At 36.4% G+C, this 72,089-nt stretch overlaps 1 protein-coding gene across 21 annotated transcripts; it reads right to left on the bottom strand.

Moving 5' to 3' along the window:
* Nucleotides 1-2,044: 2,044 nt before the first annotated feature.
* On the bottom strand, nt 2,045-29,473 carry LOC123548951 (putative per-hexamer repeat protein 5). 21 transcript variants are annotated; one of them, XM_053545851.1, is made up of 23 exons: nt 29,318-29,473; nt 20,791-20,902; nt 19,610-19,803; nt 17,420-17,545; nt 17,077-17,226; nt 16,055-16,171; nt 14,939-15,109; nt 14,516-14,629; nt 14,131-14,224; nt 14,000-14,025; nt 12,937-13,050; nt 12,439-12,648; nt 10,793-10,864; nt 10,474-10,587; nt 8,983-9,078; nt 7,769-7,900; nt 6,885-6,968; nt 6,318-6,437; nt 5,938-6,084; nt 5,184-5,294; nt 4,714-4,837; nt 4,200-4,311; nt 2,045-2,225 (listed from the first exon to the last, which is right to left on the bottom strand). In XM_053545851.1, exons 1-22 carry the CDS (start codon nt 29,400-29,402, stop codon nt 4,275-4,277), a joined length of 2,550 nt encoding a protein of 849 aa, XP_053401826.1. In that variant the 5' UTR covers nt 29,403-29,473; the 3' UTR covers nt 2,045-2,225; nt 4,200-4,274. The 21 variants fall into 21 exon arrangements, with proteins under 21 accessions (XP_053401826.1, XP_053401823.1, XP_053401824.1 ...); XM_053545848.1 differs by having other exon boundaries at nt 5,938-6,008; nt 6,039-6,084; nt 14,000-14,224; XM_053545849.1 differs by having other exon boundaries at nt 5,938-5,953; nt 5,996-6,084; nt 14,000-14,224.
* Nucleotides 29,474-72,089: the final 42,616 nt, after the last annotated feature.

The following is a 72,089-nucleotide window of genomic DNA, read 5'->3' on the forward strand; positions in this document are numbered from 1 at the left end:
AGTTTACCAACAATACATCTGCGGAAATTAGCTATGTTGAAGCACACATATGTAATCCTTGACCCAAGATTAAGTTTTGTTTTTGGCAAGTCAGATCTTAATATTTTGAAACAATATCATGTTTACTAGGTTGCCACAGTTTTGTTTTATTCCCAGGATCTGCTATTTTTACTGCTTCTCTCCATAAATCCTTTAAATGTTTTTGTTTTTTAAATGAATTCCTTCATAACCCTTACATAGTGGTACACAACAATACTGAACCATAATCAAATTCTTATTAGTTTCATCTATGAACTACACTCAAAAATCCTTTAAATAAATGTATTTAAGTATTTATTTGACTATTTTCTAAGATTTTATTTTGTTCTGGGTCTAATACCTAGGAAAATGCAAGTAAATTAGTGTTTAGGGTCAAATACATAGGAAATTACAAATTAATTAGTGTTTATTATGCAGAATCTCTACTACATTCTATAGTAAATCTAAGGTCAGGCGAGATAATGTTTACCCTTTATTTCACCAGCGCCCTCTGTGGAGATAACCAGAGGTACCTCTGTTCTTATTATCCCCATTCCTTCCGAGTTGGAGACTTCGAATGTTGGGGTATAATTCAATTCATTTGGTTTTCTAAATCTTATCATTTCTAAAAATAGCTCACAAAATGGGTAATGACGCAAAATAGAAAGCATTGATAGAATGATGGGCATTATTCTTTCATCCAACATGGCTGATTGAATAAACGAAACGTTTGAAAAAGAAGAGAAGTATTTTCTTTGAACATTATCTCAGTTTTATTCTCGTCTTTTGACCTTAAATCTCGACCCTTAAGTCCAGATTGTTAATTTGAGAAGTTGTTAGGCTTCCTCAAATCAAGTTTCTACTGAAATGTGATGGACTTTGTAAAATGCCAAAAGCGACTTCGGTCGGACGAGAGCGGATTGAAAGGGTAATTTCAGACAGGATAAACCCTTTAGAAGTCCTATCTAGGTCTGAAGTTAAGGAGAGCTACAGGTTGCAACCGGAATTTTTTTTCCTGCTATGTATTATACATTGTATATAGTGCGTTGGAGAGTCTTAACTTTACACTTCAGTATCATGCCGGAGCCAATTATATAGACATTGGAGACATGGATTTTCTAAGTCGTCCTCTCGGAAAAATAGCTACGAGGTAACGTATACATACAAAATAATGATACATCAATGTGTTTATTTTTATCATATAATAAGTATTAAAAGTAGTCAAAACTACAAAAACTTTTTAAAAACAAGTCACTTTATTTTTAACCAACGTTTCGGCTACATCAGCCTTCTTCAGGGTTCAAAATAAACATAACAAAGGAAGTGACGTCAACGTCAAACGACGTCGATGACGACAACGTCAAAATTGTTATTATATTATTATATTATTTTTATCAGGAAGGTCTAATACGAATTAGTCGTTCCAGTTTTTATTAAGCGTGCAGTCGCGTCCCACATCAACCAAGATTTTTATTTAAATATTATTTTATAAAATTTATCATAGAAATAGTGAATGCATGCACTGACATTGTTACTGCAGCGTAAAGTCTGATAATTATGTCCTGCATGTATCCAATTTCTCCTGTTTTTCATCATCATTGCACGGGAACGAAAACGGGACTGTTTTGCAGGATATACGAGTATAAGACGGTCTTTCAAAAGCCCGTTCGGTTAAATAACAAAAATTGAGGAAATGACTTTAGATAAAAAAGAGGTCTGAAAGGAAATTCATGTTAAATCAATTATCCAAAAACACGTATGGCAAATGTGGGACTCAAACTCATACTTCTGTGACATCATTTTCACTAAGTTACAGAGTTTTAACTTTATAGAAACGTATGTACTAATACTGAATCCCCAACGTCATTATCTCAGTTGTGGAGGTGTTTGATGTGACGGACAGAGGTCAAGAGAAACTGGTTTACATTTCCCAAGTGTGCCATAACCAGCGCAAGTAGGTTTTTTGTTCTTTCTGGGCGTATTATTTTTTTTTACCGACTCTGGATAGAAAGTCATAAAAACGTGAAACAATTTCTAATTTTATTGAAATATATTTAGTCACAAGGAATAACATGCTATTCTATTGTTCAGTATAGCCCTGTGGATACTGAATGTTGAAGCCTGCTGGACAAGATGGAGTCTGACAGCATTTTCCTGGGGCTGGTGGGCTCATGTGACACTGAGAAGGTAGCTGCCACTGTACACACCTGTAATTGGAAATAATAAAAGTTTTGTTCTTGGTGGAATTTAACACGATTTAACACGATTTAAATGCCGTATAAAATAGCATAGTCTGGTATTTTTAATATCACTAGACACACTTGAATGGCAGTGAATATGATATAATTTTTCATTTTTATTTATTGATTCATAGACTGTCGCAAATTGTATTAAATGAAACGCTGTGAACACTGGTAATTTCTTTATGAATGCATTGGTTTATAATTACGACTTTTAATATTTTCTTTGTTAATGCAATGCCTACGACTGTACTTGGTTATCCTTAAGCCTGCTGGCGGCAAGTGATTTTGCCTTTGCGACCAGTGCAGACCAAGATCAGCCTGCAAGTCATGGTCTGCACTGTTCGCTATTCAGTCAGTAAATTTTCAGTGAACACCCTTTTGAATAATAAGTGGTAGTTCCCAAATTGAATAATAGACCGGTCGGTTTTAGAAATTTGGCAGGGTAAAGGTTAATTAAGACAAATTAATGCATTGACCTAAAGCTAGGAGTCTTGAGCACAGGAACATTCCAGGAAAGGGATCAGTAGAACGTTCCTTGTAAATATAATGACTTAAAATTTCACACATGAACTTTCCTTGAAACGCAAAAAAAAAAGGGAACATTAAAACGTTCCTTGTGAATATACATGTAATGACCAATAACTTGACCACATGAACAATCCCTGGAACGCAAGAATTAAAACGTTCCTTGTGAATAGAATGGCTTACAACTTGGGCCACATTAACTTTCCTTCAAACGCAAAACCTTACAACCTTGAGCATTGGAACATTCCTTCAAAATACATTGACTTACAACTAAGACGACAGAAACATCTTTGATAGACAGAAACATCCTTGGTAAACGCAAAACCTTACTGCTGGGAACATTGGAACATTCCTTCAAAATACATTGACTTACAACTAAGACGACAGAAACATCCTTGGTAAATGCAAAACAGTACAGCTGGGAGCATTCCTTCAAAATACATTGACTTACAACTAGGACGACAGGAACATCTTTTGCAAATGCAAAAACCTTAAAGCTGGGATCATATATGAACTTCCAGTCTACATATTACGTCTTAAAACTGGGAGCACAGGAAATTGCTTTGCAAACGCAAAACTTTATAATACAAAACGTAACAGATTTAATAGCAAAGTTATTTTTTTTTTTTTAAAAAACCCCTTACTGTTAAAAGCACGGGAACTTTCGTTGGAAATACAAAATCTTACAGCTGGAATCATGGGAGTTTTCTTTATATCTTTGTAACTGCAAAAAGCTTTTAACTCACAGCCTTTGTATTATTTTACTGAATGCCAACACATCAACCTCGTTTTCTAGCATTTTCTTTGTAAATGTTATTCGACCTACAGCTTCGAGCACAAAAATTCTTTACATAACTCTGGAAGCACAGGCATTTTTCACTCAAAGGTGTTTTGACTGACACCTTCAGGAGCACAAAAAGTTCTTAGTAACTGTTATTTGACTAACAGCTGGGAGAATGAGAATTTGCTTTCTAATGTTTAACTGATAGTTGGGAGCACACGGGTTTTCTTTCTAACTGTTTGTTGACTTACAATTTGGAGCACAAGAATATTCCTTCTAAATGATGTTTCTTTCTAAATAATATCTGATTTAATCTGGGAGGACAGGAATTTTCTTTTTAAATGCCATTTGCCCCACATCTTTCTAAAAGCTATTTGACTTACAGATGGGAACACAGGAAGTTTCTTTGTAAATATTATTTTACGTACAGCTGGGAGCACTGGAATTGTTACTTTAAAATCTGTTTAACGTACATCTTGGATCACACGTCTTTTCTTTTTAAATGTTATTTGACTTACAGCTGGGATCTGTAAATGTTATTCGACTTACAGATTATATTAGAGCATGAAAAATTCATTTGACTTACAGGTGGGAATTAAGGAAATTTAACATCTAAAGTTTAATCGACTTACAACTGGGAACACTGGTATTTTCCTGTAGATCCATCGACACATTGACAGTTGAATTTACAACCGTCCTTCCACGATTCACCTTGTTGATACAAATGCGAGTTGTAGACACACCCTAAATTAGGCAGACAAATCAGTTATTGTTTGTTCCGTTCTTATTATGATGAGAAGTACAAGTATTTTTAAATGTTCACTTATTCGTACTATAATGCACATTATTTATTAAAATGTGGACCTACACCACCAAACAGGAAGTGACTACTCCGTGTTACATGTGAAGAAGTCCAAAATGTAGTTCCATCTTGTTGATGAAGTATGGTATAATGAGACATATTAGGATGCAGTAGTTATATATCTTTAGCTTGGATTTATTCCTTATTGTACTGAGAACAGATCTAGACCACTTTCATTGTGAATTTCCAGGTTTTAGCTTTTAGTATTGAAAATGAGGTCTCACTCAATTTTTAATTGTGTATATGAAATAAAGCAGGAAGTGAATTTATATAATATAACCTACCAGACGAAGAACCTGTCATAGCCTGTCATAGCTCCGCCATTTCCGGTTCCGGTTCCGGTCATAACGCCACCAGTTCCGGTAACGATACCGCCGGTCATAGTACCTCCTCCGCTCATGCTGCTCGCTGTAAAACATATGAAAAGTTCCATGATTATCTAAAATGTTCACTTAAATGGGTGTGTGATATCTAAGTAGTACCGCAGTGTTTGGTAAATTGTGTTCTTCCTACTACGTATTGAAACCACGTGTAAGGTCTGCAGAACCGCAGTTCCAACTGATTAACTTTTATTTTACTATTTATGAGAATAGGAAATTTTTATCAGTACATGTATCGCAGAGGTTTTAAATCTCGGCTCGTTTGGTAAGTTATTTGTGTATGATATAAAAACGAGCTTTTCCGACTATTAAGGAAATTAAAACGTAATGCTATCGATTATATTGACGCTTGACACTTGAAATATAATTCGTACAGCACAAATGACATGTTGCGGCACAATTCTGTGAAGCCCACTGTTTATAGTCAGCGCTTGTACAGACGGACGGATCGTAAGTGTTACAATTTGCAATGACGTCACTGCATGCTGAAATAAAAATAAAATGACATATAAATAGTGTAAGAAATGGGACAAATGCATACGGTAAACCATTTTTTACAGATTATTCAATGATATACTACACACATGAATTTATAAAAGTACAGAAAACGAATAAAAATGCTCGACGAATTTTTTGTTTGTTTCCTCTCTTGAATAGGATTACAAAATGAATGCCCCAACAAACTTACTTTGGGAGCCGTCATTTTTGTACGCATTATGCAAATTAATGCATAATTACTACTATCAACTAGTCCGATGATTTAAGACGTATACTAATCCCTGGCCTCTGAGGCTTGGCTACTTGATTATTCCGAATTTGCATTTGCATGTCTTATGCAGTTACTGAATACAAATGTAAACCATATTTGTAGAGAAAACATGTTGTTGTTCTACAATACCAGGTTTCACTGTATTTTGAATGACTGAATTCAAACGTGTGTTCTTTGAAACTGAATTTCCACAGTTACGAGAACTGAAATCAATGGAAATATTTTTAATGCTCATAAAATTAAGGAAAATAGATCGACACGCATTATCGAGTAGTTGTACATTAGATTTGAAAACATGTTTAGATATTATCATTTACGTCACGTGATATATCAGCATAAGGTTAAATTGATCTACTCACATCCGCTTCCTGTCATGGTTCCTGTTCCAGTTCCTGTCATGGTTCCCGTCCCAGTTCCAGTTCCTGTCATGGTTCCCGTCCCAATTCCAGTTCCTGTCATAGTTCCCGTTCCGGTTCCTGTCATGGTTCCCGTTCCACCGGTCATTGCTGAAAGAGCATTTCAGTTAGATATCATAATTAATTTATTTTTTTAAGTTTTCCGAATGAAAAGTCTTTATTGATTTTAAAATCAGTAAACATTATAAACTATACCGTATAGAAATGGATTATAGCCACGACAACAAATCTTGAAGAACAGACACATTCATTTTTATCAGTAGGCCTACCTGTCTGAAGGTCACATTTTACATGCCTGCGATGTATCTAAACTTCATACTTACATCCACAAAGGCCACATGTTCTTGCACAGTTCTGTTTGGCGTACACTTGAGCACCAGCATCTGAACAGATGTGAGATGCCTGATTCAACATGGCACAGTTTTGTACAGCGTCGGCGCAGGCTGTAATTCAGGATAAGAAAGATATATATATATTGTTATGACGATACCTTGTGACAAAAGGTTTGAACTGTTGCATGCGGGAATATCAATGTAAAAGAGAAATCTGCGTACAACATATGACTGGCTTCATTTCACATAATAAGTATGACCCATTCAGACATTTAAACAACATTTTCAGTAATTTTCAGTTACAAATACTTTTGATGTCCCTCTCGATATGATTTTACACGAAAATATATGGTATTGGGACTTAGTTGATACAATGCGGGGACAGTTATACAGTTCAGCAGCATGAATATAAATCTATTTAAACAGGACATTTAAGGTTTATTCCCCATCCCCCCCGAACAATATCACTAAAACAACAATATCTAGAAGAAAATCAGCAGTTAAGAACTGTTTGAACTTGTTCATTTATACAGCCTGTAACCTTAGCAGAAGCCTTACTTCCGGTCATTGTACCGCTTCCGGTTCCGCCTGTCATCGTACCAGTTCCGGTTCCGCCTGTCATAGTACCAGTTCCGGTTCCGCCTATTATGTAACAGAAGATACAAAATCAGTGAAGATAGGAGTAACTCACAAACAGAAACATTTGTATAAAGGATAAACATGATATATGGACGAGAACAAAAACACTCAAATATTATTCACCAACATACTGGTACGATACTGGATATGCAGATTTGTATGCATGCCTTCTGCGACGAATTTGGTAACATTTTTGATAATATAATAAGATAAAGTATGGAGAGTTGAGACTTGCTTCAAGTGATCTCAAAGAATCTGATCGGATGAAATAATATATAATAACTAATCTTACAACGGATAGAGAGGAGTAACTCGCAGGATTTCTGACTGTTTAAATTGAATGCGTATTAATAACACTACTACTACTACTACTACGGCTACTACTACTACTTATTATTATCATTATTATTATTATTATTATAATTATTATTATGATAATAATGACTATTTTTAAGCAGCGAGAGGCCCTCAGTCGCAAATAGAACATTTAAAGTGATCTCGCATTAGAGTAATATGTGTTGATGTGCTTGAAGATTGCCTTATTTCAAAAATAATATCCTGATTTAGATGATACATATGCATTTTTACCAACAGAGCATTTCCTGAAAAATAAAACAAAATTCACTGCCGCGTCATCAAGAGAAAAAGTACCCATTGGCAAGATGATTGTGAATAGGTATATTTCTTGCTGCTTTTTTGGCAGGTTTAGTTTTTTCATCCTGGGTAGGTACATCCAATGATTTATTGTTAGCAAAAACCCACAATTCAAAATCATTACAGTAGATTTCACGCAAAAAACCTACCTCCGCACATGTTACAAGTCTTTGCGCAATTTTCTTTTGCCCATGCGTGATATTTCGAGTCTGTGCACATAGTGGGGTCATAAGTTTTGCAGTCGTTCTTCTTGTCCATACAAAATGTGGCAGAGGCGCCACCTGTCGGGGATTTTAAGCATCACTACCCAGCAAACATAATGTTCTCTTCATTCTGAGAGTTATTTTGCTCGATTCTGCTTTTAGACCTGGTTCGGTTTCCATTCCCCCACACACCCCATCTCCACCCCACCCCCTTGATAATGTGATTCGAAATTTTGAAAAGCTGACTGCATGTCGTTTGAATACCGTTAAATTCTGTCAGATCAATTCATCAAAATTATATACGCCAAATAAGAGACGTTTTCTTCGTTTATCAATGATAAAGGTATATTAAACGCCGAAGTTATGTCTGAAGGAGAGGTATTTGTAATAAGATATGAGCCGTGCCATGGGAAAACCAACATAGTGGGTGTGCGACCAGCATGGATCCAGACCAGCCTGCGCATCCGCGCAGTCTGGTCAGGCTCCATGCTGTTCGCTTTTAAAGCCTATTGGAATTGGAGAAACTAGTAGCGAACAGCATGGATCCTGACCAGACTGCGCGGATGCGCAGGCTGGTCTGGATCCATGCTGGTCGCACACCCACTATGTTGGTTTTCCCATGGCACGGCTCAATTATTAAGTTTTGCTGAGTAGTATACATGTATAACGAAGCTTAAGCAGGCAAAGCGCAACTTTGTAGAAATCCTGTAAAGCAAATTGATATACACAAATAACAGATAATAGTCACTTTTACTAAGCGTCTGCTCCAAAAGATTTGATTTTAAAAGCAGTGCTGGTGCCGTCTTCGACTTGGTTTTGTGATGACGTAGATGTTGCATTATAAACTTTCAGAAGCAATGGAATGTCGAAATGACCCTTTAGTATATTCCAGCCACACGACAGTGAAATATACTAATACAGTGGAGGGTTTTAAGCTAAGCTAAAAAGCACAAACAGGCTTTGAAATACAGCCGAAAGCTGATGCACAGAACTGTGCTATTCCTTTTTTTCAAGCCGATGTTTCGTTATCATTTCAATTCTGCAATGATAATCTGGTTCGACAAATTTTCTCAATTTTCTACATGCGAATGCCAAGCAATATTTATAGCAAATAAAACAAATGCATAGGTTTGTTATCGAAAGAATAAAGTCTCATTTACTCGTTCCACCAGTCATTGTTCCCGTACCTGTTCCGGTCATTGTTCCCGTACCTGTTCCGGTCATTGTTCCCGTGCCTGTGCCAGTCATTGTGCCACCTGTGTTTTCAATAAAAAATCACATTGTACAAGGGGTATAAAATCCTGGTAGATGCGAAAATAATAATTGGCGAAGTTACGTAATTTCCGTATGCTATTGCAGCCTTAAATTCTTCAGTTTTTGCAGACATCCATGTCCATATTGAGCTATATTTACGACCGAGGAACGTCGAATTGGTTCACGTGAACATGTAATAGCACGGAAAATTTTGGACTACTTCACATGTAAAGCTGGGTAGTCAATTCCTGTTTGGGGTAATCAGTCCGGGAAACTTTCTATACTCTAAAAGTGGTATTTTCACTTAAATTGTACCAGTAACCTAAACGCATAAAAAATTACCAGTTTCAGTTTGATAAAATCAATTTTTAAGGTTTTACGGCTTTTCAGTGACGTATGCCAGCGAGCCAAATTTTCTTTAAAAAAGCCGTCGCGACATAATTTATGACGACTTTTTCTTGCTGAGGCTTATATTTGCCATATTATATATTTTTTTACCATAAACCGCACTCAAATCACATCTGACTTTAATTCATTTTCTTAGGTTTTAAGTAACACTGCCTCTGGACGGAATTCTACATCACAAGTTAGTCCCAAAGTCAATGGAAATTTATCATTTGCTTACGGAGGCCCGTAATATTCAATGCATATGTAGAATTTAAGTTTGTTACATATGAACATTTCTAAAATACTTATTAATTCAGCTTCAGAGTCTTGGCAATAAGCTAGTTCAAGTATTGAACGATCTAAATAACGTTGATGTCCGTTAATGTTAGATACATACAGTTCTAGAAAAAACTGTAAGTACTTTCTAAGTTTTTGTTAATCATATCTTCAATGATTTCACTAGAACAATATGAAAAAGTCCTGGTTTCCAAGGCTAAAAAATAGATTTTGACAGCAGTCTCAGAATGAAGCATTGTCATTGGTCAATTGTAAAACTGTTACCAGAAACAACCAATCACATTTTGGAGATTTGACGGAAAGCTTTTTAAGTTCGGGCGCTGGTAAAAGAACAACTGATCTGCAACAACAAAGGCTGTATAGCAATACATCTCTATTCACAATTCTAATACTTTTAAGATTTTCTTTTATATAAACAAAAAAGGATTTTACCGTGTATTGTCTTGTCGATTAGAACACGTTTCGCAAAATTCCGGTTTACCACCTCGTATTTAAACCAGATTAGTATCCCTTCCTGGTGTAATTCGAACGTGTTAGAATGGAAATAGATTTTAGTTTTGCGTTGTTTGTTGGCAAATCAAACACGGTTTTGAGTTCAGATGCGCGGTAATCTAACTTTTAACAAAGCACGCAAATCTAAAATCTATTTCCAAAATAGATACTTGAAACCTAAAAAAAAAAAAAAAAAAAAAAAAAAAAAGATTTTTTCTTACCACATTTATTACAATAGTGTGCACAGTTGTTCAAAACCCACGTGGCGTAGTCTGGATTTGTACACGTGGCCTGTGTGTAATCAGCACAGTTTGGAAGCTTATCAGCGCAATTTCCTAAATAAAAAGCCTTAAGAGTTGAATATTTATGACAAACATTTTAACAATACGTTTTTCGTTTACAGTCGAAGGGTATTACTTTCTACAAATTATTATTATTATTCATGTCTGATATATTATTAGGACAATTTTATTATTTTCTTATTTTTTTATTATTTATTTTTCAATATTTTAATTCAACCTGTATGGTTCTGACTCATACCTCCGGTTCCGCCAGTCATAGTTCCACCAGGCATTGTTCCGGTTCCAGTTCCACCTGTCATAGTTCCAGTTCCTGATATTAAGATGTTTTCAAAATCACGTTTCGGCATAAGTTAAAGCAGAAAAATTACAAGCTGATCCAGGAGAGTTGATTATAATGTGTAACAAAACTTTTTTTTTTTGGACAGAGAGTATCCGATTAGAATAAAAGTTTTAAGCGAAAACAAAACTTTTCCGTATGTGTAACAGTTTTACTGACCTAAATATAGCATTAAACTAGTTAAACTAGGTGAATGGTTTCATGATGTATTACTCTAGATCGATAATAAATACAAAACCAAAACAACAACAACAAAAAAACAACAACAACAACACACACACAACCGCACGACCCCAACCCATTTAATCTTGACAAGTGAGAATAGAGAAGACCATGACCCAGTGAAAGCCCTGTAAGATTCTACTAATTATCATTCAGGAGTATGAAATTTGACTCATATCTAACCAATAATACAAGATGAAATCTAAACATGTTTTCTTTTGACATTTAAAGAGCTATAACTCCACAATTAGTACTCCGAGCGAAACAAGCTAAAGACGGGCGATCAGGCGGACAGACACACAGCGAAGGTAAAAAACAAGATGTCTCCCATGATACTATTACTTTTATTGATGTTATAAGGTAGAATGATTGTGATTCAATGTATGAGTGCCTTTCTTGTAAGAAGTTTTCTGGTAACAGGTAAAATTGTAATGGTCATCAAATTACATTATCATCAAAACTATTGTCTCAAAATCTTACTGCTCGTTGTTTTCATTCTTTCACAGTTTCATGTAGAAGAGTTTTGATGATATTTGATATATATGCAATTAGCAATAACAAGCAAGTCAGTGTTTGAGTCCCAGTATATCTCATACAAAAATATTAATATTTTCACGAGCTGTTTTAATATCCTGTGTTTGTAAACAAAAGTCTGATGGTTTGTAAAATAAAGTCTATCTATAATTACATTCTTTGTTAATTTAATACAACCATATACAGTAAAACAGGGGTACAAAAAATAGGCTCCCTCGTCCGATCAAGCTGAAATCAAAGAGAAAGCATTACTTTTGTAAGCATTTGATTAAGCCACCTCGAGTAACTTCACAGTGCAAAACGTGAAAAAGCTCTAAATAGAAACATCGCAAAAGCTCCGTTTTCATCAAATTTCTTTGTTTTCTGTAAGCTGAAGGCTGATGAAATATGTCGTTTTGCATATACATGTATGCACAACGATTCATAAAATCAAATACATTCAAACATAACATTACAACATATACAAATGGGTTAGACCGTATAGGCTGTAACAAAATACGTGACGGCCCTCACAGAACAAGCTAAAGCGCAACACAGGAAGACATGTACGTGTCTCCCAAAAGCTGAAATATTCGAAGAAAGTCAGCATCGGCGAAAGCTTTATTTGTCGGTATATATAGCTAATGGCTGCGGTTGCGAGAAGCGTTGGTGAAAGCTTAATGCCTACACAAGCTGGTATTGAAGTTGCAAGCTGTAGTGTCGATGCAAGCTGTTTTCAGGTCATTTATAGCTTCCATGTATATAGGGCTTTCCGCTCTGCCAGGATATGCCTGTTTGGACGGAGTTTATACCTGTTCCAGTTCCGCCTAGAACTACGCCAGTTCCGGTACCACCTGTACCAGGAACAATGGTGGTTGTAGATCCTGTACCACCAGTTCCGATACCACCTGTTCCGGTACCACCTGTACCAGGAACAATGTAGGTTCCAGATCCTGTACCACCAGTTCCGGTACCACCTGTTCCGGTACCACCTGTTCCAGGAACAATGTAGGTTCCAGATCCTGTTAGGGATGATGATTCGAAAAATTACAAACGTATGTTGTTGTCTGTTGACAAATGAGACTTTAGACGGTGAGTGTGTTAATATGCTCGTATAAGTATATATACCAAACGGTGATTTTGACCAAAATTTATTATAGACATACAATAACTAAAACAGGAAGACCAACAAAAGTATGAGAATGAGGCTTAGATTCGATAAAATAATGAGCCGTTGTTTTCAGATGAACTGAATTGTAAACATAGTAAAGAAATAGAAAAAAAGATAACAGAAATAGCATAAGTGCTACCTCCACATTTTCCACACCATTTTCTACAGTTTTGATTGACCCAATCATGGTAGTGAGCATCAGTACAAATGGTACGATCGTAAGTGTTACAGTTCGACTGTGTGTCAGCACAAACTATATTTAAAAAAAGTTTACATGTTCAACAGAGGTAAAATACGCATGTATCCGAATTTATGACACTTATTTGGTGATCGTTATGTTTGTTAAAGTTTCTATGTACTTATACTGAGAGACTCAGTACGGTTTTACTGATCACAAAATTGTTTTTTCACGAGCTGTTTTAATATCCTGTGTTTGTAAAAAAAAGTCTGATGGTTTGTAAAATAAAGTCTATCTATAATTACATTCTTTGTTAATTTAATACAACCATATACAGTAAAACAGGGATACAAAAAATAGGCTCCCTCGTCCGATAAAGCTGAAATCAAAGAGAAAGCATTACTTTGGCAAGCACTTGATTAAGCCACCTGGAGTAACTTCACAGTGCAAAACGTGAAAAAGCTCTAAATAGAAACATCGCAAAAGCTCCATTTTCATCAAATTTCTTTGTTTTCTGTAAGCTGAAGGCTGATGAAATATGTCGTTTTGCATATCGAGGGTTCAACGCAATAAGGGCGTATCTACATATAGTTATTATATGTAGATACGTCCTTATTGCGTTGAACCCTCGATATACATGTATGCACAACGATTCATAAAATCAAATACATTCAAACATAACATTACAACATATACAAATGGGTTAGACCGTATAGGCTGTAACAGAATACGTGACGGCCCTCACAGAAAAAACTAAAGCGCAACACAGGAAGACATGTACGTGTCCCCCAAAAGCTGAAATATTCGAAGAAAGTCAGCATCGGCGAAAGCTTTATTTGTCGGTATATATAGCTAATGGCTGCGGTTGCGAGAAGCGTTGGTGAAAGCTTAATGCCTACACAAGCTGGTATTGAAGTGTGCAAGCTGTAGTGTCGATGCAAGCTGTTTTCAGGTCATTTATAGCATCCATGTATATAGGGCTTTCCGCTCTGCCGGGATATGCCTGTTTGGACGGAGTTTATACCTGTTCCAGTTCCGCCTGGAACTACGCCAGTTCCGGTACCACCTGTTCCAGGAACAATGTAGGTTCCAGATCCTGTACCACCAGTTCCGGGACCAACTGTTCCGGGACCACCTGTTCCGGTATCAACTGTACCAGGAACAATGTAGGTTCCAGATCCTGTACCACCAGTTCCGGTACCACCTGTTCCGGTACCATCTGTTCCAGGAACAATGTAGGTTCCAGATCCTGTTAGGGATGATGATTCGAAAAATTACAAACGTATGTTGTTGTCTGTTGACAAATGAGACTTTAGACGGTGAGTGTGTTAATATGCTCGTATAAGTATATATACCAAACGGTGATTTTGACCAAAATTTATTATAGACATACAATAACTAAAACAGGAAGACCAACAAAAGTATGAAAATGAGGCTTAGATTCGATAAAATAATGAGCCGTTGTTTTCAGATGAACTGAATTGTAAACATAGTAAAGAAATAGAAAAAAAAAATATAACAGAAATAGCATAAGTGCTACCTCCACATTTTCCACACCATTTTCTACAGTTTTGATTAACCCAATCATGGTAGTGAGCATCAGTACAAATGGTACGATCGTAAGTGTTACAGTTCGACTGTGTGTCAGCACAAACTATATTTAAAAAAAAGTTTACGTGTTCAACAGAGGTAAAATACGCATGTATCCGAATTTATGACACTTATTTGGTGATCGTTATGTTAGTTAAAGTTTCTACGTACTTATACTGAGAGACTCAGTACGGTTTTACTGATCACAAAATTGTTTTAATTTATTGTTTGGTATCTAAGACGCCTTCGAAATCGATATCAGTCTCTGACTCACTGCGGTCATAGAAATAAGAATGTTTTTGACAAAGATTCAGTTTAAAGACACTTGAAACTCCATAAAAATCTTATGATATTGCGCTATTAGGCCTACAACCTCCTCCTGTCATAGTTCCTCCAGTTCCGGTCAAAGTTCCTCCACTTCCGGGGACAACTCCTGTTCCACCTGTGCCAGTCACGATTCCTCCACTTCCGGGGACTACTCCTGTTCCCCCTGTACCAGTCACTACTCCTGTTCCCCCTGTATCAGTCACTGTGCCAGTGCCACCTGGATATAATCCCGTTATTCGGTACCGGTAGTTCCGGTACACGTTGCAAAATTCATATGAAATGAGCAGGATTATAGACAAACAGCAGACAAACATATGTAAACATTTGCTCATTCTCATCCATGAGGATACTGCTACGGTTCCACCTCCTTTCTTTGTCTTTGAACATAGATACATTTTAAAAAACAACAAATGTATAATTTTCATATTTGAACTCTTAGTGAATATCGTGCTGAAAAATGAGGTATGCAGTATTCCACATATATTATTAGGAAACTTTAATAAAATGTTAGGTTATTTATCAAAAGCCATTAAAGTTTGTAAATATTACAATCTATGTACTTAAAAATAAATTTCAGAATGACACCTTAATAATCAGCAGCAGCACTACATATATCAAGAGCTGTCGGAGGACTATAAAATCCTTATCACTAAATTTAATGAATGAACACGAAACGTCAAAAGGATGCATAACTTAGTAAAAGACAACATAACTTTTGTGTCAGATCATCACAGTGAACAAGTGTGTGGAGATCCGACACACTCCCACAGGTGACTTCTGAGATACCAGCTTACATACGAAACCGTAACTAAATCAGGACGTGGACGCAAACGCCCATGAACACATTAGTGAAAAAAGCTCTCTCTGCTTGTCGTATACCTGAGCTTAAGTGAAATCGGTATTGAATTTTGAAACAAATAACAAAGTTTTACAGAGTTCTTTTTAGAGCTAACAGATTATATGAATTAACTGAGCGGATATATGATCCAGTGGTTAAAAGTCAGTCTTCTCCGGCTAAGAGATCTTTCTGAGACTTTATATCAAGAGCCCATGTCGGCGCTTTACATCAGACCTGATAGGAACTAAGAGACGCTTTTAGACTTGGGTATCCTTTACAACTTGATGTCCGTCCTTAAATAACATGGGTACATTTTTGTTTTACCTGAACCACATCTATTGCAGAATCTTGGACAGTTTTTAGTGACCCAGCTGGTGTATGAGGAATCGGTACATACGGCCGCTGTGTAGTCCTTACAGTTCGGGATGGCGTCTTGGCATGCTGCATCACAAAAATATAGACTAATTTTGAGCCGCCATGTTAGAAGGCGCCATCTTGTTAATGTTCTCAAACTTTTTATACATACTTTCTATTATATAATATCTTCTGTACCAGAAGTAGTTCCTTTTATATTGTTTTAGTGGATTATCTGTAGCCAAGACGAAAGTAAACGGTTGGGAATAAAGACAAAACTAACATCGGGAAACCGATATCTGTTATTATTACATACTCGTTTCTATTCCCCGTTAAGTTACACTGGTACCGGAAACGTCAACATTTTTCCATACACTGACGCCTGAATTTCATATCGGGTGCGTGACTAATTCAGTGTGTGTTTGTTGCACTACTTTTTCTCTATTTAGTTCAGTATTGTCAATCCTATTCAGGCTATTGAACATATTTATGATATTTACATAATATTTACACGTGTAGATGCGTATACATGTAATAAAAATGTTATTATCTTTGCATCGGGAAATATTAACTCGTTCTTCAGCGAAAGAATATATTGCGCTCCTACCGCTGAAGAACTCGTGCATATTTCCCGATACAAAGCTAGTAACCTAAAAATATTGGTCCAACATTACGCCAATACCAAACATCACTAGCTAACCGGCATATCGGAATTACATCAGCCTGGCATCGGACCAATATTGAAAACCATATTTGTCCGATATTGTCCATATTTAGGCCTAATGTTTGCTAGTTGAAGTTTATCGCAGCAGAAAATGAGGCTAGAGAAGTCACGTGACGGTCACTCTAGTTATGAACCAATAGCATCGTGCATTAGGTTATCAGAAGACATTAAGGAGACAAAGACTATTTCTAGATATGAACACGCACTGTTTAAACTTCAAATTTAACGAGAATGAACGATGTACGTGAATATTTAAAACTAAACATACATCCTGTCATTGTTCCACCTGTCATGGTACCGCCTCCGGTCATAGTACCTCCTCCGGTCACTGTACCGCCACCGGTCATAGTGCCGCCACCGGTCATTGTGCCTCCGGTCATTGTGCCTCCAGTCATCACACCACCAGTTCCGCCATTACCTAAATACGCGATAACAAATTATGATTTATTTTATAAATTTTTATGTGGCCTAAATGTGTAACTGAAAGTGCATGTTTACTTAGACATTCGCCTTACCCGTGTCAAAATGTGAAAATATTGAAATTATAACCTATCATATCTTATCTATCCTTTGGAAGCACAGAAATTGTTGAAAATAAGTAAATAACTTACAGAAAGCGCAGCAGTTGTCCTGTACCCATTGAGCGTAGTCATGATTAGAGCATACAGCCTTAGTGTATGACTGACAGTTGGTCAGCTTGTCAACACAAACACCACTCGTTCCGCCGGTCATTGTACCTGTAAAATACACATGTAATTCTGCCTTATGCTTGTGCTTTACGGTGAGCTTGTCAACAAATACACAATAAGGGTCCTACGTTATAAAACTTGGTCTGGAGACCAGTCAAAGAACGAAGCCTTGTCATGGGTCAGTTTCAAATTTGTGATTTGGAACAACCAATCATGCGCTGGTGTTTAGAGACTGGCCTTCAGTTTTTTTTTATCCAGTCATTATATACCTGAAAACTGGTTGGCATTTATTCTCAAACTGGTGTAAGAGGAAAAGTTATTCGAAGTATACACGCTTATTGCATCCATGGGACAAAATTAAAGAATAATATCATATCATATCATATTATATTATATCATATTATATTATATAACATATTATTTTATATATCATATTATATTATATTCATATATAAACATGTTGCACAATCACAGACACAATAGACTGAAACACACGGAAAGCTATTATTACATTAAAAATTTGAACAGAAAAATGAAAACAGAATACATTCTAATGGATTGATATGATTATAAAATTCAGGTATTTTTTCACAAATTTAAAGGTTGCCATAATATATCAGTCTTGCGTCATCAAGTAACTCTTAGCTCGTCACGTTTCTTATCCGTATCTAATAGATCTATGCATAGCAGTCTTGGATTCATAATTATGTACATTCTGCCAGCTCAAATCGAGAAATTTAAAATACAAACCAAAACTTAACCAAACTGGTATAAGTAAATTGATAATTATTATTGAAACATGTAATTAAAAAAAAAGATCTATAAAATGATGATATCATATGTTAAACTTACAATAAACACGGTATACTAATTACTTTCTGGATAGCTCTTATCAACTCCTACTAAGTATTTGTTTTTGCACAGCAACAGTGAAAAAATGTCAAACTTTCTTTTTTCTTTTCATTTTTTTTTCTGACTTTTGTCGTTTTTTTTTCAACTAAATGCAAATCGCAGTGGCAATATACGTGATTAAGGCTTAACATTAAACACACCGCCACCAACAATAAACATACAGAGTTATTGAACGTTTCACCGCAAATGCTCAGAAAACTCGTGCACAATGTAAGATTTGAAATTTACGGTCTATAGTAATCGAAGAAAGTTTGCTGTTATCAAAATTGTGAACAATCACGGATCTACTTGTCAATTTGAAATTGGTGAAAGTTTCATTAGAATGGCTTTTACGTCTAGCCATATATCTTTTGGAGCTTATTGAGGTGATCTTTAATTTAAGCCGAGTTAACCTTTGAAAATAAACATGGTCACACAGAGCAACAGAAATCAAATAACCGAAGGTAGCAGGATAGACACATATCACTCGAGATAAGACTTATACATATTCATGTCATTAAATTCGGTAAAATGAATATTCATTACACTAGCAACTTATATTAGTCCAAAATTATCACAGTAAATTTATGAGGAGCTACTATGTATATTTATTTTATTAAATACATGTAAAGCAAGGAAATAAATTCATCACATTACATTGACTTAATTCATATTAATCACATTATATTGAAAAAAGAAACATGAATATTCATTGCATTATATTGAAACAATGCATAATTATCGCAACTGAACAATGCAGATTCAGCATATGACAGTGAAACAATACATATTCATAATATGAATACATTAACAAATATATATTCACATTATTCTGAAGCAATGCATATTCATCACATAAGAATTAAAACGAGACTCAAAACACATTACATGCTGAAAGAAACAGAAGTGCAGTTACACACATAAAGCTGTATCAAAAAGTTCAACAATGAATAAAAAGTGCATACCAAGGCTTTAAGTAAACGCAACGACGAAGCGCCGGGTATTTTGAAACCACCACTTAAGTTTTCTGTCATGCCGTTATATAAACAGTGATTTGCGGGATGTAGCTGAAAAACAGGCAAAGCCAATGGAACCTCAAAAGTTATCTCGCAGGTATATTTCTCTTTCCTCCATAATGCTCTGGAAAATTGCGTTGGACGTGCGCCGTGGACATCAAAGGATAAAAGCAGAACGTAAGGTTCGGATGTCTAAGATTTATACCTGATCCTGTCATTGTTCCGGTTGCCGTACCGGTACCTGTACCTGTCATTGTACCACTTCCGGTCATCGTTCCACCGGAGCCGGAAGATGTGCCACCACCACTGCTTTGGAAGTTACACTGGGGTTCAGAACAACACTGACCTGGTTGCTTCACCAGTGCACACACTGGTGGAAGAGTTCCATACGATGGACAACTAGACAATGATAAATGTCACATGAATTTCCGGCGAGTCTTTCAAAACGCTTTTTACATTCAATGTCCTTGCATTTTAACACCAGCATGCTCATCATTTGAGTAGGACCTGACCGATCAATACATTTTTTTCCCGTATTACCTATTACACAGCATTTTATTTTTCACCGCGACAAAAATCAGTAAGGGTACAACAGCTTGGTGTTTTATTTTCCCGGCTAGTTATTTCATCGACATGTACAGTGTATGTGATTTCATGACAATGTAAAATGTCAATAAACGTGTTTTCACAATAGCCCGGTTATAGATCTACAACCTGTCATACGACATTAATCGAAAATACTACCATTCCTAGGCCATTATGAGCATTATAGTACCAAACTGGAAAACAGTGTTGCGTGTTCGACACGACCACATACTGATGCAGTACCTGTTGCAAGTATTTCGATTGCGATATAAATTTGAAAGAAAAGCCACAGCATAATTATGACAATGGACTTGATATAAAATTCACTGGTTCGCATTTACTTAATTTTGATCTTCATATAGGGTGTTTCATAATAGTGTTACCCTTACAAATCAATTCCAATCTTAAAATAAATCTAAAAATGCAACATAATATTCGTCATGATAGCTACATTCTGTAAAAAGACGACATTTAGATAGCTTTCTTAAATTCCCCCTCCCCCAATATGGCGCTCACAAATGAGCAATGTAAAGATACATGAAACTTAACATGTTTAATAAGTATAACTGCTAAATGGTTTTATCATGTTGATATTTGTACAGCAGTAATCCTTTGTAGGCACCGTCAGAAGAACTTCATACAATACATCAACTGTGAAATCGATTAAAAAAAAATCTGTCATTAAGCGATTTTATAATATCAACATGTCTTGTTTATATTACTCTCTGTTTTCTATGTCACTAATCAAACCATTTTTTAAAGGGAAGTGGTTACCGATATTATGAAACACCCTGTACTTACCGATCAGTGCACTTATACTTTCCGGCAGCACCGTTTTCACAGATACAGTTATACAAGCACCCGTCTTGCCACGCCTCTCCTTGCTGATATGTGTGACCTTTGTAGGTACAACCTAAAAATCCGACGAAAAATGAACTACTATCTTGACGTTTGTTATATCAATTTAATAACCTTTGTTAATGATGGTTGCGAAGAGAATACATTCTTCTGCAAAGACAGACATGTTATTTTCCATTTGATTACATTTTTCGTTGGCTAACGTGACCAGAGCAGCAACCTCTCTACAACGAGCACATTTTTATCTGTCCAGCAGCGTTCGCTTTAGACAGGTTGCACTGTAGCTCGGTGAATATCCGTAAAGGATACCTCATTGTGCATTTTACCGTGCCTAGTACCGCGGAGCGCTGGGCACAGAAGCTTCGCAGCTCAAAATAAACGTTATAATGGATGTCACTCGAAATATTTCAATAAACAAGGGTTAAAGGTTTACCACCTTTCATTCGCTATGAAAGGTCACTATTTTCACTTTGTATACTTTTATAATTTTGACTCGAAAAGTGATAAGTTGTAATAGATGCTCGCTCCTGGAGCAGTACTGGTTTTGATAGTAAAAATAATAAATTGATAAATATATCTAGTTAAGCTATTTGGATGTTTTCATGTTTTATTACTCTAATTATATGAATACAAAACAAAAAAAAAAACCCCACACGTTTAATCCTGACAAGAATAGAGAAGACTATGACCCAGTGAAAAATCATTCAACCATAACCCTGTAAGATTCTACTTCTTATCATTGAGGAGTATGAAATTTGACTCATATCTAACCAACAGTATATTCTTTTGACATTTAAAGGGCTATAACTCCATAATAAATGCGTTCACAAGACAGAGAAATATATCTTAAAATCCTCTAGATTTTCTAATTCGCAAAATCTTTGCTTCAGTAACAGTTTTCAACCACGGCTGCATAAACAACCGGAAAGTAAAACTGGAAATACAGATAGTTCACAACACGAGTATAGCCCTAGTGCTGAGAGAAGAAAACTCGGGAATTAATGCAATTTCAAGAATACAAGTCATAACTACGCTTACAGGACTCCGATGCAATAGTTTTAAAGGACCCCGGATCCATTGACATTTCATTTGAATTCGATCTACGTGTTGCTGTAACTGTTCAAATGACAGCACGTGTAATAAATATTACCACTTAAGTTTTTGTTTTGTTTTTGTTGGGGTTATCGTCGCACCCACACATTATAAATCATATGGCGACTTTCCAGCTTGGATGGTGGAGGAAGACCCCAGGTGCCTCTCCGTGCATTATTTCATCACGGGAAGGGCGATTCGAAGCCAGCGACCTTAACCACTCGTCCACGGAGACCCCACTTACATGTTAAGTATATATAAATGTACAAGAAAGACGATGTTGGCATCTATATCCTTGATGAAAATATAACTCATTGATCTCTTCATTTCATAGAATTTTTACTCATTAAAGTTTCATTTTAGGGAATGTATTCATAATAAATATATACAGCAAATTCCGTGAAGCAACAATCCCGCGTATTTACTGTCAAACAACAGCAATGTTTCTGTTTCATGAGAACTCACTTATTTTAGTTGCGAGACTCCAGTTTCTACGCGCCGAGGTACTAGGCACGGTAAATTGCGCCACGAGGTATCCTTAATGGATTGACAACGTGTGAACGGTTATCTAAAAAAAAAAACGTATTTCATCACGCAAAATATTACGGCTAAAGGTAAAGTTTGACATATATAACTTTACCACATGGAACACATTGTGTATTTTTTTCGGGGCCAAAGTTATCCGCATCTGTCCGATTTTAGTGATATTGACCACCATCGTCTTTGAATAATCTATTCACAGCAAAAGCAAAAAAGCAGTTATATCCGTCGGCGGTATTTTCGAATTCTTCCAGTCCATCCGACGTCATTGTGGTCTGACAGCAGTAAGGCACTGGAGACTTATTCGTCTTTTACCGAATCCTCAGCATTTTCTGTAATTTGTGGTTATGGCTGTCTGGAAAGTTATCTGTTTACAGCAAAAGCAGAAAAGCGAATATATAACTCATACTGTTAACTAGCTGTATGGCATGCATGTTGGACTTTCGATTTCTGTGTACTAACTTCCGTCACGCTTTGTGGCTCAGACCACGAACACTTAAAATACTTAAAAACGATAGATCTAATTTTGTTGTAATTACAAATTGTATAAAGTACCATAGACTATTCCTGTAACAGGAAAGCAAGACAAACAACAAAACCAAAAGCAGCAAAAAATGGGAAAACAGCTACATCAATAATAAGGCCAAACTGTGCAACAGCGACAACAACAAAAACAAGACAACAAAATAAGTTAACATTTATATATACATAACAACACAAAAAAAAACACCACCAGATTATATTATTGTCATTGGTTTCACACGCACAAAATATAACCACAACAACCAACGTACATAGTGTGGACATTTTTAGCTGTAGAACAAAAATGACGCCATTTTCTGTAACACCACGAGGCAAACTGTGAGTAAAATATTTCTTTTGATTTTGACTAAATTATTACAACAACCAGTAAAACTCGGATATAACGAAACCTAATGAAAATACACACTACTTGTCTTAAATGGACTATTTTTTTTAAATACCAAATGTGTTTTATATAGAAGTAAAGGCAAAATGTTGCCCAGAACACTTTCTACTCGTAATCATTGCCTTCGTTATATCCGAATTTTTCGGTAAAATGTTAGTTAGTAGTGTACCTCCAGATCCCCCTCCGGTATTTCCAAATGTCAGTGTGAACGGTTCATCCCCTGTTAAATTAGACAAGCGGCATGAAGCAGCAATAAGCAACAGAATTCAGCAAAAGCGGTAAACAATATTTATCAAAAGCAAAAGTTCTTGCGCAAACATAAAATGTGTGCACAGCATACACACAACGCCAAAATTAGCAAAACAATATGCAACAAAATTGCATTAAAGCGCAGTCAACGGCAAAAGCTTTCCGCTATAATTGAAGAACGTGCGTATACAGCACATATGCAATAGCTAAAATGCATCAAAGCGCAATCAATGGCAAAACCTTTTTGGCAATAATAATAGAACGTGCGCATGCCGAAATTAGCACAACAGAATGCAACATAACTGCATCAAAACGCGGCAAACGACCAAGTTTGTTCGGCACCATAAAATATGCACATACAGCATACACACAATGGTAAAACTGGCAAAATAGGATGAAAAATAAAATTAAAGCGTGGTCAACAAATTTATGTCTCCGGTAAAGTTCTCGTCTTTTTATACTGAAAAGGTACTTAAAACAAATTCTTACCTTTAATGAGAGCTATATTAAGGAGCAAAACTCAGCTAAGCCAATAAACATTTAGAAAAAGCTAAAAAATATACAAAGTTGGATACGAATATAGATATTTATTTACATTTCATCAATTATTAATTATAGATTGGTAAACTTGATATTATCATATGCTTATGTAAAATCTTCAGGAGAATTTAATAGTTCATTCTTTGTTCAATTTTCACTTAACATTTTGGTTTTTGAGTCTTTATCTTAATACAGCACGTGAAAAGTGTTTTATCAGCTCTCTGTAACGTAATCTTAACATTATTATTGTGACATAAACGTTAGACAAAATAAAGAAAAAAAAACATCGATAAATTAAACGGCATTATACATTACATGGTATATGAGCCGTGCCATGAGAAAATCAACATAGTGGGTTTGCGACCAGCATGGATCCAGACCAGCCTGCGCATCCGCGCAGTCTGGTCAGGATCCATGCTGTTCGCTAACGGTTTCTCTAATTGCAGTAGGTTTTAAAAGCGAACAGTATGGATCCTGACCAGACTGCGCGGATGCGCAGGCTGGTCTGGATCCATGCTGGTCGCAAACCCACTATGTTGATTTTCTCATGGCACGGCTCATATATAGTTGGGGTGGATATTACAACAATAAATACTTGTAGAGCACGAATTTTATACGTATTTGCCTTGAAATCATTTTTTATTTTAGAATATATTGCAAAATTTTTGCCACTCTGACCGAATGATTGTAATAACCGTAACTGATCGTTATATTATTAATTACCTTCATATATCACCTTCCAAAGTTGTTTTACACAGGTTTGAAATGAATTGTACATGTCTGCCGTCAACTATAGCAGAATGACAGATCCTTTGCAATATTGGCATATCAGTTCATCAAGTATTGGGTATGCGAATCAAACATGCTTTGAGACATTCCGTATCATCAAAAGCTAATGAGACGTTTTTCTTTTGAAAATTGCTGGTATTTTCATATGGCTTCAGCCTTAAACAAACATTTACGTGGGGGGTTATCATATGTTATATCCATTACATGGATAATGAAATCACTAAACATGGCTATGTTGTTTTAACTTAATTCGACTTAGATGGCTTATAAATTAAAACGCAACAAGGCATTTATTTGGAAAATAATGTGACTTCTTCGAAACAATTTTGAAACAAATACGTAAATTTTGTAAATGAAGAAGAGGGGTCTGTCTATTGATTGCTTAGTTTATATATCAGTATTGTCAAAACATTCTTTTACATTTGAGCCATGCCAAGGGAAAACCAACATAGTGGCTTTGCGACCAGCATGAATCCAGACCGGCCTGCGCATCCGCGCAGTCTGGTCAGGCTCCATGCTGTTCGCTTTCAAAGCCTATTGGAATTAGAGAAACTGTAAGCGAACAACATGGATCCTGACCAGACTGCGCGGATGCGCAGGCTGGTCTGGATCCATGCTGGTCGCAAAGCCACTATGTTTGTTTTCCCATGGCGCGGCTCATTTCTTGTAATGCTTTTGATGTACCTAAGGTTGTTCTGTGGAAATTTTCATGCACCAGTTTAAGGTTCGCAGAGTTTAAGGAATTGATACCCATCGTTTTCTTTAAGATTCCATAAAAATGCCAATTTTGTAAAGCTACTTGACTGCTTCAACTATGGCATAGATCACTACACAAGATTGTATATTTGACTCGAAACAGTCTAAGTGACGACAGACGTCACATCATAATTACGGAATACTAAATTATCGAATAAAAAGCCCAGTCACTGATTTACGAAAAAAAAAACAACAACAACAACTGGAAATATATGGAAAGACATTTTTATACTTCCTAGCGAAAAATTCAGAAAGATAAGAAAACAAGAGGGCCATCATGGCCCTATATCGCTCACATAAGTTTAGTTGCTTTCTTGAACAAATTCCTTTGACAAACAAAAATACTAGAAGAGTAGGTCACGGTAAAGAATATTCAAGATAAAAACTACTAAAATATGTTAAAAAATATACAGGTGGTCCAAATCTCTTTGCTGGACGTCAGTAGGTTTGGGTTAAGAATATTAAAGATGAGTATTGAAATCTGTATCAAAAGTCATACATGTGGTCCAAATTTCTATGCTGTACATTCAAAAACAAGAAAGTAGGTTAGTAGGTCAGGATTAAGACTACACATGTATTGAAATCTATATCAAACATTATACAGGTGGTCAGGGTTAAGAATACTTAAAGATGAGTATTGAAATCTGTATCAGATGTTATACATGTAGTCCAAATTTCTATGCTGTAACTTCAAAAACAAGAAAGTAGGTCAATAGGTCATGGTTAAGACTATTCAAGATAAGCACTGAAATCTGCATCAAATATTATACACGTAGTCCAAATTTCTAAGCTGTAACTTCAATGCCATATACCAAATATATACGCTAAGGGCTTTATGGTTTCCGAAAATGATCTTTTAAAGGTTTTCCCTGTATAAGCCAATGTAAAAGCTGTTGACCCTGGGGCGCAGTCAATTTTGACCTCCGGGGCATGATTTGAACAAATTTGATAGTTGATCAATAGACAATACTAAATACCAAATATATAAGGTCTTGGTCTTATGGTTCTGGACAAGTATATTTTAAAAAGATTTTTCCTTAATAAGTCAATGTAAAACAAGGAACCTCCTGGGTGTGGCATATATTGAGCCCAGGGTCATGATTTGAGCAATCTTGGTAGAGAACCACTTGAGCATGCCGCATCTTAAATATCTAAGCTCTGGGCCTTATGGTTTATAAAATATTTTTTTAACAAGTGTTTCCCCTATATAGGTCTATTTAAACCATATGCCCCCATGACAGGGCCAGTTTTAACCCCAGGGGATAATTTGAACAATCTTGGTATAGGACTACTACACGATGCTACATACCACATATCAAAAAAGCCCTGAAGAAGATTTTCAAAGTTTTCCCTATATAAGTCTATATAAATCATAAAACCCCGAGGACGGGCCATATTTTACCCTATGGTATAGGTAGAGGACTACTAGATAATGCTGCATACCAAATATCAAAGTCCTAGGACTTGTGGTTTTGGACAAGAAGCTTTTCAAAGTTTTTCCCTATATAAGTCTATATAAAACACGTGACACCAGGGCGGCGCCATATTTGACCCTAGAGAAATAATTCGAACAATCTTGGTAGATGACCGCTAGATGATGCTACATACCAAATATCAAAGTCCTAGAACTTGTGGTTTTGGACAAGAAGCTTTTCAAAATTTTTCCCTTTATAAGTCTATATAAAACACGTGACACCAGGGCGGCGCCATATTTGACCCTAGAGAAATAATTCGAACCATCTTGGTAGATGACCGCTAGATGATGCTACATACCAAATATTAAAGCCCTAGGACCTGTGGTTTTGGACAAGAAGACTTTTAAAGTTTTTCCTTTCGGTTGGCATGGCAACCAGAGTTATGTATTGAATTCAATTCTTTGAACACTTTTTTTAAGAAGACCATCAAAGAAACATCCCTGTGAAGTTTCATCAAACTTGGTTTGGTGGTTTAGGAGGAGATATTGTTTAAACGAAAGCGTGGACGGACATGCTCCGGACGGACGGACGGACGCCGGACGATGAGCGATCACAATAGCTCACCCGAGCACTTTGTGCTCAGGTGAGCTAAAAGTAGACGACTATTTCAGAATTGCACTGAAAATGGGTTGTCAGCAGGTTGAGATTAATCTTGTGCTTACCAGGTCACTCTGCGGACTTCTGATAAGGATATCTTATATAGGTTCTGTTGACATTTTAAGTTCAATTACTCAATACAGAGTTTTGTCAGTACTTTCATGCACACATAACTATAATACAAAATAAGATTTTGACATGTTTATAGATTTAACTATATTTTTAAAGCCTGTAGAGAAACTTCAAAAAGTTTTTGATTTTTCCTCTGGTATGGCACCTTTATGTATGTTTATTTATTTCGTTGGGTTTAACATCGCACCGACACAATTATAGGTCATATGACGACTTTTCAGCTTTGATAGTGGAGGAAGACCCCAGGTGCCCCTCTGTGCATTATTTCATCACGAGTGGGCACCTGGGTAGAACCACCGACCTTCCGTAAGCCAGTCGGATAGCTTCATCACATGAAGAATTCAACGCCCCCTTCCCTCTTTAGGTGTAAATGACAAGCGATAACACCAAAAATAAAGTAAAAAATTGTAAAAAAAAACATAGAGATTTAGGATGAGGGATACACCAGAATAAAAGATGTTAAACTTGACTGAATTATCGATTCTGTTTAGAACTAAATTCAATGTCAGGCAACATCTTCAAAATATTATTTTCATTTTCAGGCACACATCCGGCTTTAAAAAATCCATGTAACTGTATTAACTAAAATTTTTGTTTTCAGAAAATTTGTGGTGTTTCCTCTACAAGAAATGCAGATGTTAAATACAACTGATATTACCTGCGGGCGAATTAGATTCAACTCTTTATATCTTGAAAAGAAAACAGAAACCACATTCAAACCGCATATATAATTAAAATCATTATTCTTATAAAAAAAAAGAGATATGGAGCCAGTGCTACAGTTTCGTGTCGAAAGGTTCTCTTCCTATAAACTAAACGAAATTCTTTCTTTTGATTCCATCTTAACACATCAGGATATTGAATATTGTTCATAGAAAGCGATCTCTTTTTTCAACGGGTGAATCTCTTAATAGGTGCATCGAGGGGCTTTAAATCCTAAAATTTGTCGTTTACAAGAGATAAACTGAAGCCGTATCAAATATGAAACTCAAGTTAGATAAAAAATATGACTCGAATTTTTGATATATATCATATAAAAATTTAGATTTATTGCCCACCTCCACCCAACTCTAACAGAGTTTCAATGGGCTATGAAAGGGCCTTAATTAAACAACCAATTCAGAAAGAAAATGACATTCATTTAGCTTGCTAGCCACTAACAATGTCTCGAACATAACTATGACATACAGAAATATATGAACTGAAAGATGTAGCAAGAAAAAACACACCAAGTTTACGCTTAACAAAATTTCGAAACTTTGATCCGAGAACTCGTCGTCTTTGTTTTAACAAATATTCTATGGATTACATAGTATTTTAAACTAATATCAAAAATGATCAATTGATTATATCTTATATATTAAAAACTAACCTGCCGCCCTTTTCTCCGACTTCAAACTCTTTGCCGAGACGGCCACCAATCCAATACAGAGCAATACGGTTATAAACGTCTTCATTGTAAGGCCGTCCTACCGAAACTGATCGAAAGGTATAGGACTGCCAACGAAAGTGAGAGATAAACAAGGGGACTATAGTTTATAAGGTTTTGACAGCTGCCCTTTACCAGCTGTTGAAAGGACAGAGATAAGGTGACAATTGCGAAGATAATGCATGTAGAACCATAAACGAATGCCTGAATCATAAAATATCATTGGATTCACCACAAATTCATGTACACCACTTACATGCAAAAAATTTCCTGTAGTTTGTGCTCTTGGCCGTTTAATTTACAATAATTGAGATTTATAAGCCGTTTTTAATTAACTGAAACAGGCTTTCCGTTTAAATCTATATGCTGACTGTAATGATAAATGTGCAAAGATAAACAGATAGGAAAATAAATAAATAGTACTTTCATTATAGTTCATCTGTACTCCTAACTGGTGAACTAGTCTATGCTAAGCAGGAATGATTTTGTCATACCACAAACAAAATAAAACGTTTGCTTTTCTCCAAGCTTCTCATTCTCAAAGTCAACCAATCCGTTCTACAGAAGTGGCTTACTTTGCAACTTTGTTCTTTTTGCGTTCGTTGTCCATATATTTTTAGTTTGTCAATGCGTTTCAGTGCACATATCCATAATGTACATATCAGTCATATACAAAGTACAAATCGATCATATACACAATCATGTACACATCGATTATGTACACATCCATACAAACACTACTGTTGTTTTCTTTTGAGGGCACTGTTCTTGGAACTTGACTTTTGGTTGCATTTGCTCCCCAAAAATGTAATGTTTGGCCTGGAATTGTAAATCTTCAATCAAGACATGGCCCTATTTATTTCAACATGTTTTAGGGTGTGCCCTGCCATTATGCCACCATAACTGGCGTGACCTCGACACTCCCCAATTCACCTCTTAAACATAATGATATAATGGTGTCATTTAAGTGGAAATATTTTATCTGTCTGCGATTTTCAAACGGTTCAGCATTTTAGTTCCTAAAGATGAAAATTGAGCCGCACCATGAGAAAACCAACATAGTGCATTTGCGACCAGCATGGATCCAGACCAGCGTGCACATCCTCGCAGTCTAGTCAGGATCCATACTGTTTGCTAACGGTTTCTCTAATTGCAATAGGCTTTGAAAGCGAACAGTATGGATCCTGACCGGTCTGGACCCATGCTGGTCGCAAATGCACTATGTTGGTTTTTTCATGGTGCGGCGCAAATCGTTAAACAGCTGTAAATAAAGACAAGTTATAAGTATCTCGATGCCTGGTGCCGAGGTGTTTGTTTGCAGTTCGGTGGACTCTGGTGTTGTTTATGGGATGAAAAATCTTATTTACACTCATAAGACCACGTTATCTAAGTGATCTGCACGATATTTGGTCAGTATGTTTGTCTTGGTAAAGCCTATGTGGAGTAAAAAGCATGCGGGGAGGTGATACCTTGTGAAAACAAATCTTGTTAACACTCTTGATCTGAATCAGAATGTTTGTATTTTGTTATCTATATATCTAAATGATCTAATTGTCAAGTCGAAACTAGGTCATCTTATTTACTCACTTGTGAGCGATATAGTGCCTCTTTGACACTCCTGCTTAAATCTGGTAGTTTTGAAGTTTAGCAAGTGGCCGAATCATAAAAAAAAATGGGAAAAGTAAACTTGTAACAGAATTTGGCATCATTTACATAACATTAAATGAGCAGTTTTGTAATCGAATATAGGGGTGAGTGGTGAACCCATTTATGCTTGTTACGGCTGTATGGTTTTGCTGAGACTGGCTTTGTACTTGATGTTGATAGTAAAGGTATAATAAACCGAACAGAGGTTCATACATCAGTTTATTATTTCATCATAAATTGTTGTACGAGACGGAAACTCTTAATTCAAAAGATAAACTATATTGAAGATCATCATGTGTGAAAGCGCAGCTGTCGGCAAAAAGAAAAAAAAGTCGCCACCAGTCAGATACATGTATAAAGTGTCATAGAGCACTTTGCTATTGTTCTATGCCTAAGGTCATTAATTAGGTACTCTGTTTTTTTTTATGCAAATACATCTGCAGTGAAAATGGCACTATGATTTACATATCATTGCATAAAAAGTTTGAAGATTTTACAAATATAACTTTAAGAAAGTCGTATTTGAGTAGTAGTAGTAAAACACTTGCAAATATTGTGTTAGAGGGATTGGACGTTAGCATGCATTTCCATTACCGTCGATTAACGGGCTCGATCAAAACGAACCTGCATCGTTTTCATTTTTGTCGTGTTGCGAGGCCTATGGAGTTCCCACATTTTTTTTTATTTAATTAGTTAATCTTGACATTGTTTTCACAAATGCTTTGATAGATTTCCAAGGGTCAGTCTATGTTTCAGTTTTAATGCATGCTCTCAAAAAAGAACCCATTTTTAAGTTAAGTTAGAGTTTTCATAATAACGTTTTGTTAATATATAATACTTTTGCGATAGGTGGGACAACTTACTAGTATTTACATAGTACATGTACTGAATTTTACTACCGAAGTTTATGTTCAAAGTAGAAAACCAGTTGACTTTCGTATGTCCCTAATTATTGCATTATCAGAGGAGAGCCTATCCCACGCAAGTTTGTAGTGTATTTCATGATAGTTTAACAAATCGAGACTACTTTTGCTCCCATTATGAAGACCTTCTCTGATAACAGGGCCAATGGTCACATGTTTCTTCTCGTTGTATTTAACCTACGATGGAAATCATGTCTAGGATTGGTCATTTTAAATTGTCAAAATATGTTAGACATTACTGCCGAGATTGTTCTTACAAGTCATTGGTCGCGTGCTTTTTGTTTGGTCATGTAGGGTTATCTCGAAAGCTACTTCCTACATATGTATACGCATTGTTGGAATTAGAGCAATTATTAGCAAAAGGGAGGAGGTGAGAAGCAAGGCATTAGATGGAGGGTGAAAAGTGCAACTGCCTGACCAATTATATCTAAAAAGAATTGACACAACTACAAAAGAATGTGAACAATAAAAACAACACCCAATAGTCGGAGCTTTGCAATAACCTGTTATGTTTCACACTTACTGCGCGGCTAAAACAATGTCTTTTTTACCTTCAGTAGCCGCAATACATTTTTTCATGGACAAATTGGAACAGAAGTGGAGCATGTATTGTTATCCCTTATGAAAATTCCGCCTGCGTTGTTCGTTAGTCTGTTCGTACAGAGTTATGTTTGGCAAAAAGGCATATAATAAAAATCTGCACTTTATCGGAATTGTTCTGTATCTTTCATTGCTCAAAATTAATGAATGCGTTTTCTCTAAAGGTTCCTTTAGTGGAACATTTGAGATTTTATAGTTGGGATCAAGAAATTACATAGACTAGCCAATGTCAGGAAAATTTACATATCGCAGATTTCAAAAACTAGACAAGTAATCGAGACAAGAAATTACATTTCGCAGATTTCAAAGTCTAAACAAGCAATCGGGAAAAGTTACATATCGTAGATTTCGAAGACTAGACAAGTAGTAAGACAAGAAATTACAATCGCAGATTTCAAAGACTAGACAAGTAGTCGGGAAAAAATACATATCGCAGATTTCAAAGACTAGACAAGAAGTCGGGGAAAAAGTACATGTTGCAGATTTTAAAGACTAGACAAATAGTCGGTAAACAATTACATATCGCAGATTTTAAAGACTAGACAAGTAGTCGAGAGAAAAAATACATATCGCAGATTTCAAAGACTAGACATGTAGTCGGGAAAAATTATATATCGCAGATTTCAAAGACTAGACAAGTATTCGCGAAAAATTACAAATCGCAGATTTCAAAGACTAGGCAAGTAGTCGGGAAAAAATTACATATCTCAGATTTCAAAGACTAGACAGTCAAGTAGTCGGGAAAATTACATATCGCAGATTTCAAACTTCTAAAAAAGTAGTCGGGAAATATACAAATTGCAGATTTCAAAGACAAGACAAGTAGTCGGGATAAGCCATTAAAAAGTCTTGAAAAGAAGTCGGGACAAGAAATGAAACATCGCAGATTTCAAAGCATAGACAAGTAGTGGGGACAAGAAATTACATATGGCAGATTTCAAAGTGTAGACAAGCAATCGGAACAAGACATTAAAAAACAACAGATTTCAAAGTCTAGACAAGTAGTCGGGAAAAGAAATTAAATATCGCAGATTTCAAAGTACAAACAAGTAGTGGAGACAAGAAATTTCAAAATCTAGATAAATTATTCAAGAAATGGTATAAAAATTGCAGATTTTAAAGACCCATTACTGGGCAAAAATCATTCAACCGAAAATATATGAAATTTGTGCAACTTAGTATTGATACTTAATACTGCTAAATCCCATGAAGTTCATTCAAATCCAACTAGCAGGAAAAGAATAGTGGTCTGGGACAATTTTATCAAATAATGTACATAACTCGACCAAAAATTATGCAACCTGTTGAAATCTACCCTGTAGTTAGGACAAAGTTTTGTGAGTGTGCGTGCGAGAAAGGATCAACTAATATATCTTATCACAGTCAAGGTGCTATAATGCGATAATAGCTCGGTTCGCTGTGGATCGTAAGCGTAAATTAGATATGGGTTAAACAGGCAGAAATACCAATAATATTTTGACATGCTTTTTTCAGACAAATTCTGACAAAATAATACAAGAATGTCATGTACGGGATACTTGATATTACAGAAGTTATGGCCCCTTTTTGTATAAAGTTATATGCTTTTCTCTTCGTTGAGACGAAAAAAGACTACAATGCTATTCGAGGGGTATTCAGTAAATTCCCGGAAAAGTACCCTCATATCTTTTCCTAGTCCCATTTTGCTGAAAATGGAAATTTTGTGGATATGAACATATTGAATGCGTATATATCCGGCGTCGACATTCATTTTATCTTTCCCTAATATCCTGATACACCCGCTACACTAAATACAACCTAGCGGACAGAAGTGTTTTTCTGTCTAATTCGTCATTTAGATTTGTATCATAACATACATTGTTTCTTAGTATACACTCCATTTTCTAACGACAAGCAGCTAACGCCTGACGGCATTTTGGCCGGGTTTTCTGAAGTACGTGATAAAGAGTTAAAGTTCTAAAAAAGCATACAACAAATAAGCCCCAAATTAATAAGCACTATTGGAGGAAAAAGGGAAAAAAGAAATGGACAGGTAGAAAATGAAATTAAAGAAATAAATTGGTGTAAAAAAATAAAAGTAAGAAATCATCATTTTCAATATTTTCATCCCTGTGTCCTTAACCTTTGACCCTGAAATCAATAGGGGTCATGTGCACATCAAGACCAACATACGTATGAAGTTTCAACGTCCTAGGTGAAATACTTGTCCAGATATTGAGCGGAAACCATTTTCAATGTTCAGGTCCCTGTGACCTCGACCTTTGACTCAGTGACCCAAAATCAATAGGGTTCATGTACACATCAAGACCTACAAACCTTTTAAATTTCAAGGTCCAAGGAGAAGTAATTGTCCAGATATTGAGCGGAAACCATTTTCAATGTTCAGGTCCCTTTGGCCTTGACCTTTGACCAAATGACCCCGAAATCGAAAGGAGTCATATACACACCAAGACCACCGTATGTATGAAGTTTCAATGTCCTAGGTGAAATACTTGTCCAGATATTGAGCAGAAACCATTTATAATGTTCAGGTCCCTTTGACCTTGACCTTTGACCCAGTGATCCCGAAACCAATAAGGTTTATGAACATGTCAAGACCAACAAACTCATGAAGTTTCAAGGTCCTAAGTAAAATACTTGTCCAGATATTGAGCAGAAACCATTTTCAATGTTCAGCTACCTGTGACCTTGACCTTCGACCCAGTGCTCCTAAAATCAATAGGAATCATGTACACATCAAGACCAACATACAAATGAAGTATCAATGTCCTAGGTGAAATACTTGTCCGGATATAGAGTAAACAAAAAAGTTTACATGACACTCATTATTTCCATTTATTCCCCGCCAGCCCATCCGCCCTGAAGGACCTAATCTACAAGCCGGATTTTTTTCCCCGAAATACCGGCCAAAAACAGGATGACAGAGGATAATCTGGTATAAAAGGAGTGGCTTTCAAATCTCAGTTCTTTTTTTTTATCTTGCAACATATATGGAACAATACGATCAATGTAAATCATACCAAGGTTTACTTTTAATTCAGCTGAGGTAGCAAATGAAAACACGGGCTGAAACAATCTCTGTTTTCATTAAAATATTTTATTTGTTTCAGAAATGATCAATGTGTTTCTATTCTTCAGTATACCCAGCTGGATACTGAATGTCGGTCCCTTTTGGACAAGATGGAGTCTGAGAGGATTTTTTCTGGGACTGGAGGTTTCATGTGACATCCCGGAAGTAATAGCCGTCGTGGACACCTGAAATTGATAAACCGAGTTTCATCCTGATGAAAATGAACACGATTGTCATATTAAAAGTAAATAGAGTTAATAAAATGACCAATGACTTACAGCTTGGAGCACGAAACTTTTCACGGCAAATAGAATGACCCACAGCTTGGAGCACAAAACTTTTCACTGCCAATAGAATGACTACAGCTTGGAGCACGGAACTTTACACTGCCAATAGAATGACTTACAGCTTGGAGCACGGAACTTTTATTGCCAATAGAATGACTTACAGCTTGGAGCACGGAACTTTTCACTGCCAATAGAATGACTTACAGCTTGGAGCACGAAACTTTTCACTGCCAAAAGAATGACTTACAGCTTGGAGCACTGAATTTTTCACTGCCAAAAGAATGACTTACAGCTTGAAGCACGGAACTTTTCACTGCCAATAGAATGACTTACAGCTTGGAGCACGGAACTTTCCACTGCCAAAAGAATGACTTACAGCTTGGAGCACTGACCTTTTCACTGCCAAAAGAACGACTTACAGCTTGGAGCACGAACTTTTCACTGCAAATAGGATGACTAACAGCTTGCAACAAAGAATTTTTCACTGCCAATAGAATGACTTACAGCTTGGAGCACGGAACTTTTCACTGTCAATAGAAAGACTTACATCTTGGAGACGGAACCTTTAACTAATTTGAGCACGGAACTTTTCACTGGCAATAGAATGATTGACTGCTTGGAGTACGGAACTTTTTACTACCAATCGAATGACTTACAGCTTGGGGCATGGAACTTTTCACTGCCAATTGAATGACTTACAGCTTGGAGCAAGGAACTTTTCAATGCCAATAGAATGACTTACAGCTTGGAGCATGGAACTTTTCACTGCCAAAAGAATGACTTACAGCTTGGAGCACTGACCTTTTCACTGCCAAAAGAACGACTTACAGCTTGGGCACGGAACTTTTCACTGCAAATAGGATGACTTACAGCTTGCAACAAAGAATTTTTCACTGCCAATAGAATGACTTACAGCTTGGAGCACGGAACTTTTCACTGTCAATAGAAAGATTAACATCTTGGAGACGAAACCTTTAACTAATTTGAGCACGGAACTTTTCACTGGCAATAGAATGATTGACTGCTTGGAGTACGGAACTTTTTACTACCAATCGAATGACTTACAGCTTGGGGCATGGAACTTTTCACTGCCAATTGAATGACTTACAGCTTGGAGCAAGGAACTTTTCAATGCCAATAGAATGACTTACAGCTTGGAGCATGTAACTTTTCACTGCCAATTGAATGACTTACAGCTTGGAGCAAGGAACTTTTCACTGCCAATAGAATGACTTACAGCTTGGAGCACGGAACATTTACTGCCAATAGAATGACTTACATCTTGGAGCACGGAACTTTTCACTGGCAATAGAATGATTGACTGCTTGGAGTACGGAACTTTTTACTACCAATCGAATGACTTACAGCTTGGGGCATGGAACTTTTCACTGCCAATTGAATGACTTACAGCTTGGAGCAAGGAACTTTTCAATGCCAATAGAATGACTTACAGCTTGGAGCATGGAACTTTTCACTGCCAATTGAATGACTTACAGCTTAGAGCACGAAACTTTTCACTGCCAAAAGAATGACTTACAGCTTGGAGCACTGAACTTTTCATTGCCAAAAGAATGACTTACAGCTTGGAGCACGGAACTTTTCACTGCAAATAGAATGACTTAGAGCTTGGAACAAGGAATTTTTCACTGCCAATAGAATGACTTACAGCTTGGAGCACGGAACTTTTCACTGTCAATAGAAAGATTTACATCTTGGAGACGGAACCTTTCACTGCTTTGAGCACGGAACTTTTTACTGCAATAGAATGATTTACTGCTTGGAGTACGGAACTTTTTACTGCCAATCGAATGACTTACAGCTTGGAGCAAGGAACTTTTCACTGTCAAAAGAATGACTTACAGCTTGGAGCAAGGAACTTTTCACCGCCAATAGAATGACTTACATCTTGGAGCACTGAACTTTTCACTGCCAATAGAATGACTTACAGCTTGGAGCAAGGAACTTTTCACTGCCTATCGAATGACTTACAGCTTGGGGCAAGGAACTTTTCACTTCAATGCCAATAGAATGACTTACAGCTTGGAGCACGGAACTTTTCACTGCCAATAGAATGACTTACAGTTTGGAGAAAGGAACTTTTCACTTTCATCAGAGTGACTTACAGCTTGGAGCAAGGAACTTTTCACTGTCAAGAAAGAATTTTGGATATACACTTGAGAGTATAAGAACTTTTCACTCCCAATATGATAGCTACCTAAATACACTAGCGACATGAATTTTTTGCTAATGCTCATTTAGAATTGTACATTACAGTTCTTAGTAACACTCATTTTCAACGCAAGCGAATGCCCTTTTGCTGGAGTTCTGAAGTAACGTTATTCAATTCTAATCACAATAGAAATTACTTAAGCATTGAGGAAAAAGGAAAAATAAATGGCACAGTAGAAATGAATTAAGATATTGGGTAAAAAAAAACTTATCATTTTCAATGATTTTCATCTGTGCTGGAACTTTTACTGATCAATAGGAATGACTAAGACCAAAAGGAATTTCAACGTCCAGTGAATACTTTACAGACTTGAGACGGAACTTTTTCATGTCCTGAAGACCTCGACTTGAAGTGCCAAAACTATTCATGTCACATCAAGACTTACAAACTTTAGAAATTTAAAGGGCCATAGAATACTTCCAGCATATGAGCAAAACATTTTCAACTGTTCAAGTGCCCTTGGCTTGACTGACCAATGCCAATCGAAGACATATACCACAAGACACGAGTGAACTTTTCACTGTCCAATAGAAAAACTTAATCAGTCTTGGACGTACGGAACTTTCCCGAAACCAATAAAGATTGACAGTTCAGAGCAACAACTTTTCAAGGTCCAAAGAAATGACTTCCAGATATGAGCAAGAAACTTTTCAAGTCCCAATAGATGACTGACTTGACATGCTCCTAATCAATAGGAATCATGTACACTAGCCAATAGCAATGAACAATTACAGACTTGTCGCAAAGGAAACAATTTCACTGCCTATCGAATGACCATTACACCCTTGGAGCAAGGAACTTTTCACTGCCAATTACGAACTGATTACACTGGAGCAACGGAACAATTACTGGCAATAAAAGGACTTACATTTGAGCACTGAACATTCATGACAAATTATAATGACTTTACAGTATATCACGCCACTTTTCATGACCAATTTCAGCAAAGGCTTACAAGTTCAAGAGCCACACGGGCATATTCTCCACTAGTCCAACACAGACATGACCAGGACAGAGTGAGACGAACCTCCACGCAAAATAGAATAGATTACAGCTTGTCCGGTAACTTATCACTGTTCAATAGACACGGTTACTTTAACGTGCCCATGTATAGCACTGATACACGCAAGATCTGGTTCCTGCCATAACCTTAGTTAGTGTGGGAAACACTGAAAGCTTTTCTGAAAATTTCGAAGTGCTAGCGGGAGAACTTCACTGGCATAGAATGACCAGTGTGAAAACGAGCTTTCACGCCAATACGATCAATTACAATCATACAAGGAACTTTTAATCACTGCAGGTAGCAAATGAATACAGCTGAAACAACTTGTTTCATCTAGAAATATTACATTGTTCAGAAAGAAATGTTTTCATTTCATATACCCAATAGAATGGATCCTTTACAGCATGGAGCGAAGGATTTTTCATGCGAATAGAAGGTTACAGTGACTGGAAGTAATAGCGCGTTGACACTGAAATTGAAAAGAAGATTACACTTGATGAAAATGAACACTTTCTTTAAAACTAAAGATAATAAATGACAATGACTTACACTTGGAGCACGAACTTTTCACGGCAAATAGAATGACCCACAGCTTGGAGCAAAACTTTTCACTGCCATCGAATGACTTACAGCTTGGAGCACGGAACTTTACACTGCCAATAGAATGACCTACAGCTTGAGACACGGAACTTTTCATGCCAATAGAATGACTTACAGTTTGGAGAACGGAACTTTTCACCAATAGATGACTTACAGCTTGAGCACGGAACTTTTCACTGTCAATAGAATGACTTACAGCTTGGAGCACGAACTTTTCACTGCCAAAAGAATGACTTACAGCTTGAAGCACGGAACTTTTCACTGCCAATAGAAGACTTACACTTGAGCACGGAACTTTCACTGCAAAGAATGACTTACAGCTTGGAGCACGACGTTTCACTGCCAAAGAAGACTTACAGCTTGGAGCACGGAACTTTTCACTGCAAATAGGATGACTTACAGCTTGCAACAAGACATTTTTCACTGCCAATAGAATGACTTACAGCTTGAAGCACGGAACTTTTCACTGTCAATAGAAAGACTTACATCTTGGAGTACGGAACCTTTCAACATTGCGCAACTTCACGAATAGAATGAGAGTTGGAGTACGGAACTTTTTACTGTCAAACGAATGACTTACAGCTTGGGGCATGGAACTTTTCACTGCCAATTGAATGACTTACAGCTTGGAGAAACGGAACTTTTCACTGCAATAGAAAGACTTACATCTTGGAGACGGAACTTTCACTGCCAAAGAATGAATTACAGCTTGGAGCAGAACTTTTCACTGCCAAAAGAACGACTTACAGCTTGGGCAAGGAACTTTTCACTGCAATAGGATGACTTACATTGCGCACAAAGAACTTTTCACTGCCAATAGAATGACTTACAGCTTGGAGCAACGGAACTTTCACTGCAATGAAAGATTACATCTTGAGACGACCAAATGGCACGAACTTTTCACTGGCAATAGAATGATTGACTGCTTGGAGTACGGAACTTTTACTACCAATCGAATGACTTACAGCTTGGGGCACGGAACTTTTCACTGCCAAAGAATGACTTACAGCTTGGAGCACTGAAACTTTTCATTGCCAAAAGAATGGCTTACAGCTTGGAGCACGAACTTTTCACTGCAAATAGAATGACTTACGATTGGAACAAGGAATTTTCACTGCAATAGAATGACTTAGAGCTTGGAGCACGGAACTTTTCACTGTCAATAGAAAGATTTACATCTTGGAGACGGAACCTTTCACTGCTTTGAGCACGGAACTTTTTACTGCAATAGAATGATTTACTGCTTGGAGTACAGGAACTTTTTACTGCCAATCGAATGACTTACAGCTTGGAGCAAGGAACTTTTCACTGTCAAAGAATGACTTACAGCTTGGAGAAAGGAACTTTTCACCGCCAATAGAATGACTTACATCTTGGAGCACTGAACTTTTCACTGCCAATAGAATGACTTACAGCTTGGAGCAAGGAACTTTTCACTGCCTATCGAATGACTTACAGCTTGGATGCAAGGAACTTTTCACTTCAATGCCAATAGAATGACTTACAGCTCTCGAAGCACAGGGGAACTTTTCACTCCCATAGATGACTTACAGTTTTGGAGAAGGAACTTTTCACTGTCAAAAGAATGACTTACAGCTTGGAGCAAGAACTTTTCACCGCCAATAGAATGACTTACATCTTGACACTGAACTTTTCACTGCCAATAGAATGACTTACAGCTTGGAGCAAGGAACTTTTCACTGCCTATCGAATGACTTACAGCTTGGAGCAAGGAACTTTTCACTTCAATGCCAATAGAATGACTTACAGCTTGAAGCACGGAACTTTTCACTGCCAATAGAATGACTTACAGTTTGGAGAAAGGAACTTTTCACTTTCATCAGAGTGACTTACAGGTTGAAGCACGGAACTTTTCACTGTCAATAGAATGACTTACAGCTTGGAGAAAGGAACTTTTCACTGCCAATAGAATGACTTACAGCTTGAAGCACGGAACTTTTCACTGTCAATAGAAAGACTTACATCTTGGAGCAAGGAACTTTTCACTGTCAATAGAAAGACTTACATCTTGGAGTACGGAACGTTCACTGCCAATAGAATGACTTACAGCTTAGAGCAAGGAACTTTTCACTGTCAAAAGAATGACTTAGAGCTTGGGGCAAGGAACTTTTCACTGCCAATAGAATGACTTACAGCTTGAAGCACGGAACTTTTCACTGTCAATAGAAAGACTTACATCTTGGAGTACGGAACTTTCCACTGCCAATAGAATGAATTACAGGTTAGAGCAAGGAACTTTTCACTGTCAAAAGAATGACTTACAGCTTGGAGCAAGGAACTTTTCACCGCCAATAGAATGACTTACATCTTGGAGCACTGAACTTTTCACTGCCAATAGAATGACTTACAGCTTGGAGCAAGGAACCTTTCACTGCCTATCGAATGACTTACAGCTTGGAGCAAGGAACTTTTCACTGCCAATAGAATGACTTACAGCTTGGAGCACGGAACATTTACTGCCAATAGAATGACTTACAGCTTGGAGCACGGAACTTTTCACTGCCAATAGAATGACTTACAGCTTGGAGCACGAAACTTTTCACTGCCAAAAGAATGGCTTACAGCTTGGAGCACTGAACTTTTCACTGCCAAAAGAATGACGTACAGATTGGAGCACGGAACTTTTCACTGCAAATAGAATGACTTAGAGCTTGGAGCACGGAACTTTTCACTGTCAATAGAAAGATTTACATCTTGGAGACGGAACCTTTCACTGCTTTGAGCACGGAACTTTTTACTGCCAATAGAATGATTTACTGCTTGGAGTACGGAACTTTTTACTGCCAATCGAATGACTTACAGCTTGGAGCAAGGAACTTTTCACTGTCAAAAGAATGACTTACAGCTTGGAGAAAGGAACTTTTCACCGCCAATAGAATGACTTACATCTTGGAGCACTGAACTTTTCACTGCCAATAGAATGACTTACAGCTTGGAGCAAGGAACTTTTCACTGCCTATCGAATGACTTACAGCTTGGATCAAGGAACTTTTCACTTCAATGCCAATAGAATGACTTACAGCTTGAAGCACGGAACTTTTCACTGCCAATAGAATGACTTACAGTTTGGAGAAAGGAACTTTTCACTGTCAAAAGAATGACTTACAGCTTGGAGCAAGGAACTTTTCACCGCCAATAGAATGACTTACATCTTTGAACACTGAACTTTTCACTGCCAATAGAATGACTTACAGCTTGGAGCAAGGAACTTTTCACTGCCTATCGAATGACTTACAGCTTGGAGCAAGGAACTTTTCACTTCAATGCCAATAGAATGACCTACAGCTTGAAGCACGGAACTTTTCACTGCCAATAGAATGACTTACAGTTTGGAGAAAGGAACTTTTCACTTTCATCAGACTGACTTACAGGTTGATGCACGGAACTTTTCACTGTCAATAGAATGACTTACAGCTTGGAGAAAGGAACTTTTCACTGCCAATAGAATGACTTACAGCTTGAAGCACGGAACTTTTCACTGTCAATAGAAAGACTTACATCTTTGAGTACGGAACTTTTCACTGTCAATAGAAAGACTTACATCTTGGAGTACGGAACGTTCACTGCCAATAGAATGACTTACAGCTTAGAGCAAGGAACTTTTCACTGTCAAAAGAATGACTTAGAGCTTGGGGCAAGGAACTTTTCACTGCCAATAGAATGACTTACAGCTTGAAGCACGGAACTTTTCACTGTCAATAGAAAGACTTACATCTTTGAGTACGGAACTTTCCACTGCCAATAGAATGACTTACAGGTTAGAGCAAGGAACTTTTCACTGTCAAAAGAATGACTTACAGCTTGGAGCAAGGAACGTTTCACCGCCAGTAGAATGATTTACATCTAGGAGCACTGAACTTTTCACTGCCAATAGAATGACTTACAGCTTGGAGCAAGGAACTTTTCACTGCCTATCGAATGACTTACAGCTTGGAGCAAGGAACTTTTCACTTCAATGCCAGTAGAATGACTTACAGCTTGAAGCACGGAACTTTTCACTGCCAATAGAATGACTTACAGTTTGGAGAAAGGAACTTTTCGCTGTCATCAGAGTGACTTACAGGTTGATGCACGGAACTTTTCACTGTCAATAGAATGACTTACAGCTTGGAGAAAGGAACTTTTCACTGCCAGTAGAATGACTTTCAGCTTGGAGCAAGGAACTTTTCACTGCCAATAGAATTACTTACAGCTTGGAGCACGGAACTTTTCACTACGAATAGAATGACTTACAGCTTGGAAAAAGGAACTTTTCACTGCCAATAGGACTTAAGCTTGAAGCACGGAACTTTTCGCTGCCAATAGAATGACTTACAATTTGGAGCACGGAACTTTTCACTGCCATTAAAACAGGCTTGTTAATAATTACTTGCAAAATTAATGCATTAAATTAGCATTATTTAGAAAAAAATTGTATTATATTAGCGTAAGCATTACTCATTTTTGTCAAAAAATGCATTAAATTAGCATTACATAGGGTGCATTAGCATTAGCATTACTTTTTTGAATCATTGCATGTTATACATACACTATTTGTTTGGTTTTCTTTTAATCATTTTAGTTTACCTAGGTCATCTATAGTTAAATACATGTATGACTTTCTTGAATTATATCTGTATTTTTCTTTTACCATTACTTTATAAAAATACTTATGTTTAAGTACAGCATTCTTGAGCATTTTAATTATAAGAGAAAGTCAAGTACCTGTTTAATGGCTCCCTAACAGCATAATTTGACATTACATGTAAAAGCTAGCTGGCTTAAGGCCTTTAACATCACTATCAGTGGTTAATTGATTAAAAGGTGTCAAAAGATAACAATAGATTCTGTTTGATATTTTGGTTAACAAAACTAATTATGTCACACTTTAATGGCTATTATAAATTTGTACTTTAAAGATGTCCCAGGTTTTAAATGTATTGTTCAAAATCTTTCAGGTGTACACTGAAAAAAGGCAATTATACCATTAGATAGTTTAATAAAATCATACAACAATCTATTAGAGAACTGCTATAACCTGTGTAAAGAACGACATACGTATGTATTACGTTTTTTCCAGTGATACAGAAAATAATGCCTAAGTAATGCTAAGCATTACCATTAGCATTACTAACTTTGGCATTAAATTAGCATTATTGTAAATGCTAAAATTGTGCCATTAATTTTTACTAATGCATTAGCATTAGCATTACTACAACCCTGCATTAAAATGGCTTACAGCTTGGAGCACGGAACTTTTTACTGTCAATAGAATGACTTACAGCATGGAGCAAATATAGTTTCTTTTGTTAATACAAAGACCAATCAAGGAGCAAATGAGTTTGCTTTTGTTACCAAAAGATTACAGTGTGCGTGTGTGGGGGGAGGGGGAGACTTGTGCCTTACAGTAGAAAATGAACATCCTTTCTACATACAATGGACAGTGACTAACAGATAGGAGAAAATGAACTTCCTTTCTTAATACAATGGCCAGTGACTTACATATGGAAGAACATGAACTTCCTTTCTTAATACAATGGCTAGTGACTTACAGATGGGAGAACATGAACTTCTTGGCTTAATGCAATGGCCAGTGACTTAAAGATTGGAGAATATGAACTTCTTGGCTTAAACAATGGCCAGTGACCTACAAATAGGAGAAAATAAACGTCCTTTCTTAATACAATGGCTAGCGACTTACAGATGGGAGAACATGAACTTCTTGGCTTAATGCAATGGCCAGTGACTTAAAGATTGGAGAATATGAACTTCTTGGCTTAAACAATGGCCAGTGACCTACAAATAGGAGAAAATAAACGTCCTTTCTTAATACAATGGCTAGCGACTTACAGATGGGAGAACATGAACTTCTTGGCTTAATGCAATGGCCAGTGACTTAAAGATTGGAGAATATGAACTTCTTGGCTTAAACAATGGCCAGTGACCTACAAATAGGAGAAAATAAACGTCCTTTCTTAATACAATGGCTAGTGACTTAGAGATAAGTGAACTTCCTTTCTTAATACAATGGCTAGTGACTTACAAATAGAAGAAAATGAACTTCCTTTCTTAATAAAATGGCTAGTGACTTGCAGATGAGAGAACATGAACTTCCTTTCTTAATACAATCAATGACTATCGACTTACAAACAGCAGAACATCAACTTCCTTTGTTAATATATACAATGACTAGTGACTTACAAATGAGAGAACATGAACTTCCTTTCTTAAGACAATGACAAGTGGCTTACAAAAAGGAGAAATTAAACTTCCTTTGTTAATACAATGGCTAGTGACTTACAGATAAGAAAACATGAACTGCCTTTCCTAATACAATGGCTAGTGAATTACAGATGAGTGAACATGAGCTTCCTTTCTTAATACAATGGCTAGTGACTTACAAATAGGAGAAAATAAACTTCCTTTCTTAATACAATAGCTACAGACTTACAGTTAAGAGAACATGAACGTATTGGCTTAATAAAATGGCTAGTGACTTACAGAAGAAAGAACATGAACTTCCTTACTTAATACAATCAATGGCTAGTGACGTACAAATAGGAGAAAATGAACTTCCTTTGTTAATACAACGGCAAGTGACTTACAGATGAGTTAACATGAATTTCCTTTCTTAATACAATGGCTAGTGACTTACAAATAGGAGAAAATGAACTTCTTTACTTAATACAATGGCTGGTGACTTACAAATTGGAGAAAATGAACAACTTTTCTTAATACAATGGCTAGTGACTTATACATAATAGAACATAGAAATCATTTGCTTAATACAATAGCTAGTGGCTTACAGATGAGAGAATATTATCTCAAATTCTTAATACATGTACAATCAATGGCTAGTGGCTTATAAATAGAAGAGAATTTCCTTTGTTAATACAATGGCTAGTTACTTACAGATGAGAGAATATGAACTTCCTTTCTTAATACAATGGTTTGTGCCTTACAGTAGAAAATGCACGTCCTTTCTACATACAATGGAAAGTGAATGAGAGAACATGAGCTTCCTTTCTTATAGCTTAGTTCCAATTCTTCATAAAATTTGAAAAATCTAGACAGACCGGACAAAAGTACCACATTTTGCACAGAGGTAGTTTGGACCAATACAAGACTTTTGGCTGTAAGGGCCAAGGTCACAGCTGTTTGGAATTCTATTTTTAGAACATTCAAAATGGCCGCCATTGAAACAAATAGCAATTTTAGTAAAAGTTAGTTTTTATCTTGTTCTTGGTACATATTTATGTGTAAACTAGTTCATACCTACTCTTAGAGTTAAGTGATACATTTGCAGGAAGTGATGTCAATTTTCACGTCCGTTTGTCTGTAAATCCGTCTGTCTGTACGTCAAAAATGCCGTTAATAAACAGTATCCTTGTGGTTATAACTATAAGATGAGCCCCGTAATGTGCAGCTTGACTTTAATTATGTATTGGTGCAGCTGAAAAAAAAAATGTTTGACCAACTTTTGGGTGAAGCATGTTATTATTTGTTCCGTCTGTCTGTCCGTCCGTCCGTCGCAAAATTCATATATCTCAGAACAGCTGTTTTGGCTAAATCTGAGAGTTTTTTTAAGATTTTTGACATTTTTATTCTATAAATTGTTAAATGCCTATTGCTTTTTGTAATATATAAGTGACTGTTCCTGAAATACCCTGTTAAAAATGCAAAAAAAAAATGTATAAAAACGATTTGTTTTAACTGCTTAAAGGGCCATAATGGCTTTGTTTATTATGTGACTGCCGCATGTGCTGTTATGAACATAAAATATAGTAATAACTTGTTAAATCCTATTTCTGATACTTTTTTATAACATATTTTTCAAAGGTATTAAAGTATAACTCACAAAGTATAAAGTATTACTGCGTCCATTCTTTTTTATTACCTCCCTTTTATGTAAAAGGATAAATACATGTGCAGTACTGAAAAAAGTGCTTTTCCAACCACGTAATTATGCATATTCTCTTTTGAGAGTTGCTGTATCGGGTTTTATCATTATGGAATTTTAACACAGTGCAGTTCACCTAAACAGACGTGACAAAATATCTTATTGAAAAGTACTTTAGGCATGTTGAACAACTGTTAAAGATGGTTGAGGGGAACATTTTCTTAATCTCTATTCAAAATTATGTTTGATACATGTACCTATTTCTTAATGTCTTGTATAGAGAGCACCATTTGCTACATGTACCTATATTATCTAAAACAAATGTGTTCTCTTATGGCAAAGATTTTAATGGTCAGATTGCGTTATATTTTATCTATGTGTCAATGGGGCTGTTGCATTCTAGGGGTTATTTCAGTTAGAGAGTTAGATGTAAGGTCATTTCATAGCATTATTAACTGCAAATTGCTTTATTAATTAATGTAATGATAATAACTGTATAACAGCTTATGCATTTTACATGTGTAAAGGCGGTGTAACGGTAAATTATTACCTTGATAGGTACGAGTACTCGGATACTCGGATAGATGGTAAAGACAATTAATAAGACTGAGCAAAGACCAAGCTTTATAGTCGATACTGTTTTTTCGATTCCGATATTACAGAACAACTGAGGATGGATCTAGAAGGAGCAAAAGACTATGTAGATAACATTATCCCATCAACTCAGCCAGTACAATCCGTGTTATTTGCTCCTAGTGAACGGAAGCGAAACTTTTCAGAAACTGATATTGATTGTTTAGATTCAGGTGTGCGTAGCAGTATGGCCTCTGCAAAGAAGGCTAAATCAGATGATGATCATATGTCAGATAGGGTCATGGCTAATGCACGTAGAGTTTTGTATGGGAATACCCCAGGAAAATCCGTATCTAGTGAACAGAAACTTTCGGTTCAAAGCAATGATCAGCCAAGCTTAGTGTGTATCATGATGAAACTGGATGACATTTCTAATGACATTAAAAAGGTAAATCATGATTTGTCAGATAGAATCGATAAACTGGAAGTTGAACTTGAAAAAAGACTGTCTGAAAAACTGTCTGATAAGATCTGTCAGCAAGTCGATAAGAGAATAAGTGTTGAAATAAAACGCGTGAATAAAGCTGTTGATGAAAAATTTGATACAGTCCGTACAGATATGAATAGTGATATGGAAGAAATCCAGGTTAAGCTCAACTCAATCACTGATACTGTTAGAGCTTTTAAAACTTCTGAAGATATCTCCAATAACATTATATTGAGAAAGTTACCGGAGACTACTAATGAACATGTTGTGAATAAGGTCCAGACTTTGATACGTGACATACTGAAACTATCTAATATTGAGGTTGTGTCCGCGCGACGAGTGAAAAATGATAGCTCCAAATATCCTGGTGTAGTTGTTGCAACTCTGCAAAACAGTGAAGCACGAGACCGAGTGCTGAAAGCTAAGTCAACACTCCGCAACACTCCCTTTAAAGACATATACATAGATGCAGATCGTACAAGAGAGGAGAGACTTGCAACACAAAATCTCCGCACCGTGGTTGATGCAATGAATAAGGGTGCTCGAATGTCTATACGGGGAAACAAGGTTGTTCTTGCGTCTAGAAATTCTAATAGTGAACCAAGTGTTAATTCAAATACTGATAGTGCTTTTTTGAATAATCAAACCAGTGAAAATAATCCTTCAAATTCTGATGGCGGTCTATACAGCTCGATATCAAATTCACAAAACTCAAGTAATAATAAATCGTGTAATAACAGTGGAAACAATAGATACGCTCAAGGTCACTGGGGTCAAGGTCGTGGAAATCGGGGTCAAGGTGGACGAGGTCGTGGGCGTGGTTTCCAGAACAACAACAACAACAGAGGTAGACGACAACAACAATAGGTCAACATTGGGTTTTGGAACGTTAATGGATGGAGTTCTAATGAAAACTGTGATAACTTTTATTTAAGGAAATATTGTGTTGATTATTTAAAATTTGATATCATTGGTTTAGCAGAGACACATCTTAAAAATGAAAATGGTTTAGATATTGAGCATTATACGTGGTTTGGTAATAACAGAAAATATTTGCATGTAAATGCCAGATCTGGATCTGGTGGAGTAGGTTTTTTAGTTAAAAATGAATTTTTAAGTAATTTTAATGTATGTGTTGTTGATAACACATGTGATGGTATTCTGTGGTTATCTTTTGAAAATAAATTAACAAATTTTAAGTTTCTCACATGTGTAGCTTATTTGCCTCCTAATAATTCATCTAGGCAGGTAGATGCTGAGAATTTCTATGATAGCTTGTTATCATCTTTCTATACATACCAAAATGAAGGACCAATTATTATTTCTGGGGATTTCAACAGTAGAATAGGAGATAATGATGATTTTATTTCTGGTGTTGATTGTTTACCAAAAAGAAATATTGTTGATTTTACAACAAATAGTCATGGTGAAAAATTACTGCAATTTTTAATTGATAGTAACACATGTGTGTTAAATGGTCGAAATTTTGTACAAAATGATTTCACTTCTATATCCACTAAAGGGTGTTCAGTGGTAGACTATTTCATTGTTCAACAAGAATATTTAAGTATGTTTGAAAACTTTTATGTCACACGAGTTACAGATTTATTATCTGACATTCATACATTGAATGGTTTAACACCAGTTTCGATTCCTGATCACTCTGTTTTGTCATGTGTACTCCATCTACCAGTGATTTGTACTAGTCAGAGTAACACAAATGTACAAGTTTATGAGCATGATGTCACATATGATAAGTTTAATTTGAAGGAAATACCTGTTAACTTTCTGAGCTCTGATACCGTTGTACATGAGCTTCATGAAACTGTATTTAAGCTTGAGCAGGGTATGAGATGTCAAACTGATGTTGATAATGCATACAATGATTTATGTAAGATTTTGAAGGATGAAATGTATAAAAATATCCAGTATAAAACTGTGCATTTGTCGAATACTTGTAATAAAAAGCGTCGTATTGCTAAGCCATGGTGGAATGATAACTTATCTTACCTCTGGAATTCCTTATGCCTGTCCGAAAGAAATTGGCTCAAATGTTCCAATGTTTCACAGTCAGAAAAAAAGGCTTTAAAAAATGTATTTATTACAGCTCGTAGAATTTTTGACAGAGCAGTCCAGCGAGCAAAACGCTCTTATTGGGTCTCATTTCAAGAAGATTTGGCTTCCGACTGTAATATAAATCAACAGGAATTCTGGAAAACCATTGGTAGGATAGGTGTTGCACAGTCAAGAAATAAAGGGATACCAATGGAAGTAGTATTGAACGATGGAAGTATTTCTAGTAATGTATTACAGGTTTTGAACAAATGGAAAAATGACTTTAGTAACCTTTTAAATAAGAATTATGAGTCTACTCACAGTTCATTTTCTAATACTGGTCGAGAAAATGGTTTATATGCAGAAAATAGGGTTTTAAATTGTGGCATCACGATTGAAGAAGTAAAAACGGCCATTTTTAAAGCTAAACAAGGTAAAGCCAGTGGTTTTGATAACATTCCTATAGATATTTTTAGAAATGATGGTTGTGTTTCATTTTTACATATCTTATTTAATGTGTGTTTTACAACAGGAACTATACCCACTAACTGGGGAAAAGTTGTTATTACCCCTATACCCAAGTCTAATACTGCTGATCCTCGTGATCCATTATCTTACAGGGGTATAGCGCTATCTTGTTCTATGTATAAGATCTATTGTTCTGTATTAAATAACAGGCTTTCTAGTTGGGCAGAAAGTAATAATATTCTAGCTGATGAGCAAAACGGATTTAGAAAGAATAGAAATACTATAGATCATGTCTCAACGTTAAGTAACATTATTGATACAAGGAAAAAGCTTAAACAGTCTACGTTTTGTGCTTTTATCGATTTTAGTAAAGCGTATGATTTTATAAATCGTAGTCTGTTATGGAAAAAACTTTTTGATACTGGCATTAATGGTAGCATGTTCAATGCCTTGAGATCCTTATACCAAACAGTGTCATCCTGTGTTAGAATTAATGGTCGGTATACAGATTGGTTTGAAAATACAAGTGGTTTACGTCAAGGTTGTTCGTTGTCACCTTTATTGTTTAATTTGTTTTTAAATGACCTTGTCACTAATATTAAAGCTACAGGCAGAGGTGTGTCTATAGAAAATGAAATAGTTTGTATTTTACTATATGCCGATGACATTGTACTGATAGCGGAAAATGAAAATGATTTACAATATCTATTAGATGTTCTATCAAATTGGTGTTCATTAAATTCTATGACAATTAATCCACAGAAGAGCAATATTGTACATTTTAGACCACCATCTGTTGTAAGAACTGCTCACGCTTTTACTTGTGGTACCCATAGTTTACAAGTTGCCACTCAGTACACCTATCTTGGCATTCTTTTAGATGAACATTTAGATTTTTGTAAAACTGCTAAATCTGTAGCACAAAGTGCTGGAAGAGCACTAGGCCTCCTTATTGCAAAGTCTAAAAGTCTTGGTGGCATGCCATATAATGTTTTCACCAAATTGTACGACAGCATGGTATGGCCGGTTATATCATATGGCGCCTCCATATGGGGTGTTAAATCTCACTCGTGTATTAATGCAGTACAGAATCGAGCTATGCGTTTTTATTTAGGTTTGGGAAAATACACCCCTACTGCAGCTCTGTTTGGTGAACTGGCTTGGCAACCACCACATGTAAAACAGTGGGTATCAGTAGCTAGGCTGTGGCATAGATTTCATAAAATGGATAGAGATAGATTGAATTATAAAGTTTATGCATATTGTTACACTAGATCTGGCACTAGATGCAAAAACTGGCAGTTCAACTTTATAGAACATTTAAATTTGATTAATTTATCGCATATAGTGGATACATGTACTTTTTTCCCATCTAGGAAATTTTGTGATATGGTTAAACAGAACAGTATGAATTTGTATATTAATGAATGGAAACTACGTATATCTAGTCCAACTGGTTCTGTTAGTAATACCAGAAACAAATTACGCACATATAAATTGTTTAAACATCAGTACGAAACTGAAAAATATGTATATTTACCAATGCCTGCAAAGCATCGATCAGCATTAGCGAAATTTAGATGTGGTGTTGCACCCCTCCGTCTCGAAACGGGAAGATATGAGAATTTAGATGTTAATAACAGGATCTATCCAATTTGTAAACAAAATGTTGAAACTGAAATACATGTGTTAACACAATGTCCTGCTTACCAACCTCTTAGAACTGTTTTATTTGATAAAGCTAAGGATATCAATGATGATTTTGTTAATATGAATGATGAACAAAAAAGTATGTTTGTACTCTCAAACACTGATATTGCCAAATTAACTGCCAAAACCTGCTATAATATACTTCTTACACGTTTTGATACTTTATATCATTAAAATGAGTAAGGTTACATTTACCAATCTGCATTTTATTCAAATGTAGTATCAATTTTATTGTATATAAATGCTCTATCATTGTTTTAATGTAACTACTTTTATGTTTGTAGTTAATTGTAGATAATCATTGCTAATCAGTTCATCTCTGATCTGATCAGGGTTGATAAATGGTTTTTTAAAACATTTCTTATTATGCGCAGTAGTGCCACAATTTTTCTCTTTTCAGTATCTTAATCTTATTTTATGGCAGATATTAAGTATGGATTAGCAATGGTAATCTAATTTTTAAATACGAAAAATTTAGTACTGGTAATTATTACTGTTCATACATCATATATTACAATATCACAGTCTATCATGGTTTCTATGTTAGAATTGGTTACATATCTTAATCCTTAATTGTTTTAAGATATTCATGAGTCTTGGTTGTTCATTCATTCATTCATTCATTCATTCATTCATCCTCCTATCCATCCATCCATCCATTAATTCTTTTCATTCATTCATTTGTTCGTTCAATCATTCATTCATTCATTCATCCTCCTATCCATCCATCCATCCATTCATTCATTCATTCATTCATTCATTCATTCATTCATTTTCATTCATTCATTTGTTCGTTCACATTCATACATACATTCATTGAAAACAACAATAGATTTTAGTGCAATATGCTCTGTTAATAAGCAATGTCCATGTTTATTTATTGCTTATGTGATCAACTGTAATTGTGGATGGAATATATAATTAGACTTTTGTAGATATAAATATAAACATTAGTAATATACATTGACAATAACATGGATCAACTGTTTTTAATAAGTAATTTTAAGTTATGTAATGATAGTCTCCTATAAATCTGTAGTAGATTGGCCATGCTTTTTATTGATGTATTTATTATATGTTTTGTAATATGTAAATATGCATGGATGAGACATAAATAAATAAACTATTAAACTGTGTGGAAAGAATGCTATGCTTATAAATGAATTATGCATATATCAATCATTCATTTAAGTATATCTGAAATAAATTAACTAATTGCCCGAACAATGCCATTTTAAATCAGTGTGATGAAAACATACATGTACTAAATTAACATTGAAGATAAAGGGAAAATAGTGTCTCCAGTTTCTTTCACTGCTGGTGTAAATAGTGTATGCTGTTTTCAATCTATTAAGACATGTTGTCGTCGTTTAAGAAGGAATTGAGGTCATTGATCTAAGTGGGACATTTCTAAGTATTTAAAAGGCAATACATGTATGCTGCAATCAAGACTTTGACTGTTTCATTATGCTTTAAAATTTTGTTGCATAGTATTTCCATTTATTCATAAGGAATATGTCATAAAGTTGCATATACTTCTGATGATATAATTTGTAGTGAAATAGCATAATCATTTGGGAGCTTTTAGTTATAAATGTCAGCATTCTATATCTATCTATATCCCCTTTTGGCTTTTAATCACCATACAGAAGAGAATATCTATATAAAAGAAGAGGCTTTTAAAATAAAAATGAATCATTATGTTCACAAAATTCATGTGCATACATCTATTCCATCTCTTGTCTATATGAATAACTATAGCTTTTTAGTTTATACTAATTTATTTTTAAGCTCAATTGTGATGAAAGCTAGAAGCTTATCTGAACCACACTCGAATCCTTTTCCTGGAAAATCGAGTACTGGTGTCATTTGAGAAGGCTTGGTTTTGATCCAAGTCGGTATCAAAGTCTGGGTTGAGCGGCCGACACCTTAAACTCTAGACAACCGCTTCTCTTACCTATAGTTTCTTGACGAGTTATTATCCCAACAAAAATGTTGTAGTACCAGAAGGCTCTGGCATGATATGTGACCGGGATAAACATGTAAAATGTCACACCAAAAGACTTCGGTTTGATAATTTGAACAGGAAAAATGTCCTTTGTGGTCAAAGCTTTCAGCTGCAAGTAATGTTAAATTTGTTTGAGGTAACTATTTGTTCATGCAAAAAACGAAATAAGGGTGCATATAAATCATGTAAACACCTCTAAATGATAAATTATAACAATAAACCAGTAAATAAAGACATAATCATCAAATAAACGTTTTAACTTTCCATTACAATAAAGCTTTTCAAGATACATGCAAATAAATATGACCATATTGATACTTAACTATATCAAAATAAAACTATTTGAATATAGAGATTTTATATAAATATATGTAATATGTGTTCTATTATGGAAATTACAAAGCTTATCACAAAGCTTATTTAGTCGCCGTATGACCTAAAGTTGTGTTAATGCGATGCTAAAACTACCGAAAACAAAAGAACAAAGCTTATTATTTGATACATGTATATCATGCAAAATAACCATAAATGAACATGAACCATGTCTCCCAATATAGCTTTATTTCAATAGAAGGATGAATGGAACTGGCATCTGCATGTCATCTGAGGCCCTAGCAGACATGAAATGCTGCCTTTATATCGTTTGATCTACAATGTACAACAGTAATATAAAACTGATGTTGCGTTCCACATGTGGTCTCATTATGATTACAAATACAGAGCGGGCACGATTTTGCGATAGACAGACAGACAGACAGACAGACAGAAAGACAGACGAACGAAACAAAATGGAACAAATAATCTACAAAAATTTAGTCGTTACACATATTTATCACCTCTAGATCAATCGAGATCAAGCAGCGCATCTAAGGGCTTATGGTGCATGCACGTAAAAGTGTATGATTTTAAAAAGAAGACATTTTTAACGTACGTACGGACGAATGAAGGGACAGACTGTTATGTAGCATGACCTAACTTTATGCAAATATATCACTTGACCCTAACAGTAAGTATGAATTAGTTTACACATAAATATGTATCAAGAATAAGATAAAAATTAACTTTTACTAAAATAGCTATTTGTTTTAATGGCGGCCATTTTGAATGTTAAAAATAGAATTCCAAAGAGCTGTGACCTTGGCCCTTACAGCCAAAAGTCTTATGGTGTCCCAAGCTACTGTTGTGACCTTGGCCCTTACAGCCAAAAGTCTTATATTGTCCCAAGCTACCGTGGTCTCGGTATGACTAAAAATACAGAGCGGAAACGATTTTGCGACAGACAGACAGACATACAGGCAGACGGACGAACGAAACAAAATAGAACATATTTTCTACAAAAAATTAGTCTTTACACATATTTATCACCTCTAGATCAATATATATCGAGATCAAGCAGCACATTACAAGGCTTATAATGTATATACGTAAAAGCTTATGGTTTTAAAAAAGAAGACATTTTTAACATACGTACGGACGAATGTACGGACAGACTGTTATGTGGCATGACCTAACTTTATGCAAACGTATCACTTGACCCAAACAGTAAGTATGAATCAGTTTACACATAAATATGTATCAAGAATAAGATAAAAACTCACTTTTACTAAAATAGCTATTTGTTTTAATGGCGGCCATTTTGAATGTTCTAAAAATAGAATTCCAAAGAGCTGTGACCTTGGCCCTTACAGCCAAAAGTCTTATATTGTCCCAAGCTATCGTTTTACAAAATTTGGTACTTTTGTCCAGCATGTCTAGATCTTTCGAAATTGGCACTCTACTATTAATACAATGTCTAGTGACTTACAAATAGGAGAACATGAACTTCCTTTCTTGATACAATGGCTAGTGACTTATAAATAGGAGAAAATAAACTTCCTTTTTTAATACAATAGCTACAGTGGCTTACGGATTGTATATCTTCATGTGAGGAAGCCATCCATATGGCTTACGGAAGGTCGGTGGTTCTACCCGAATGCCCGCTCGTGATGAAATAATGCACGGTGGTGCACCTAGGCTCTTCCTCTATCATCAAAGCTGGAAAGTCGCCATATGACTTATTATTGTGTCGGTGCGACGTTAAACCCAACAAAACAAACACACAAAACTAATGCTGTTAATTACCATAATTATGACCTACTTGAAAAAATTGTTTTTCTGTAAGACCAAACTGCATCATTTACAAGAAAATTACAGTCCTGAGAGTAAGTGGTTAGGACTCTTAAAGCTGTCCTGGGATTTTCTTCTTTTATCGCCAAGTCAAGAAGTCACCTAAGCCTTGGTTTTTATTACACGCAACCCACTAACTGTCCCAGACCAATGTATTTTAGAAGTTGAAATTCGTGATAGCATTGACAAGAACATTTGAGCCGTGCCATGAGAAAACCAACATAGTGGGTTTGCGACCAGCATGGATCCAGACCAGCCTGCGCATCCGCGCAGTCTGATTAGGATCCATGCTGTTCGCTAACAGTTTCTCTAATTGCAATAGACTTTGAAAGCGAACAGCATGGATCCTGACCAGACTGCGCGGATCCGCAGGCTGATCTGGATCCATGCTGGTCGCAAACACACTATGTTGGTTTTCCCATGGCACGGCTCATTTATGTACAACAAAATAGATTCTACAGTATGCACCACTTTTGTGAAACAAACTTGCATCCGCTTTGTCATGCTTCTAGATGGCCAGTAGATATAAAATACAATGTACATTCTCCTATATCAGTAGGGGAAACTTCCCGTTCGGGAAATCAATTTATGGCTTTTCCCTACTGAACGGGAAACTTGCTACTAAATATAGTAACTTGTTTCCAGTTCGGCAAGGAAAGTCATCATTTTTTGACTTGTTTCCACCAAAAGGCTCAGTGCATAAGAGTATACATGGTGTCATTAAATGAAATATGCCAGTGTAAAGTTAGATACTAAATTTCTACCGTTCAGAATTTTTTTTACTGTCTTAACAAATTCTTTTATTCAACTTTAATATTTCTTAATTTCAAAGTTTCTCAAACAGGAAACTTTACTTCCCAGTCGGGAAACACAGGAATTTATATTTACATTGAATTGCATTCAGTCAGAATTATGACCCCTTTTTCACTCAGAAAATTCCTCTTTTTTTTGTTTGCAGATGTTTTTTTCAGTACCGTATGAAGCTTTTAATGATGCATACTATTGAATATCATTTTGGGCCAGTAAAACTTTAAGCAAAACAAAATTTAAAAAACGAACTGCATGTGTACAAGTATAAACTTTGTATTTGTCAGAAATAAGTGTTGAAGCATCAGGAAATACCATTTTGATTTAGCAATCATCAAGTAGGGCAATGTTAAAAAGTGTTTTATTAGTATTATTCGTGTAACTTAATTATGTTTCCAATTCAGGAAATTTTGAAATTAAATAATTTCAATGTTAGATAAAAATTTTATTAGGGTATTTAAACAAATTGAACGGTAGAAATACAGTGGTGTATTTCATTTTAATATACCATGCATATTCTTATGTACCGGGTCTTTAAATCAAACAAGTCAAAAAAGGGTGATTTTACTTCGCGATTGGGAAGCAAGTTACTATATTTAGTATCAAGTTTCCCGTTCAAGAAGTAAGGAAAAACCCAGTGGTTGACTTCCCGAACAGGAAGATTCCCCTATTGTATATACTGAACTGAATCTTTATAATTTAGGAATGACATCTATGGCTGCATATTCCCTTAATTTCCTTGAGGCCCTAAGTAGTGGTGACCTTCTTCCAAGATTGATATGAATTCTGTGAGATATTATATAAAAACATACTGATTGATGATTCCAAATATCGTTGTTTTCGCCCGGATCCAGCGAATATAGTAGTTTATATGCAAAATATATTGCATGCGTTTGTGTACATGTGTTTAGCTTCTATAATACTTTCACACATACCTCTATATCTATGTGGAGTGCAGTATGGGAGGCGGCGTTGTTTTTAATGCTGCTTTTGCTGTTGGACTTGGTCCTTGGTTCTTTCCTCAGTTTCCAGCAGTTCATGAGAAGAAGTCATTAATATGTATTTTTGTACCCCCGACAACGAAATTGAAAGGGGTGGGTTGTGGGGTGGGGGTATACTGGTTTCAGCTTGTCTGTCTGTCCGTTTGTCTGTCCTCATCCCATTGACACAATTTAATGAAACTTCACAAAAGTGATTAGTAACAACAGTAGTTGTGCATGGACATGTTAGGTTCCTTCATAAAAAAATTGCAGAGTTACGGGACTTTTATTTTTTGTTACTATACTATATACATAGAGTCTGCATATGCAACCTTGTGCTCGCCTAATCTCCTGGACCCATGCACACAATTTAATGAAACTCAATAAAAGTGATCAGTAGTAACCCTAGTTGTGCACGTTGCATGTTAGGTTCTTTCAGAAAAAAAATCTGCACAGTTATGGGACTTTGTTTTTTTGTTAATATACTATATACATAGAGTCTGCATACGCAATATTGTGCGCGCCTAATCTCCTGAACCCTTGCACACAATTTAATGAAACCTCACACAAGTGATCAGTACCAACCCTAGTTGTGCATGTTATGTTCTTTTAGATAAATATTCTGCAGAGTTATAGGACTTTGTTTTTTGTTACTATGCTATATACAAAAAGTCTGTATATGCAATTTTGTGCGGGCCTAATCTCCCGAACTATTGCACACAATTTAAAGTGATCGATACCAACCTTACTTGTGCATGGTGCATGTTAGGCTCTTTCAGAAAAATCTTCTGCAGAGTTATGGGACTTCGGTTTTTTGTTACTATACTATATACATACAGTCTACATAATTATGCAATATTGTGTGCGTCTACTATGTCAGTGCGTGCGGGGGTTTCATTCATCACTTTTAGTGATAGCTCTAGTTATTTTTAGCCCTAGTATTCCCTAAAAGTGACCGACTGCGCCCCCAACTTGAACAAATTTTGGAGAGGACCTTATATTGATGCTACAGACCAAGTTTGATGAAAATCCATTTATCATTAGCTCTGGCGGCTCCTAAAGAGAGCAAGGTGAATCAGTCGAACATCACTGATAGAGGTCCATGCCGGGATGCTACTGATGAAGAAGATGTTTAAGTAAAAATGTTGATGCAGAACGCAGGACGATGGTCGCTGGCCGCCGGACCATCCACTTATAGTTATAGGCTAATATTTCACCTGGAACAAAGTTTAGGTGAGCTAAAAACAATCATGAAATACGTCCACCGCTTTTTCACCATATTCCGATTCCTGTGTCGCCTATCTCAAGTCTGTGTATTCGGACCCAATCTACAAGGCATGGGTCACTTACAACTCCAAAGCACATTATAATTTGTGCTGTATTGTTTTCACCTTTTACTTGGCTCATGTTTGATCGACCATTTCCGTAACAACCGTTTCCTTGATTTCTCACTGTGTCTGCAATTATGTTGCATGGTTTCGTTCTGTGCTTACAAAGGATCTTCTTATAGCTTATTTATATATTTTTGCGTTTGACTTTCATTTGATATCTGCATTATAAAGGTGTCGTCATCTATATTCGATTTTGATTTGATTATAAAAAATCTTTAAGAATATTGTTTTGATGCAAAGAACGCACCCAAGCAATAATAACTTCAGCCTCGGTTTGATTAAGTCTTCTTATGACTAAGAATGGAATGTGCAACACCCCTCATGCCCCCCTCCACAACCATCCCAAACCGCCAACCCTTGCACCAAGAAACCGAAACCTATCTTCTTTACTTTGTAATTAAATCAGCGAAAGTTTTTATATCTAATTATTTAATTTCATATGTGTTTGTGAAAACACCAAAACTTGGATGAAAAACAGTCTTAAAATCTGAATGAAAATATTCCTGAATTTTGAAGGCATGATATACTATACTACATTTCTGAGTATACAGAAGTCCTTGGTGAGGTCAAATACAAAACAACACAAATTTGTGTCAATGATTTTCATAAAAGTACCACTAATTGTTAACCTCATCGAGACCGACATGCAAATTGAACAACCAAGGTCACTTTGTTCAAGGTCAAGGTCTTACCTGAAGGTCAACTGTCATGATCATCCTGTATTAATGCGGTGTCTGTGGTATTAATCGCCTTTAGTGACATTTCTAGTTTAGATTTTTTTCAGGTCAGCAACGTTATTGTCACAGTAATGTTCTCTTTAAGAGGATGCATTGAATTTTACAAAAGATAAAAGGTAAGGGTAGATTTCTCGGATGCACAGAGCTCCACAAACACAGCCAAAGAACCACGGATTTGCAAAGTAGGCCCGCAACAAAAAGAAGCTGTAACGGAAAAATATTATAGACGGGTTGCTTCAAAAATCCAACAAGTACATTTTATGCAAAATATAGAAAAGGGGGACGGGGGCGGGTGGTAGGGGGTAGAAAAGGATGGGGATGAAGGGGAAAGTGGAACAAGGATGAATATTCAAAAGGGAATGCTACGTTCATTAATCACAGTTACTCTACAACGTAAACCACAGCAGCACCGACACTCACGTTCAAAAGACACACGCACACGCACGCGCTCTCTCTCTCTCTCTCTCTCTCTCACACACACGCACGCACGCACGCACGCACGCACGCACGCACGCACACACACACACAACTAACTTACATAGATAAACAAACAGACAAGTAAGATATAACAACACTGTAGGGCACCGCCGAAGACACACAGACGCACAAGCACACACACGCACACACATAAGCAGGAAAAAAAATAATCAGGCACCGTCTTGTCTAAGGATTCCGGCAGCCAAAATTAAGGCGGGCACGATAATTTACTCAAAGTAAAAGGAGAGGGGATGCAAATGCATGGGGAAAGGATGGGAGGGGCGATAGGGGAGTGAGGAGAGTGAGGAAAGAAACGGTAACAACAAACAAGACAACATATGCAACACAAAATACAAGACGGACAGAAAACAAGTTGAAAATAGGGGCACCGCCTTTGAACGGTCAGTAACCTATATAAAGGAAAATGGGGGTTTAAACGCGTTTAGGGCATACCAACCTCGCACTTAACCTATTTTCAACAAGTTAGACAACACAATGTAAATAAAATCACTCCCCGCTGAGAAAGGCTCTAAGATTAGTGAAAAAATACCAGATCATATTAAGTAAAACATAAATTTATGGTCAATCTAAGGCAGAATTACACCAATGTACTCAACAACTTGTCTGAAGTCAGAGCACCAAGAGCCTAACTTTTAACGGCACGATAAAGAAAGCTGCAAGGCAATATTCCACTCCCTCCGTCCGTTTTAGTAGGATTTAGGAGAAAAGTATCAAGAAGTCTTACTCAATTAATTCGGTTTGCTAGAGCGTGTAGTCATGTCAAACATTTCAATGAACGTAATCAATATATTACAAGTAAACTTCTTCAGCAAGGCTACCGTTATTACAAATTGCGTAAATATTTTGCTAAATTTTACTATCGTAATTCTGATTAAGTTTTAAAATTCAATAGTAATTTAAAGACACTTCTGCGAGAAGGTATTTCTAAACCCGTCTTTTATGGGGATGTGGTTTACAAACTTCGAAAGATCTTGGGTCATGATAATTTTCCAAATGTATTTGGTAAAATTATAAAACGTTTTATAAAAAGAGGTTACGACCCAACCGTTTTGAGACATACCGCATGTTTAGTGTTCAACCCGTTTACAGTTGGACACTACGCTTCCCTCTTTGATTGTGTCTGACGGAAGAGGGGGAGGACTCTATGATGAGCAGTTTTTAAATCATACCAGGACTGAACTGTTTTGATATCTGTCTTCTGGCCTGTTTCGTCGGGCCCTTAAGGGCGTTTCTCTTGTTGCTCTGTCTTCTGCAAAGGCATTGAGTACATACGTTTTTAGTTCTAAAGGTTTGCTTTTTATATATTTATACACGAGCATTTTTGTGTTTTACATGCCATGCCTTTTTGTTTCCATTACGTGTGTTAGAGATTCACCTGGAGGGGATAACTTTTATTTACACTGTCCCGTGTCTTTGGAACATGGTGGGGGTAAGAGTGAGGTTGGGTGCGCACCATAAACCGGTTTAAGCTCCCCAGTGGTGTTTTTGCCACTGACCGTTCCAAGGCGGTGCCCCACTGTATTCCTTTGTTTGTTCGTTTTGTCCTTATGTGTTGGTTTTGTGTATGTGCGCGTGTATGTGTATGTGTGTGTGTGTGCTTGTGGTGTACGCGTCTGTGTGTTGTGGGTTTCGTTTTGGGGAGGCTGCGTGTTTGGTACGTGGCATTCCCTGTTTGATATTTGTCTTTGTTTTTTACACTTTATTAGACATCGCACCATCAAATAGGAAAGCGTAGCGATAAACTGTAGAGGGGTCAATTACCAAACATGCACTGTGCTTCACGATTTTCGCATTGTATCCTCTTTTGATAAACTTTTTAACACATTTTACAAATATCTGATTAAAATAAGGACTATTTAACTTTCTACATCTCCATAGTACTCCGGGTGTGTAAGACCAAGTTTTAAAAGTTTTTTTAAGGTTAGTATTATATTTCTCTAATAGTTCGGTTGATCTATAGTAAAATGTAATGAAAGCTTTCCGTAGCTTATGATAACGGTACCCCTTTTGTAATAATTGTTTGGTGATATGAAGATTTCTATCGTTAAAATCCTCTAACTTTGAGCAAGCTCTTGCAAAACGAATAAATTGTGAAATATAGACACCGTATGATGTTGCCCGAGGGACTTCTCCATCAAGGTGGGGAAAGTTGACAATTTCAAAATTAAAATCGTCCCTTTTTATCATATATTTTTGTTTCTAGATTATTATTCACAATTGTTAAATTTAAGTCCAAAAATGACGCTTCTAAAAAATCATTCAGTATAATTCTGTCATGGATTACACTGAAACAGACTATATCTTTATCATGACTGACTTTTCTTGATATAAAAATAGTTATCAGGATATCTGGGAAGGTCTGTTTATTGAATCCTACTTTTGTAATACAACCTACTTTGCAATGACCAGAAGTAAATGCAATATTTATGAGCAGTTCAAACGATATAGTTTGAATAATTGCCTCAATTAATTACCTGTTGTGAAAGCCTGTCTAGCAGTAAAGATGGATACTTTTTATACTTTCCAGTGGCAAACAGTTTGGAAAGTACATGTATAAATCGTTCTAATGGCTTTAATACTTTTAATTTGAAAACAAGTAACAATCAATTCACGAAGTATTACGATTAGACAGTGGAAGCATGTCACATGCGTGACAGATAATGTTCATCGTGGTTTATTTATAGAACAAGCGCTTTAAATTTGAGCATACTTACTATAAAAGAGGGTTGTCACTGGAGCCGTAAAGATATGTTTAATGAAAGAAAACAACAAACATTTCTACCCAGCTACGTAGATCTATTTGCAATTGCTATGAAAATATCGCCTACTTATCTATATATTGACATGCACAGAAAGCATGATTACGGTGATTGCTACACGTTACTGACGTTAGAAATTGACACTGTTTTCACTAAGCAATAACAATCCTCAGTGTTTGTATATTTTCTTGTCCTTTAGGATCATGAAAAACGTTCAATTTCACCATGACAGACTTCCGCTCAAGCCGGTGCTAGCGGGGCGTGAGAGATGTTGCACAATATACCTTAAGTCAAACCGAGTCTACAATTATGTAGCTTGGTTGCGTTCTATGCTTCCAAAGGTTTTTTTCTTTCACAGATTTTAATAACTACCACAACATCAGTCGTATGGCGGCTGTAAATGTCTCCCCGTACTTTGACACAGTGTTGTCATATTTTCTGGTTCTTTGGGACTATGGTGAAAATTCAGTTGTACTATGATAGATTCCGCTTAAGCTGTTGCTAGTGGGCAAGAGGGATGTTGCTCATTTCATTTCCTCACACGGACAGACCCCATCAGACCGATTCTGCTTTATCTGTTGGTTGCACTCTATGCTAGAATTAATGAGGGGATGATGCTCATTTCATTTCTTCCTGTGAACCGATTCTGCTATGATGTATCTTGGTTGCATTCTATGATTCCACAAGATCTCTTCATAAATTTTATTAGCACTACACAGTGTATTTAAGACGAAACAACCCTTAAAAGTAATGTTTATCCTTGTAGTCATAATTGTATTAGCTTACATCTTGGGGTAATTTCTATGATAATAATATAACGATGAATATTACTTCCGGATCAACCATTGTAGCAATGAATTGCAAACTGTCTCAAATTCTAATATTATGTAATATTGCGCAAGTTTATAATAACTATCTTTGACTTTAATCTTGAACCATTTTAGGTCAGGATAACTCGAGCTTACTTAATTCAGACTAAATTTGTTCCAAATCATGCAGTCCTTATGGTATTGTACATTTCCTTTTACAAATCTAAACTCGTGTGTCTGATGGCGTCATCGCCATCTTCTCTGCTGATTGGTTTTACAGGTATCAAAAATGGCACCATTATCAAACAGCCATAAGTTAAGCAGGTTATAATGTTCAGATTTTTTCATCATTGTTCCGGGTTTCTTTCCTTATACTGAATCATTATCTATTTAATTGAGTGTTAACGTGCACACATACGTGCCATTAAGTGGCTATATAAAGGGAAGCAGGTTTTGCCTTTAATACACTTGTACCTAATTTGTATATATTCATGTATCATATATTTTCTCTACATTTCATCGCACCATTAAATGCTGATGTCTAGCTACATGAACTTATCAAAGTAAAATGTAAATAACTCTGAACTGACCAAGGAACTGAACGTAACACAAAAGTAATTGCCAACGCCAAAGAACATAACTGCTTTTTGCCAGAAAAACAGAGAAAACCCCCCCAAAAAACAACACACCCGCTCCCCCCCAAAAAAACCCACTCCAAACAAATTTAGCATGACAGTGACACATTAATTTTAAGGACAATAGTATATGCTATATGTTCTATATGTTCTATATATTTTAAAATTTATTCTGAGAGCTGTCGCACATACAACAAATAATTACTAACATCTTTTTGAGGCCCAGATGGTAATCCCGTTTATTCACCCTGCAAGTGGATAAGTAGGGGTCGGGGAACTAACCCCTACGTCCCTCACAATGCAATTCATGACATAAATGATATTACACTTATTACATATACGCGGATTACATAAACATGAGTTATTGAACCTCAAATCAATCAATGAAGAAAAAAAAGGATAAAACAAAAAAAAAGAGACCTATCCTACTATAGTAGTCTGGAATTGTTTCAAGACAGTGATTATGTTATTCTCTATAAATAAATATTTTACTTATTGTACTTCGGCCATTATCTTATGATTAACATTGGTTTCTACATTTCTATTTCTATTGCAGATGAAACCTCAAAACGTCATAAGAAAACAGCCACAACATCGTTTTGTGAGTGTTGCCAGACCCCATTTCTGCAAAAGTCAGAGAAAACTGTACCGATAAGAAATACCAGTACTACAAAAAGAGATCTGGCCGCTCCAGGAACACTTCTCATGTTCCTGTTCATAATACAGCCTGTGCGACTCCAATACACGCTACGCAAAGAGTTCAGTTACCACTGGTACATGATTTGGTAGACAATCCCCCTTTTTCAGATGATACCGAAGATAGATGTGACATTCCCCTACCGATACTGCCACGTCTTCCAACGCACCGACGAAATCCTCCAGTTTCAGCTCAAAATGACGAAAGACACTGCTCGGCTCATTATGTTGAGGACACTGGCTCCTCATCCAGTTCCGATGAGGATGACTTTATCCAGTCTTTTAAGGAGCAGTCAATCACTATGTTAATGATGTTACAGGAATGTCAAGAGGTAATGTCTTTCAGAGTGACACTCCAATTGCCACACCTATCCTTAGTCAGGTAAACAAATTTCTAAGTAAGGCAGTTTGGAAAAATAGGTATGTTGACCTGGCATCTCTTTTACCACCAACAAGCACCTTTCATAATGCTCAACAATACACCCTTCAGACGGACAAATACTCAAATTTGTCCATTACTCAGTCAACAAAGTCCTGCAAGATAACATCAGTTGAAACCCGTACATGCGCCTTTCTCCGTTTCACTGTAATTTACTTAGTGAAATTCCCACATGAAACACCCCAACTAATGAAATATGCCGAAATTGTGCGAGACATAGCTACCCATTGTCCTGGCTTGGGGTTTCTTTACTGTGACTCTCAATAACGTATGCAGAGAGAATCCGTCCCGATAACGTGGGACCGCATTCACACGGAATCATTTCTTCATCAACGCCAACCTCAACGTTCCTACTCGCACCTGCGAACAAAACATTTCCTTGAGAACACTTGCTGGCCGTACAATAACGGCAATGAAGAAACCCAAAATGCATCCGTTCCCATGTCTGCGGTTTCTGTCGTGGATCCCATGCAGCCTACAACTCCAGCAGCCGTGACCAGACCACTTATACACACACAGGTTCAAAACAAATCGCTCCAGCGAAACAAACAAAATAGTGTTTACCCCAATGAAAGTGTCGATCTTTGCATCATTTCTACGACGCTCCAGTTACCCACTAGCAGACTATTTAATTCAGTGTTTCTCACAAGTTTTTAAACTCGATTATGCGGGGCCCCAGGTTCCCACTTTGTCCAATTTGAAATCCTGTGTTAACTATCCCGATATGGTTTCAACTAAGCTAAAAGTTGAACTGGATGCAAAGCGTATCCGTCGGCCGTTTCAGGATCTCCCATTGCAAAATTCCCCGCATAAGTCCCATTGGTCTAGTACCTAAGAAGTGCCAGTATCGTCTCATCCACCATCTCAGTTACCTCAACGGTGCCTCCATCAATGATTTTATTGACCCAAATTTATCTAGTGTTAGTTACTGTTCTTTTGATATCACAGTTCAAAGACTACTTTCCCTGGGTTCTGGTCACTTGTTCAGCAAAACAGACATAACCCTTATATTAATTCCTGTTCGGGGCCTCCGTGGCCGAGTGTTTAAGGTCGCTGGCTTCAAATCACTTGCCCCTCACCGATTTGGGTTCGAGCCTCACTTGGGGCGTTGAATTCTTCATGTGAGGAAGCCACCCAGCTGGCTTACGGAAGGTCTGTGGTTCTACCCAGATGCCCGCTCGTGATGAAGTAATAGCACGGAGGGGCACCTAGGGTCTTCCTCCACCCTAAAATCTGGAAAGTCGCCATATAACCTATAATTGTGTCGGTGCGACGTTAAACCCAATAAAATAAATAATTCCTGTTCATCCGGGTGATTACCACTTGCTCGGTTTCAAATTCCAGGACAAGTACTACTCAAATGGAGGCTTCATCATCCTGTGCCATTTTTGAAAGATTCAGCTCTGCTGTACATCTCATTTCTACAACTCTTCTTCATTTCTCACACTTACTGCACATTCTCGATGACTTCCTTAATCTTGGTCCTCCTAGGTCCCCAGATTGCCAAAATCACATTGACAGATGTTTAGCTTTCTGTTTCCAGATAGGGGTACCTATTAAAGCTGAGAAAACTGCACACGCTACCACAGTTATGACATTAATGGGATTGGAATTAGATTCTAAGCAAAATGGTAGCCCGAGGATAAACTGCAGAAACACCGTATTAATCTCACTGTATTAAACACCGTATAAAGTATTTTTCAAAGTCTAAACATATTAACCTTAAAGAACTGCAGTCACAGCTCGGTCTGTTGAATTTCTGCTGTCAAGTGGTACTGCCGGGGCGCTCATGTTTACGTCGTTTAACAGACGTACCTTACCAAGAATGTATCAAAACCACATCACCACATTACACTTAACAAAGAAAGTCGTAAAGATATCAGGGCTTGGCAACTTTTGCAGACCAGTTTATTGGTAAACAGCTCCTCCGTCACAAACGCTGGCTTACATCAGAGTTTCGGCGCAATATTTCAATCTCACTGGATCCTATGGAACTTGGCCCTGTTTCTTTGATATCTCATGTCATTTCATAATTCTGCCGTTGTACATATCATTAATGAACAGACCTGTGAATTTCCACTCGTAATGGTTCTTGTTCACAGGTTAGTTCTGGTCAGTATGAAGTACAATATCTTGCTCTTCGCTAAACATATACCTGGAAAGTACAATGTGTTACATGACCTTATTTCTCGTTAACAGATAGAGAAATTCCGCCAGCCGGCTCCCAACATGGACACAATAGAGACTCCTGTACAAGAGGATTTGCTCAGTCTTCATTAAACAAAGCAGTTTACCATCTACTTGATTTCTCATTAGCATCTGCAACAAAATCTAGTTATACGAATAGCATGAATCATTACAAGAAGTTTCATGCTATATATTATCCAAACACAGCCCTTCTTTCCAAATTTCCTCAGACCAGCTAGCTCAATCTAAAGCTGTCTGTCACCATCGCAAATTAAAAGTGTTTACCGTCACTTCGAATATGTCCGCCATAAGTTACATCCATAAGCTCAATAGCATGGTTAACCCGTCAGAGTGCCTCGTCATTAAATAACTATAACACAATCTAAGACGTGGGCAACATATATACAAACGCCGTCCATCCACCATTCAAACCGAGTTATTGCAACATTACCACAAATATTTGAAGACCACTACTCGGTCCTACTGATGAAAGTGATGTTTCTTTTGGCATGTTTTTGGATCGGGTTGGAGAGATAGTTCAATCTCCTTAGTCTCCACATAATGTCATTTCCCGAAATGATATTTAATTCCATCTTTCTAAAGTACATTCCGTATCGGTTTTCCTTCGCAATTTCAAACATTCTCAAGGTCAAACAGCACGCATCCCAATTTTCCGTCAACGTGAGAAACACCTCTGCCCAGTTGAAGCTTTAACACGCTATGGCAGGCGGCTCGGCCTCTTCCAGCCCATTGTTCAGGGATCAATTGGGACATTCAGTCAGAACCACTTATTTCAGATCAGTTTTACGGTCATGTGTTTTGGCCTGTAATTTGAATCCACGCCATTTTACCGCACATTTCTTCCGTATTAGAGGGATACCCGCCAAAACCACATGCCACCAACGCAAATTCAAAAGCTATGGCGTTGGAGGTCATCTGCCTATCTAAGATACATAACCACGCCCTACCCCCTCCTCCCGTCCCGCCCTAATCCTACCGGGGGATGGTTGACGAATATAGTCATTTTATCAAATGTAATTTTTTTATAATTCAGACTAACAAAGAACTGTGTTTTCGAAGTGACAAATTCTTAGTCTTTTTATTAACCAGTTCAAACCGAACATAATTACTTACTGTTACATTTATTCTTAGGGACACTTAAAATAAGATCTGATGGCACAAGGCAGCAGATCTACTTTTGTTTAGTTTTCTCGCCCTAGGGATGGTATATTCTGAACTGATTTATATAACCTCCCAATTACCTTTGTTTTGCAAAGCATATAGGCAGATCTGACGGCATAAGGCAGCAGATCTGCATTTTGCATAATTTTGTTCTCTATGGAGGCCATTTTCAAACTGAATAATATTACCTGATTGTTACATTTTGTTCGTAACTACCGTATAACGGGTATTTTTACCTGCTGCTAATTTTTACTATTTTTTTTACAACCAAATCAGATTCGTAAATATTGGCCTCGTATAAATTCGCCACATAAAGTCAAGTAAGCTGGTAGATCTTGTGATTTCGTAAATTTTAAAATCGTATAAAATCAAATCATGTGTTTTATCCCAAATCCGTAAACTTTTACAGCAGTGAAAATAACCTGTTAAACGGTAGTACAATGTATTGAATCAAGATGTGACAGCGCAAGGCAGCATATTTACATTTTGCATAACTTCGCTCCCTCTGGAGTAGGCAATTTTAAATTGAATGATATAACCTTGTTATTACATTTGTTAGCAGCTGGTATTTAATAAAGATCTGACGTCATAAGGCAGCAGATCTGCATTTAGCATAATTTCACTCTCTGTGTCAATTTTAACACTGATAATATTACTCTATTGTTACATTTGTTTTTGGCTAGAATTTGATAAATATCTGACGGCACAAGGCAGCCGATCTACATTTACATACTTTTTGTTCTCTCTCTAGAAGTCATTTTCAAACTGAATGTTATTACCGTATTATTACTTTTGTTTGTAACTAGTATTTAAGAACTATCTGACGGCACAAGGCAGCCGATCTTACATTTACATACTTTTTGTTCTCTCTGTAGTAATCATTTTCAAACTGAATGTTATTACCGTATTATTACTTTTGTTTGTAACTAGTATTTAAGAACTATCTGCATTTGTCATCGAATTTTTCCTGGATATGTCTATTTTATTGGAATGATATTACATTATTATGTTTTTATTTGGTACGGATCTGACGGCACAAGACAGCAGATCTGCCGATGCCATGTATTTTCCCTCACGTGTACACGCCATGTGTAATTGAACGATATATCCGTATTGTTCAACATTTAGTTCACTGCTCAATTACTGGACAAGATCTATAAATTCGTTTGTTGTTGTTGTATATATGCTTTTGATATCCCAGTTCCTTTAATGCAATAGTAGACTACATTTTTCTAAATGCTAGCAAGGCCACATGCGCGTTGATTTTGTTTTTCAAGCACATGCATGTGTCTACATTATGTTTGATTATGAAACACATGTTATTATGCACTAAAATATGACGATGAAACCGGGCTTCCAAGCCAGTTTCCTGTATTTATACTACAGGGTTTTCACTGGACACTTGGCAGGGGCAGAAAATTGTCTGGTAAGCAATGCATACTCGACAAAATGTAAATAATTGTACTTATTTTACTTCCATCACTTGTATACAATCCATTCTCGGTTTGTTCAAGGCACATGGCTATTATCTTACTGTTATTATATATATATATATATATATATATATATATTTCCATCGCAACACGTTCCTCCTAAATTATGCCGATAACATGGTAATTGAAGATTTACATTGAAGATTTAAAAAGGGGTTTTACTGACTTTCATTTTTTTGCTTGCTTACATTTTGTATATGAGTTAACTCCCCTGATGTACACTGGGGACAGTTTAAGTGCTATAACTCGTTTATCTCATTAGTCTTATCACAATTTAAATTAGTGCTAGGCTAGGCCAATACTGGTATTCCGTCACAGTCTGTCTCTCTGGCGGCGGCGGCGGCGGCACTTATTTCCCCTTTTTGCGGTTTTTGG

Source organism: Mercenaria mercenaria, chromosome 6, assembly GCF_021730395.1.
Source record: "Mercenaria mercenaria strain notata chromosome 6, MADL_Memer_1, whole genome shotgun sequence".
Lineage (NCBI taxonomy): Eukaryota > Metazoa > Mollusca > Bivalvia > Venerida > Veneridae > Mercenaria > Mercenaria mercenaria.

Bases quoted from the DNA above. Each gene is read 5' to 3' on its own strand.
- LOC123548951 (XM_053545845.1), bottom strand. From the start codon at position 29,402: ATGAAGACGTTTATAACCGTATTGCTCTGTATTGGATTGGTGGCCGTC. The intron at 16,172-17,076 runs GTATGTTTAGTT...TTTGTGATGCAG, and splicing joins AGGTGGAACAATGACAGGAT to CATGCCAAGACGCCATCCCG. The intron at 13,051-13,999 runs GTATAAACTCCG...TTTTAAATATAG, and splicing joins TCCAGGCGGAACTGGAACAG to TTTGTGCTGACACACAGTCG.